At 44.4% G+C, this 60,948-nt stretch overlaps 1 protein-coding gene across 3 annotated transcripts; it reads left to right on the forward strand.

Annotated features, from left to right (window-relative positions):
- Nucleotides 1–13,398: 13,398 nt before the first annotated feature.
- FRMD1 (FERM domain containing 1) lies at nucleotides 13,399–59,457 on the forward strand. Of its 3 annotated transcripts, none has more exons than XM_050949093.1 (14): nucleotides 13,399–13,449; nucleotides 13,614–13,802; nucleotides 23,044–23,134; nucleotides 35,545–35,624; nucleotides 37,706–37,782; nucleotides 39,301–39,487; nucleotides 43,127–43,282; nucleotides 46,062–46,127; nucleotides 46,322–46,390; nucleotides 46,556–46,730; nucleotides 55,027–55,362; nucleotides 55,504–55,632; nucleotides 56,422–56,501; nucleotides 58,783–59,457. In XM_050949093.1, the coding sequence occupies exons 2-14, from the start codon at nucleotides 13,707–13,709 to the stop codon at nucleotides 59,071–59,073; spliced, it is 1,833 nt and encodes a 610-aa protein (XP_050805050.1). In that variant the 5' UTR covers nucleotides 13,399–13,449; nucleotides 13,614–13,706; the 3' UTR covers nucleotides 59,074–59,457. The 3 variants fall into 3 exon arrangements, with proteins under 3 accessions (XP_050805050.1, XP_050805052.1, XP_050805051.1); XM_050949095.1 differs by having other exon boundaries at nucleotides 58,786–59,457; XM_050949094.1 differs by lacking the exon at nucleotides 13,399–13,449 and having other exon boundaries at nucleotides 13,597–13,802.
- Nucleotides 59,458–60,948: the final 1,491 nt, after the last annotated feature.

Genomic DNA, 60,948 nt, shown 5'->3' on the forward strand with positions numbered 1-60,948 from the left:
TGTTGGATTAGACTTTTATTTACTTTCAGCAAAGCTAATTGCTGTGTGGTCCTAAACTCTGTCATTCTGAACCATTTTAGTGCCAGTGTGGACGTAGGGTGCCTGAATGGTTCAACCAGTCCTCCCACTACTGTTCCACAGTTGGCTGAAGCCCTTTCAGAATTGTCCGAGTCCACTACTGCTGGGAACTGTGGAATAGGTATTCGGAGGGAGTTGCTCCTGAACAGGTTTAGAACAGAGCTTAGCATGGAAGCAGAGGTGAACCGGTAATGATTCTTGCCACAAATCAGCATTCCTAATGTGGCTGTTTAGACAACTGAGGCATCTGTACCAGAACCAGCGTAATTTGATCCCTCTAGGCCAGGGTTGAAGCATCTGACGGGGCTACTGCCATGGTTTGTACCTGTTCAGTAGACTAACAGAAGGCTGACCTTTAGGCACTGAATTCATCTGGGGGGAAAATGAATACTGCAGACTTTTTTCCTGTGGAAATGAGGTGGCCTAATCTATACTGGGGCTTGTCTACATGGCAAATTAATATGCAGTAAGCCAGCGTATGAATCTATAGTGCACCAGCTCGCTTCACGCTAACACACCATTTGGACACTGCTACAGTGCACTGAAAGTCTCATGTGGCTTAGCACAGTTGTAGCAGTAGTATGCTAAGTTCTACTTCAGGACTTTGAGCGAGCTATTAGTGTCCACACAGGACATAGCTGCGCTGCAAACTAGCGTGCTGTAGATTCATACCCTGGCTTGCCACACGGTAACTTTCTGTGTAGACAAGCCCTTTGAAAATTATCAGCTAACTGCCCCAGTGTGCAGACAGCCTGACCAGTGAGTCAGTCATTTATGATGGAAGTCTTGTGAATGCTGTAATGGCGAATAACTCTAAGGCCCCTGAATTGGGAAGTGATGAAAGACTGTCAAAGCAGTTTAGTAGCAGCAACTCATAATAAATCTAGTCACTTCTGAGAAGAGACTGTTGCTGTCGCTTCAGTTCCTGGGCTGAGCCTTGGTAATTGTTGCAGTCACCAACATGAATTGGTGTTACTCAGTTCGGCTCCAGTGCTGTTTGATGGAGCATAAAGTACAACTGAGAATAGTTTTATGATGCTGCTCCAGATATTTAGTCAAAGAAACCTGGAAAATGCAGAGTCCCAAAAATCACAGAATCACAAATATCAGGGTTTGTTTGTTTTCCAAAGTTTTGACATGTGAGGTGTTTTTTTGTTTGTTTGTTTGTTTTTTTTTAAATGTGCCAAATAAAACCTGTTCTGCCACTCTAAGCACTAAGATTCCTGGCTGAAACAAGGAGCCTACAAATTAATTGTTTTTTTGTTTGTTTGTCAAAGTCCAACTATAACAAACAAAGCAATTACATCTTGAAATTCACTTCTCTGGGAGCTAAAACCATAAGTCATTTTAAAAAAGCAAGGTACCCCAGAAGACAGATGATTGACTTAAGCTATATTAATTCTTCTTCGATGCATTTGCTGGGCTTTTAGGGTTTAATTGAGGTTAAGAGGTTGGAATCTGTGGTAAACAAAAGAATGGCATATGGACAGGCTGAAATTCTGTGTATTTAAGCAAGAGCATTCCTTTTGGCCATTTGTTATCATTGGAGAGCTGTTCCAGGTTCACAGTATAAATGTGTAAACTTGCTACACTGGTAGGTTAATAATTTCTTGGTCTTTTATCACATTCTGATATACCTCTTGAGCATAAAAGACTCACCCAGGCATGTGTTATCCGTTTTACCTGAAGGTAGGTGTTTGGATTTTTTTAACATCATCACTGCTGCTGTAATGTGTGTGTTCATTTTAAAATCCACCTCCCCCCCAACTATTCTCTTAAAATTCAGGTAAATCAGGTTTTCTAAAACTTCATTGCACTGTGAGTGACCCCCTTCAGACAACAAAAACCTGAGCCCGCCTGCAGGAAGAGGGGGAGAAGCTGAAGCTTGAGGGCTTCAGCCCTGGGAAGGATAAGGGGCTGTCACCTGAGCCCCGCCTCCCAGGGCTGAAACCGAAGCCTAAGCCCTTAGCCTCAGCCCTGGGTGGAGGGGTTTGGACTTTGGCTTCAGTCCAGGGACCCAGCAAGTCTGAGGCCAGCCCCGGTGACCCCATTAAAATGAGGTCACAACCCACAGTTTGAGAACCGCTGAGGTAGATAAAGCAAACAAGGGCATCTTGTTCCTAGTTACATTTGCTGACTAATATTTTACAGAATTTAGTGTTAAAATGACAAGGTGAGTGAGGTGGTGGTATATTTTATTGGACCAGCTTCCTTTGATGAGAGAGACAAGCTTACACTCAAATCTCTCTCACTAACAAAAGTAGTCCAATAGAAGATACTACCAACAGCAACCCTATGCTACAAAGCCTGAGTGTACTCTGAGACCCTTATGCCATTCACACACTTCCTGGAGCATATGATGTCAGCAGGTAATGACATGTGACCTATAGGTCTAGAGTCACTTTCCAGACATCTGTTATCTTACGTGCAGTTGTTTACAATTATTGCTTGGAAGCAGAGAGAAGAATATCTAAAAATATAAAAAATGAGGAATCGCTTCCAAGAAAACCTATTCTAGGTGACTTTTACTTGCCGCCTTTTACGGAATCAAATCTGTTCCACATGTATTGTCTTCTAGATTTATTTTTTTTAATCCTAAATGTTTTACAGAGCTGAAATTCTGATCTTAAAAAACTGCCCCCTAATGTAAACATATTAAATTAATTCTTGCTCTTTCTGAAGAGTTTACATTAAGTGGTGGGAAGTGTACTATTTGAAAGAGGGTGACAGTTACTGAATTTTCCAAATGAAGTTAATGAATCCAGTTTGTGCAACCTGAATATGGAAAATGGCACACCTGAATGCACAATTGAAGGGCGGGGCCAAGGGAAGAATCTAGTTTTGAATTACATTTTTCTTTTGGTGTTTCTTTTGCCCTTTCAGTTGTGAAGTTAAAAATATCCATTTGATGAGACATACAGTTGTTTTAAACTATTGAATTAAAGATATCCTCATGCTTTCTGCAAGAGGAGTTAGTTTCCACCATGTCACTACTCCTTGCTTTCCCCCAAGATCTGGATGGATTGATTTAAAGTACCAAAGCAACCTCAAATCATTCTTTGATTAAAAAAAAAAATGAACTGAATTGTAAAAAATTGTCATTTCAGAATCACTAGTTTTAATGTTTAAATCTTTTTTATTTACTACCAGCAAGAATAACCTTTTTTCTGCAAAGAAACAGAGCAATAACTTACTTTTTCAAGCAATAAGGCAATAAGCATCAGAACGATTGACATTTAAGCTATTTAACATCTACATTTCAGTAAAAACAGGGAACTGTTGCATTTCTGATTCACAGTGCACAAACTTAATACTCAACAAAAACGGGTTAGCAGTGATGATTTTAGTGGTATTTTGCTCAAACACATTAGAACAATCTGTCTTAAACTTCTAATATAAGATCACAGTGAATTAAATTGCTTACTTAATTCTACATCTTTGAGGCTGTCCTCTTGTAGGATTCTCACTTTTGAGTCTCGAGCTCAAGTGAACTTTGGAGCAGAATTCCCACTCTTATCTTTAAAGAATATACAATGTGCTTTTCCCATGGTGTGCATCTGTATTTCTAAAAGCATCCTGGGTTTTCTCTTTTGGGATGCCAGGAATCACTAATCTGGAGCTCATCGTACTTGGCATCTTCTAAACAAGCTCATGAAAGCACTGATAAGACCATTGAGAGTGGAAGTCACTGTATTTCTTTGTAACTCTTTCAAATGCTTCATTCTAGATCCCTGTTCCCAGGGTCCAGGACTTTAGGGGATTATTTCTGGCACATTGGGAGATAGCTTGTGGTCCACTGTAGGTTTGAGTCATGATGAGTTAAAGAGAGGTTCTTTTCACTGCTTTTTCTGACCCTGAAAAGGAGGCATGTTGCAATGTCTTAAGCCAAAGAGAGGTGAACAAGAGTCTGCCACTACCCCACTCCCAGATGTTTGTCTTTGGTTTTTCCCCTTTCTTAGGGTATGTCTACATCTACAATTTTGCAGCGCTGGTTGTTACAGCTGTATTAGTACAGCTGTATAGGGCCAGCGCTGCAGAGTGGCCACACTTACAGCAACCAGCGCTGCAAGTGGTGTTAGATGTGGCCACACTGCAGCGCTGTTGGGCGGCTTCAAGGGGGGTTCGGGGAACGCGAGAGCAAACTGGGAAAGGAGACCAGCTTCGCCGCGGTTTGCTCTCGCGTTCCCCGAACCACCCTGCAAACCGCAGGGAAGGAGACCTGCTTGTTCGGGGAATGCGAGAGCAAACCGCGGCGAAGCTGGTCTCCTTTCCCAGTTTGCTCTCGCGTTCCCCGAACCACCCAGCAAACCGCAGGGAAGGAGACCTGCTTGTTCGGGGGTTCGGGGAACGAGAGAGCAAACCGGGAAAGGAGACCAGCTTCGCCGCGGTTTGCTCTCGCGTTCCCCGAACAAGCAGGTCTCCTTCCCTGCGGTTTGCAGGGTGGTTCGGGGAACGCGAGAGCAAACCGCGGCGAAGCTGGTCTCCTTTCCCGGTTTGCTCTCGCGTTCCCCGAACCCCCCTGCAAACCGTAGGGAAGGAGACCTGCTTGTTCGGGGAACGCGAGAGCAAACCGGGGAAGGAGACCAGCTTCGCCGCGGTTTGCTCTCGCGTTCCCGGAACCACCCAGCAAACCTCAGGGAAGGAGACCTGCTTGCTCGGGGTTCGGGGAACGCGAGAGCAAGCCGGGGAAGGAGACCAGCTTGATTACCAGAGGCTTCCTCAGGTATGCTGGGATACCTACTTATTCCACGGAGGTCAAGAAAAGCGCTGGTAAGTGTCTATACTTGATTACCAGCGCTGGATCGCCAGCGCTGGATCCTCTACACCCAAGACAAAACGGGAGTACGGCCAGCGCTGCAAACAGGGAGTTGCAGCGCTGGTGATGCCCTGCAGATGTGTACACCTCCTAAGTTGCAGCGCTGTAACCCCCTCACCAGCGCTGCAACTTTGTGATGTAGACAAGCCCTTAGTTCCATTTCCCCTTCTCTGATTGATGTGACTGCAGTAACTTCAATGTAACACTCATTAAGGTAGCCTGCAGGGCCAAAACTGAGAGTCCATGGGAGCCTAGCAAAAGTGGGGCTTCCTTGTCTATTTTAGGATTTTCTATAGTGCAGACAGCTTTAGTATCTAAATACTTCCCAGGTAAATTAAGCTCGTTGGTGGACTTTTTTTTTATTCTTCTGCATACCCTGGTAAAATAAGCTCTCCTCTTGGATAACTTTTTTTTCTTTCCTGTCCTATTGATGGTAGAAGAGTTTTGTCCATGTAAGAGGACCTTACATCATGCTCTGGATGAATCTGACCTCCTCTGGAAGCTTATTCACCAACATTAACACCTCCTAAATGAGAAGCCTTTATCTCTGGCTTCTGCATGGACTGATCTGGGCTCCGTGAGCAGCATTGTCACTGAGGAGCATTATTGTCTTGTTGGGTCATCAATAGCAAAGTGGTTATTGCGTCCTAGCCTATTGATGGCAGGTGCCTTAGACTGGGAGAAGGTGGAATGATCAGAGCACTGGGGTGATGTGCCATTGGCAGCCCATTCTATTGAAGGCCACGGCTACCCATGGTCTGGAGCCATTGGCGTTGCTTCCATCTTCAGTCAACATACAGTGAATTGCCATAATCCAGGTTGGTGATTGTAATGTTGACTGACCAGATACCAGGTCATGTCAGAGTGTATTCAGGCCAATTCACTTGTGTACTAGTACTGTGTAGATCAAAGCGATTTTCTTAAAGGTATAAGTGTATTTGGTGTTTAAACTTTTATTAAAACTAATGGGATGTTTCTTGCATTGTTTTCACTTGTATGTATCCTGTTATAATGCAATAGCAAACATTTACATTTAAACACCCCTGTGACTAAATAACTCATCAAAGAAGTCTTGTGAAATGCTAATGAACGTCTTTAACAGAAAGTGCTATTTTCAAAGCAAGTGGCTGTTGTGTGTGATGACTGGAGGTTAATGACTCAAAGTGCATTCCTCACTCACAGGACATCAAAGGAAAAGCCCACATGGGTAGAGACATTGTCAACAGCAACTATAAATATATGGATTCTAGGGAAGATCCTTCATCTCTGGACTGTTTGGACTCTTACAGGGAAATGTACCAGATGCAAAGCGGAGATCCCCAGAAACAATCTGGGTACTTGGAAAGACTTTTGGGCAAGAGGCAGTTTACTACATCTATTTAGAATTACAAAGTGTGACTCGCCTGTTTAAAATATTTTACCAGCTTTAACCTTTTCAATAACTCTCATTTCCTTTTCTTAGACCATGTCTACACTTACAGTTTTGCAGCGCTGGTAGTTACAGCTATGTTAGTACAGCTGTATAGGGCCAGCGCTGCAGAGTGGCCACACTTACAGCAACCAGCGCTGCAGTGTGGCCACATTTACAGCACTTGCAGCGCTGTTGGGAGTGGTGCATTGTGGGCAGCTATCCCACAGAGCACCTCGTCCCATTTTGGCGCTGTGGCTTGTGGGAAGGGGAAGGAAGTGTGAGTGTCTTTCCGCTTCCTGTTCCAACGCCCCATGGTGCTTTGCTACACATTCCGAGCAGTTTGGCGGCATTGTGATTCTACAGCGCTTTTTCTGCGATTTTTGTTATAAATGGAGCCTGAGCTGCTGAGGACCTTATTGATGAATGTTGCCAGCACATCACGCATGGCAGTGGAGCTATCCCTTCAGCTGCAAAGTGAGAGTGACAGTGACAGTGAGGAGTCAGACGATGATATTGAACCACCTCACGGTGAAGACACTAAATTGCTGGTGGCAGTAACAGACGTGCTCAGCTCCGTGGAACGGCGCGTTTGGGCTCGGGAAACCAGCACTCAGTGGTGGGATCACATCGTCCTGCAATCCTGGGATGACGAGCAGTGGCTGCAGAACTTTCGGATGAGAAAAGCCATTTTCATGGCACTGTGTGCTGAGCTCGCCCCTACCCTGCGGTGCAGGGACACGAGATTGAGAGCTGCCCTGCGAGTGGAGAAGCGGGTGGCTATTGCAATCTGGAAGCTCGCAACTCCAGACTGCTTCAGATCGGTGGCGAACCAGTTTGGAGTGGGAAAGTCTACCATTGGAATGGTGCTGATGCAAGTTTGCACAGCCATTAATCGCACCCTGCTAAGAAGAACCGTGACTCTTGGGAACGTGCAGGACATTGTGGATGGCTTTGCAGAAATTGGTTTCCCTAACTGTGGAGGGGCAATAGATGGGACGCATATTCCTATTCTGTCACCACCCCACCTGGCATCAGAGTACGTTAATCGCAAGGGGTATTTCTCCGTGGTTCTGTAAGCGCTTGTGGATCACCGTGGGCGTTTCACTGACATTTACTCAGGATGGCCTGGAAAGGTGCACGATGCATGCATCTTTCGGAACAGTTCCCTGTTCAGGAGGCTGAGGGCCGGGAGTTTTTTCCCAGACTGCAAGATCACAGTAGGGGACGTCGAAATGCCCACTGTGATCCTTGGAGACCCTGCTTACCCCTTAATGCCCTGGCTCATGAAACCATATGCAGGGAAGCTTGACAGGAGCAAGGACCGGTTCAACTACAGGCTGAGCCGGTGCAGAATGACTGTGGAGTGTGCTTTTGGCCGTTTGAAAGCCTGCTGGCGCTGTCTTTATGGGAAGCTAGATTTGGGGGAAAGCAGCATTACCACTGTTCTATCCGCGTGCTGTACCCTCCATAATATTTGTGAAGGGAAGGGTGAAAGATTCAGTGAGGAATGGACCTCCGAGGTTCGACGCCTAGAGGATGAGTTTGCTCAGCCAGAGAGCAGGGCTAATAGGGAGGCCCAGGAAAGGGCTTCAAGGATTAGGGATGCTTTAAGGGAGCAATTTGATGCTGAGAGCCAACAGTAATGTTTGATGCATTTGATGTGCTTTGCTTTACCTTGGTGTACAATATTTACCACTTCCAGCAATAATATAACGTAGTGAAAAAGAAAAAAAATCCTTTATTCAACATACAGTACATAAAAGGCAAGGGGGTTGGGGTGGTGGACTGTACATTCACAGGTTTGAATATGTCCTATTTTGATCACTATTCAATGTCTGCTGCACTTCAGGATTACTATGCTGCAGAATAATGGGGGTGGAGTGAACAGGGTAAGAATTATAGTTATCAGGGCTGGTAGATAATCGTACAGGTGTTGGGGGCAGCTGGGGATAATAAGGAACTGGCTGCTGGAGAAAGTTGTTTTGTGGAAATACTGGGGAACAAGGAAGAGGGCTTTGGGAGGGCTGTGGGTTACAACGGTACATATTTGTCTGCATGTCTACAAGAGACTCGAAAGACTCAGTTTGGCGAGCCAGGAGGCTTATCATCTGCTTTGTGGTTTTTTTTGGCAGACAATTCCTTTCTCCTGCTTTCTGTTTGTCTCCATTCATGTACACTCTGCCTCCATTCATACATTTTCTCTCTCCATTCCTGTGTCTTCCTACTTTCTCTGTTGTAGTGACTCATAACAGATTTGATCAATTCCTCTTTTGATTTTCTGGGATTCCGTCTCAAGTTCTGCAACCTACGTGAGGCCGGTGATCCGGCTGCAGTAGTCAAGGTCCCTAGAAAAAAGAGAGATAGAACCATGTAATGCACAGAGGCTACCTTGTTTATTATCACACAGTGAAGGACTTTTTAGACTTTTGGTAGCATCCTTCTCACATACCTCACATAACACAGAGAGGGCAGGGAAGCTAAGCCATGGTGAGCAATGGGGTGAGTGGTTTTCCCCCGATTTCCCCTTGGGAGTGGGAATTGACCAATGGGTCACTGGGGTTTATCTGCAATGGGTACAGGAGGTAGCTGGTGTCCTGAAGAGGGGACAGTAGTGAACAGGAAGGTGGTGAGCTGCTTGGGCGGGGGAGGGGAGGGGTTGGGCTTTGGTCCGTGTTCACGCCGTCCTGCTGGTGATGGGGGGGGGGGGGGGAAGCACCGCGATGCTGGATGCCTGCTTGGAGGGGAGGTGGGGAACACCGGAGCGCACCGCGGTGCTGGATGCCTGCTTGGAGGGGGGTGCATAACACCGGAGCACACCGCGTGGCTGGATATGTGCTGGGAGGGGGGGTGGGGAACACCGGAGCGCACCGCGGTGCTGGATGCCTGCTTGGAGGGGGGTGCATAACACCGGAGCACACTGCGTGGATGCCTACGTGCTTGGAGGGGGGGTGGGGAACACCGGAGCGCACCGCGGTGCTGGATGCCTGCTTGGAGGGGGGTGCATAACACCGGAGCACACCGCGTGGCTGGATACGTGCTGGGAGGGGGGTGCATAACACAGGAGCACACCGCATGGCTGGATACGTGCTGGGAGGGGGGGGTGGGGAACACCGGAGCGCACCGCGGTGCTGGATGCCTGCTTGGAGGGGGGTGCATAACACCGGAGCACACTGCGTGGATGCCTACGTGCTTGGAGGGGCGGTGGGGAACATCGGAGCGCACCGCGGTGCTGGATGCCTGCTTGGAGGGGGGTGCATAACACCGGAGCACACCGCGTGGATGCCTACGTGCTTGGAGGGGCGGTGGGGAACATCGGAGCGCACCGCGGTGCTGGATGCCTGCTTGGAGGGGGGTGCATAACACCGGAGCACACCACGTGGATGCCTACGTGCTTGGAGGGGGGGTTAACAACAGAGCGCCATGGGCTGGGGAAACGCGAACCTGGCGCCCTGCACTCAAGTATCCCTAAATTCTCAACAGGGTTTCCTACTGCCAGACATATCACTGCTGCGTGATACTTGGGAAGAGAGGGAGGGTCTTCTACAGGAATGTGGATACCGCCCTGGCCCTTATGCAGCTTGCCTTTGTGCAGCCATAGTCCCCCCACCCCTCGCTGCACAGTGGATCGGACGAGTTAGCCTGACCGGGACAGGGACCACGGTGGCTCTCCCGATCAACTTGAGAAAGCAAATTGCAAACGCTCTTGCTGCAACTTTTCAAGAGATTACCGAGGCAGATTACAGAGACGTGATAGAGCCAATCAATGGGCTATTCCACGTTTAGGCATGCATGCAGGCAGCCATAACCAAAACCCTCCTCTCCCAAAACATAAAAATCTACTTACCCCGAGCACGATCCTCAGTTTCTTCCTCACCATCAACTTCCTGCTGCTGCGACTGGCTAGCCTCCTCCTGGCTTGAGAAGAGCTCCTGGCTGCATGTGTACAGGGATTCCGGGGTGTCTCCCTCCACGCTAGTAGCCTCACTGTCGCCGTCCTCTACACCCTCCCCCACTTCTCCCTGCTCTGAACTCTCCATCGTGCTCCTAGGATTGGCAGTGGGGTCACACCCAAGTATGGCATCCAGCTCCTGGTAAAAACGGCAGGTCGTGGGGACAGCTCCTGAGCGGCGATTTCCCTCACGAGCTTTGCAGTAAGCACTCCTCAGCTCTTTAATTTTGACCTTGCACTGCAACGCGTCCCGTTCATGGCCCCTTCTCATCAAGGACTGTGATATCTGCCCATAGGTATCATAATTTCTCCTTCTGGAGCGCAGCTGTGCTTGCACAGCCTCCTCTCCCCAAACACTTATGAGGTCCTGCAGCTCTGCATTGGTCCAGGCTGGGGCTCGTTTGGTGCGTGGAGGCATGGTCGCTGAGTGATTGACTGATTGATTGCACTCCACATCTGGCTGAGCAAACAGGAAGGGGATTTTTAAAATTCCCGGGGCATTTAAAGGAGGGGTCAGGTGAGCCCAGGGTAGTGGAGTTTGCATGATTACCAGAGAGGCTTCTAAGATATGCTGGGATACCTGCTTATGCCACGGAGGTCAATTAAAAACGCTGGTGGGTGTCTACACTTGCTGACCAGCTCACCAGCACTGGATCCTCTACACCCGAGGCTCAACCGGGTGTACAGCCAGCGCTGCAACCAGGGAGTTGCAGCGCTGACCGTGCTGTGCAAGTGTGTACACATCCTAAGTTGCAGCGCTGTAACCCCCTCACCAGCGCTGCAACTCTGTAGTGTAGCCAAGGCCTTAGGGCTTGTCTACACTGGCACTTAACAGCGCTGCAACTTTCTCGCTCAGGGGTGTGAAAAAACACCCGCCTGAGCGCTGTAGTTTTCAGCGCTGTAACGTGCTAGTCTAGACCAGTGCACTAGCGCTGGGAGCTATTCCCCTCATGGAGGTGGGGTGTTTGTGTGGTGGTGTTTTTGTTTTTAGAGCGCTGGGCCAGTGCTATGCTACAACTACACAAGTCACATTAAAGCGCTGCTGCAGCAGCATTTTAACATTGCCAGTGAAGACGTGCTCTTAGCTAATAAACCTGTAGTTAGTTTACTATAGAATTGGCTGCCAGCGTCGTCTTTGGAGTAAGATCTGGAGTACCAATTGATCTGGGATACGTAAACAGTCTCTTGGGACTGGGAGCAACCTGATGCGGTGTGATTTTTAGCTTAAGTGACCATTATCACTAAGTTCAGTGTGTCTGGGTGGCAAGATAGACTGGAGAGCCCCAGGGGCTCTTTCTGACTCCATGGTAAGACTTTATAATGATCTCGGAGTTCACATTTGTTACTGGCTTGGTGAAATCTAATTCTGGAACACATCACCAGCTTTGGGTGTCTGCCCTGTTTTATGACAGTCTGCTCTGAGGCAGGCACTCACGGTCTTGAGCCACTCCGGACAGCGTGACAGAAGTGACAATACAATGGGTCATTCTGAAAGTCCTTATCTTTCTGGGGGAAAAGGGACAATGTTTCTGAACAAGTTAGAGGGGAAATAAAGCTGTTTGCTTGCTTGGTGTTTGTTTTCATCACTGACTCTGTGTGGCCTTTTAGGCTAATTGCTGAGTTAAACAGGACTGCCAGACTTCCCATCATTCACGAACGGGGCAGGGAGCAGTCAATTTAAAAGCAGAAGACCGTGATCCAATTAATTCTCCATTATACTCTATGACCAGCGTCTCTTCAGTATTGCCTGGGTTCAGTTTGGGCCCAGCTACTCTTCATCCAGGAGCTAAACTCCTTAGGCACATTGACAGCCTTGTAATGGCAATGGTTGCATCTGTGGCAGAAGAGAGAGAGCTGGGTGTCATCTGCATATTGTGGGTCTGCAGTTTGCAGGTGTAGGAGGCAGCAATCCTGGTTTACTCTACTTTACTCTACTATTGTATGTGCTTCTATAAGGGAGTTGAACTAGTACAGTACAAAGTGGTAGGGTGTTTGCCTTCCATCAGCAGTTGCCCTGTGAGATGCTTCATTGCACCGAAGAGAAATCCAACCAGGAGCGTAAATAAACATAGTTAGCTGTTGGAGAAAATCTTTCAGTCTAAAGAAAATCAAGGCCTTGGCTACACTGGCGCTTTACAGCGCTGCAACTTTCTCGCTCAGGGGTGTGAAAAAACACCCCCCGAGCGCAGCAAGTTACAGCCCTGGAAAGTGCCAGTGTAAGCTAATCCCCTCAGGGAGGTGGAGTACCTGCAGTGCTGGGAGAGCTCTCTTCCAGCGCTGGTGCCGCAAGCACACTCGCAATTCAAAGTGCTCCTGCGGCAGCTTTTTGGAGTTTTGAGTGTAGCCAAGCCCCAAGTTGCAAGGAACTAAAATAGAGTGAACTCATCCTGTGTTGTCACCAAACCTATATGCCTGAATTGAGTATCTGTTTGTTTATATATCTATGACTGTAACTGGCTCTGAAGCGCTTTGTGATATCTATATGTGAGACTCTGCACTGTCGCACTGTTTTTGTCTCATTTCTGTTGTTTTTACACATACGCTGGAAATCTGAGAACATTTAACTAAGCCACCTATGCTCGGCCATTAAACGGAGAGTCGACAATGGTTGTCTCAATAGAACTATCGTACGGTGGCAGAGCTTGGCCTTTGGCTCTTTACTGGCTTCTAGATGCTTTTCTCCTTTGGGACTTAAGGTCTTGCAACAGTGTTTCAAGGAAAAAATGAAAATACGGACTCCAGGCTCCTCTACATTGATAGACTCATGTTGAGAAATGGGGTTAAGTCTTTACTTGCACCGATGGTCATAAACCAGCTAGAGAAAGGGCAAGTTCCTCCTCTGATGTTTCCTCTTCCAGAAAGTTGCCTGTGACGTAGTTATTTGTTGCTAACTATTGCTTCATAATCTCATCCCTGGCACATTGATATTCTAAGTATGTTTAATTGTTTTGTGGCTCTATAAATCTCTGACTCAAGTGATTTTGGCTGTTTGAAGGCTAAGTGCCCTTGTTATATGCTATGCTGGCGCTAGAATTGTGGTTTCTCTTAGTGGGCAATGTAAAAGAATGAGTCAGGAAAAAGGAATGTGTGCCACCTGCCAGTCCCATATAAGTTTCCTGAGGTTTGTATTCCCACCTCCTGAGTAACGTGACTGCACTGCTAATCAATAAGTGAGCTGACTAATGTCAGAATAATGTATGACAATCTCTGTGTCAGTGCTGCCTTTTTGAGATATTTCTTTTTATCGTGTGTATTAGAATGAAGCAAAAAACATCCTGTTTAAATACAGGCTTCCTGTTGCTTGGTGCTCCCAGTCTTGTTCCCATGAGCATAACACTAAAGCCTTATGTTTTTGGCAGGTGTGAGGCATGAAGGGAGCCTGGTTTCAGTCCTGAGAAGAGTGCCTCAATAGCCAGCTGGAGCAGGTCTGAGAAGCTTGTCACGGCTCTGCAATGAGCAGACAGCTATTGCAAAGCAGGATGCAGCAGGAATATCGGAATGTTTGCGTCCTTCTGCCCAACAGAGAGCAACTCAGTGTAACAATCGGGGTGAGTTGTTTAAAGTTTCATTCCGAGCTTTTAGTGCAAGTTCATGGATGTTTTGTGTTGTGTCTGCTCTGGCAGTTAGCGATAAGACTGAGCTTAACTTTCATTGCACTTACGAGAGTAGCATATTAGTTCATTGATCAAAAGACTATTAGCTGATTTAACATAATTGGTGTTTTGCTTTCTAGTTGGCTAGCCTAGCAAAAATTTACAGGATGATCTGATTAATCTCTTTAATTGCATTTGATAATGAGGACCTAATTTTTAATTCTCTTTCACTCTCAAATTGTTTTGTAACAAACTGAAATGAAAATTCAGCTTCTCAGAAACCTGAAATGCCTTGACCTTTGGACCTCAGTGAGCTGTGCTAATTGACATCAGCTCACCCTGCAGTTTAGCTCTGTTGAAATTTCTTTTGGAAGCTGTTCTGTAAATGAGAGTCTCTCTCACAGATTTTTTTTTCTTTTTCTAATTGTTCGTTCTTTACTCCATTAAATGAGAGAGAATTGCATCTGTAGATTTCCAAGTACTTTGCAAAGTATTGTCATCCCCATTTTTACTGTAGAGAAGTCTGAAGCACAAAGAGAAGTGAAGTGACTTAAGCAAAGTCTCGCTCGCTGGAACAATTCCCAAGATGGAATGCTGTCCATGATTAGATCATGCTGCTGCCTTTGTAATATAGTTTATCAGGCATATGTGAGAAACTGAACAAATGCCTGAAGCTTCTTAGTCTAGCTTGCCATCTAAATTGTGAACTGTCCATTTTGGGAATGGGGGTCTGTCTGTGTAGAGTGTTTCTAGACTTTATTTTCTCTCCATTCCCTCTCCCTCTTCCCCAAAGGTCCTTATTTTTAATTCAAAATGTGGCTTTAGAAAACATGCACATCAGCACAGAAATATGCAAAAATCTTTAAAGTCCATACAGGAATTTTCATACTTGCCATGCTTAAATCTAGTACCCCCCAAGAAAACAGCCACAGGGCCTAGGTAGATCAGAGGATTGGTAACAGACTCTGAAGCGCGTCACTTTCAATAATTCAAAACCAGGCCAGATAAGGTGCTTTTATTTAAGCTCTTAGTGGGTAAGTGGCCGTACCAGTATAAATTTCTATCACAGCTGACCCTAAATATCCCACATGTTGGTAGCTTTTAGCAGGGTGGGTGGAGATCCAACGGGAATGGAGATTGAGCTAGCCTCCCACCTTTGGGCATTGACTATACTAGATATGCGTCTCTATAATTGCCTATTGTTGCCCCTCCAGCATTATCAATACAGGCAGCCTTAATATATATGATCTGCTGGTGTTTTAAGCATCCTGTCATATAACCCTGCCTAGTGTAGGATTAACTGACAATGGGCATCTCCGCTCCCTAATTGCGGGGTGTGATTAGTTTGTGTAGATATGCCTGAACTAGCTATAATCTAGCTAACTGGGATACCAGAGCAGTGAAGCTGTGGCTTCAGTATGGGCTGTACAAGTCCACCTAGAACCTGGATAATTTCTCAGGTGGGTAGCCTATAGTGAAGCCCCTGCTAGTTAGATTGAAGGTGGCTTGGGTATGTGTATACGAGCTGCAATCACACCTCATGATTACAGGTTAGACATAACAAATGGTGTTTTAAATTGGTTGTGATGTCCGGCTCCCATGTTTAAAACTGTAGCTTGAAGCACTTCAGGCTAATACAGTTTTAATAAGCGTAGATGAGGCTTTTAGAGTTCGACTTTTTAGTGTAGGCAAGAATGGAAAGAATGTCAGAGGTATCATTCCAGCCATTTATGTCTCGTTTCCTGAAGCCTCTTTGAAGGCCCGTGTTGTTGGAAAAACCTGAGTGGGATAACTGAGTGCAGCCCCTTTGATACTATATCTTGAAAGTGTCTAGCTCTACATATTTGCCTTTAGAGATGTGTAAGGGTTCTGTAACTTTATATCTGTCAATAGCCTTTTAATAAGTCTTTTGTTTATACCTGTTTTATTGGCTAAATGGATGGGAAACTTTGTTTCCTTAATGTACTTGGATGTGTCTGTGTATGAAAAAGAATAGCTGGCTGAAGCAAAACATGAGCTTTGAAAATACAGTCAGGTGCAGATTGCATAAAGGATGGAACCCAACCTTTTAGATAAATCAGGGGCCAGTAACAAAATCCACTTTTTTTATGTGTTGAAAAACATGTGACTTAAAAAGATCCTTCCTCTTGCAAAATCTTAAAGGAACACGGGAACAATTTTCTAGCAACCTCAGTAAGGCCTTGTCTACACTGCCACTTTACAGTGCTGAAACTTTCTTGCTCGGGGTGAGAAAAAACACCCCCCCTGAGCGATGCAAGTTTCAGCAGTGTAGACAGTGCATCAGTGCTGGGAGCTGCTCCCCTCATGGGGGTGGTTTTTACAGCACTGGGAGAGCTCAATAGTGCCACAACTACACAGCCACGTTTAAGCGCTGCAGCAGTGCTTTAACATGGGTAGTGAACACGTACCTTAAGACTTCAGATTTAATTAGTACTACAACAACAGATAACATCTTCCACCTTCATTGCTATAATAAGGCTACTGCTCAGCACTTGCATAGCACTTCACATTTTCGATATATTGTGTAAACACTAAATAATCTTCACAAAAGCCCGGTGAGGTAGGTAAGTGTCATTAGCTTTTCAGTACATTGAAGTGCAGATTCTCCACTTGATAGGCAGGGGATTTATGCACATAATTCCCATTACTCCTGTTAAGAGATGCCATACATATCCTGTCCATCAAGATGAGGCTATACCTGTACATTTTATGGGATCATATTTAAATCCATGGAGTAGGGTTTGTACTTTGACAACTATTTTTGCATATCTTTAAAAGAAAAAATTGGCTTTAAAAAAGAAAATTCCTTCCCTTTCTCAATATCAAATGTCTCCTCCAAGTTCACATTGTTGTTAGCATCTTCCTCTTCCTTCATTATATAAAAGATTGACATTTGAGAAGATGGGTTGCAGGGATGCAGTATTTCCAAAATGCTAACTCTCGAAAGGCTGCCAATAAATCTTTAAGGAACAAAACCATAGGGAAGGATGTAGAGGAACTTGCTAAGCACTCTGTGTAAATTGAAGCGAAGTGGGAGTAATCTTTCCTGAGAGGGAGGAATGTTGTTTGGGCACAGAGGCACAGAAGGAGCACAGATGGGAAGAGGTAGTCTGCACCCTGAGGCGCTTACTTAAACTGTAGACAAAACGGTATAACTTAAAATGCACTAGGTGATGAAAGAAGGTTTTAACACGGTCATTGACTTTATTAAAAGATATTATCTGTCAGCTTGAGTCTGCTGAGCTAAGATGACAGGCTTCAGGGATGTGTGGGGACCTAACTTCTCCATTGCATTCCCCCTTGTGGAGATACTGACGCCTGTAAAGTGCATATAAAACACCACTGGTCTCATTTGGCAGCATTTTACACCCACTTTGCTGATTTGTAAAGGACTAACAAGAGGCAAAGCAGTGGAGAGTTGAATCCTGTGCTTTTTGAGGAGAGGGAGAATGCATTACACTCTTGGTGCTCAGCTACCACAGTGAGCTGGGAAAGTGAGCTTCAGACATAAAGAATGGCTTGGAAGAACAATGCAAAGTGAGTTGTCCAGAAGAAGACCTGTCAAGGGAGGAGTGTAGGAGATGAGACAAAAATGTAAGCATTACCAAAACTAAGTGCATGGCCTTGCAGATGAGAGAGATGAACTTGATTCAGAAAGAAAGAGTCAGTTGAGCGAGTTGAAGAGATGAGTGACATGGATGGGGCCGCCGATGTTCACTTAAGTAGGCAATTTAATCAAGTTCCCTCTTCAAAAGTGTTCTAACACTTACCTTCACGTGTTCAGTTTTAGAGAACTCAGTACATTAACAGGCTTCTGCTTCTCTGTAGTGTTTTTGAATATGAAAGTATGTAAATACACTTATTATTTATTTAAAATGTCTGTTATATTGATATAATGCATGCTAGAGTCTGCATACATCTGTGCACTGTATTCTAGTTACCAGTATGCCAGCACTCTTCATTAGGATGTCCCTTCCACAATGACTGATCAGAAGTAGTATATGTGCATGCTCTGTTCTGTGGGAGGGTGGGGAGGATGCAGACCTCAGTACACTAGCTCTTTCCTCTTGATTGCACATCATAATGAGCTAAGCAAATACCATACCTAGGAGCGTTCTCAACTTCAAGCCTCAATCTCTATGCCTCATAGGAATTGTACAGTTAACCCCCCACCCCCCTACCTGTCTGTCTGACATCAGAAGGCACCCTTCTAGTGCAACTTTCATATCTCCTGGCAGGGGTGAAAGTAGAAATAGGGACTTACTGGTATGGGGCTGGCTCTGGCCCCCAGAATGGTGGGGCCTTGGGCAGAAGGGGCAGGGATGGGGGGGTCAGAGCCAGCCCTGGCCCATCCTGTACCAGTAAGTGCTCTCCCCTCCCCAGGGCCGTCCTTAGGATTTATGGGGCCCTAGGCAGTATTATTAAACTGGTGCCCCTATGCCGGATGGCAGCCCAAGCTCACAGCCTGGTGGGGAAGGGTGAGAGGGACTTGACAGCAAAGGATAATGAGATGCCCAGCCTGCCTCATGGTGGCGGAGAGTCACAGTTCCCCGCAGAGACTTCCATGCACTCTTCCCTCATGCAGAATGGACATGAAGAAAGTACCTAATTAAAAGCACTAAAATTTGGGAATAAAAAATGTCAGTCACAGGTTTTTTGATATGCCCTGAAGTTTGTCAGAGATTTATTTGCAAAAACTTCATAGTAAGGGTGAGTCTGCTGTCCTGCTGAATACAACATTACATATAATGGAATACATGATGCAGCTCTTCTCTGTTTTACATTTTCTTCATCAGTATTTCTAAATTGAATTTATATTTTAAATGTACTCAAATCTTAAGCCAGCATTCCAGATTACTTCATATTTAACTCACTGAAACAAAGACATTCTTTTAAATTAATCAGAGAGATTTAGTGTGTTCATAACAATGTTCATTGCTTTTAGAAAAAGGGAACAGTAATTTACTTTGTGTGATCCCCATAACAAGAGACATGGTTATGAAATTTCACCAACTTAAAAAAAAAATGTTTCCAAAGATTTTAGGTATAACAAGGATTTTGTCTTACTAAGGTACTGATTTTGCTGGAGGGTTCTTTTAAAACTAGTTTGTCGGATAGTCAGAAGTAAAGAAAGGGAACTCTTTGTCCAGCTATCTGGAAGGGAAGGACTGTTGTCCCTTTAAGGGCTCTCTTCAGTGGGGAGTGGGGGGAGAGGTGGTGAAGGGATGGACAGAAAGGACAGGAAGGTTGGAAGCACTATTTTTTTTTTAACTATAGTAATTAAAATGTGTATTTTAGATAAGGGAGGTCTTTTGAAGGATTTATTTAAAAAACTATGTGTGAAGATCCACACATTTAAGGCTAAAGATGATTGTGCATCTAAAACTCTGTGCAAGCATTTTTTAGAAATGTGATTTTATAATCTTCACCAGCTCACTAATGAAATATTATTTTTAAAGCAAATTTTAAACTAAGGTCCTGTAGACTGACATGTTCTGTGTAAATATTACATTAATGCACAACTGTTTTTGTCAGTAAAGTCAGAAACTGACAGTATAAAAATTTATTTGGGCATAAGCTTTCGTAGACATCTGATGAAATGGGTTCTAGTCCACAAAAGCTTATGCCCAAATAATTTGTTAGTCTTTGAGATGACACAAGGACTCTTGTTTTTGCTGATACAGACTAACAGGACTACCCCTCTGAAACCTGTCAGTATATATCTTGGGGTTGGCAAATGCCTGTTAAACGGCTTTATTACCCCTTGAATGTCTCTTTAACAGTTTCAATGTTGTGCTAATAGGTCTGGCAGGCTGGAGGTTTTTTCACTTTTAACTACTAGATTCCCTCCCAAGGAAGACTCACCAGGCTAGAGCAGCCATCTGTGGGAGCCTGCAGGAAGGGTCAAAACAGGGATAGGAAAACAAGAGGGTGGACACTAAGACCCAGTGGTGCCCCAAATTTTCAGGTGTCCTACGCAGCTGCCTATGTTGCCTATACCTAAGGACGGCCCTGCCCCTCCCCCGCTGGGATAGCAGCAGCAGCTGGGGGTTCCGGCAGCAGTTTAAAGGGCCCAGAACTTGGATGCCGCTACTGCCCTGGGTCCTTTAAACTGCTGCTGGAACCTCCGGCTGCCATTGGTACCCCAGGGCTCTGGCAGTGGGGCTCATGGGGCTATTTACAGGGCTGGGGCTCCCCTGCCTCTACCAGCCCTAGCCCTTTAAATAGCTGCCAGAGCCCTGCTGCCACTCCAGCAGGCTCTGGCAGCTATTTAAAGGGCCTGGAGCCATAGAGGGAGCGGGAGCCCTGGGCCCTTTAAATAGCCCCCAGAGCCCTGGGGAAGCGGCGGTGGGGCTCTGGCGGCTATTTAAAGGGCTTAGGGCAGTAGAGGCAGCAGGAGCCCCAGCCCTTTAAATAAACCCCAGAACCCCACTGCCGCTACCCCCAGAGTTCCAGCAGTGGGGCTCTGGCAGCAATTTAAAGGACCTGTGGTTCCAGCCACTGTTGGGATCCCCAGGCCCTTTAAATTGCCCCTTGGGGAAGCCGGGCCACCCTGGTACAGCGCACCGGTTCTTTCTGGTACGCCATACCGGGGTGTACTGGCTTGCTTTCACCTCTGCTTCCTGGTAACGTGATAATGGCTAGCTGGCTAGTGGTACAGTGTCTGTGTTCTGTAGGTAGAACTGGCTTCTGGAATGACCCCTGCCCTCCTGCTGCCCAGGCTGGAAGACATTTAATATATCTGAGAGCAGAGGTAGTCAATTTTCAAATTTCTTGGTCAAGGTTCAGACTCCAGAGAAACATTTTTCATACTGTAAGTGCCCCTGTTCAACAAACATGCAATGCTGTGTAGTGTATCCAGGGGATATATTTTTAGTTCAAATATTTTTCTTTATATTTTTTCCTTTATTGTTCCCTGTTGTATTTGTTATCTGCTATGCATCTATTAAATCCCATGCTGATCCCACCTGCGGGATCAAGAGCCAAATAATCTGAGTTAACTGCATCAAATCTGATATGCTACAGTTTATTCAGATGTGGTCACACTCCTGTCAAAACAAAATGTTTCACAGCTCCCTACAGCCCCCTAATCTGATCTTTCTCCCTTTAAAGTCAATGGAAAAACTCTGTCATGGACTTCACTGATGAAGGATGAAGCTCTCAGTGAGGGCAGATTTCTGTGCTACCCAGTAATTGAATAGCTTTCAGTTTTAACTGTTGAGCCTCTGACTTCTATCTCATCTGGGAAAGGCAATGGATTGGAGCTTCAGTTCTTCTCTCTCATAGGGCTGCGTGGTAAAACAGACATAGTTTGACTGATACTGAAAGAAACTCCCTGAAAGTGACAAGACACTGAAATTCTCACTCTGTCCCCACAAGAACAGAACAGAGTGGGGGACAGTGATCTCAGATATGGGGTGAGGAATAGGTCAGTGATCAGAGAGTGACTGAAATGACCGAGAAAATCAGCTGCTCATTCCTCAGAGTCATAGTGAACTTCAGACATTCCCCATTGCAGGATTGAATCATCTAGGCATAGAACTCCCTGATCTCCTTCCTGCTCCACCCAGAGAAGCTCCCGCTGGCCCAGACAGGAGCTTCTGCTCATTCACCCTGCACTGCTGCCAGCCGGTGGAGGACAGAGCTGGTGGGGCTGCAGCTGCACAAGCAGCCACCTGGAGACACACAGCACCCTGCAGCTCGGCCCTGTGCTGGGAGTGGGCACAACTCCACACACGCAGTCCTGTCTCTGTGTCAGCCCATTTACGCTCCATTCAGAAGCATCTAGCAGTCTGGATTTGGCCTGCACTCTGCCTATTGACTACCACTGTCCTAGAGGGCTGCATCTGGTCTCTGGGGAACAGTGATAAATACATTTGCAATAAGATGTTTTGGGGGAAAAAAATCTACTTGCAGTGCTAATTAGATGGCTGGCCTTAGCAATCAACTTCTGCCAAATTTTAAGTTTCTCACCTTTATGGTTGTGAAGATAACCTTCTACATGTGAACTGATTCAGTACTATTTGCAGGCAGGCAGCTCCATTGTCTCTACTGCTGTTCATAGGTTTGCCCAGCCGCTGCACAGTGAATTAAAAAGGTTCTCGATAACTTTACTGTTGCTGTTCAGATCTCTGTGGGTGATAAAATGTAATTCTTGTCAGTTTCCTGTCATGCAGTTGCTGATTGGGAAATTTCTGACCAACAGCACATGCAGATGGGTGCTGGAACTATTTGAGGAAGGGTACCCCAAGAAAAGCTGCAGGAGTGGTAAGAGTGTGGGAATAGCAGCTGGGAGTCCCCGTGCATGATGTGGGATATTACCCTCCCCTTCACACTAATTGACCACGATCCTCCATCTCCCTTTCATATCAACCTGTGGCTAGTAGGTGTCTGGTAAAGTTTGAAGCTCTTTTTTTAAAAGAAGAAAAAAAAATTAGATCCCTGGTAGCTTATCTACAGAGTAACATTTCTGGAGGTGGCATTGTGTGTGGTGGGGAAGGGACATGAACTCTGCTGTTAGTCAGAAGTAAGATATGGTAAAGGGAACTAACAAAGTAGCTTAATGGCCTGGCATGGAGTGGGCAAGAACCCCGGGTCAGTCCATATGAGACAACCTTGAAAATGAAGTGTTCAGTCTTTGTGGTCAAAACCATCTTCTCCACCCCTCAAAGTGTGCAGTATGGGGGTGGGGGGGGAGTGTTTTTTTTTTTTTTTTTTTTTTTCCTTCCTAGGTGAAAGTTTAAATCTGTAATTCCTCAGACCCTCCAAATTTTTTTTCTCCTTCTAAACAATGTCTTTGTTTTGCTGGCAATAAGTACAATATTGCAAGAGTTTCAGTGCATAGTCGCATTTGAACAGCATGAATAGTCTAGATGACAGAGTTCCAGGCTCATTAAAAAGGATAGAAATAGGCTGGCACCTAAGTTCCATTGTACTGGGATAAGAGCATATACAAAGAGGGCCAGGGGCGGAAGGAGGACAAGAATACACTACAACAATGCCTTACAGCAACCAAAAAACCCAAAACCCTGGCCCAAGAACTGAATTATGTGCTGTGATTCTGATCTGGCTGCACTTGTGCCTGTTGATCACCTATGAGCATGAAGAATTGTACAGTGTCAGTATGTGTGGGCTGCCTGTAATGCTGGGTGGTTTGTTTATTTGTTTTTTTCAGGTAAAAGCCACCGGACAGGAGCTCTTCCAGCAAGTTTGTGACTTAGTGAAGATTAAAGACCCTCACTTCTTTGGCCTCAGTGTTGTTAAAAGTAAGCGAGCTCTGTGCATGGAGACAAATGACTTGGCAAATGTCCATAGACATATTTGTGTATCTACAGTGTGAGTGCATATACACACACTGGCCATGCCTGAGTGGGAACTTCATTGTAATAAGATCAGAAACTATGTAAATTATCCAAAGCCTTGTCAGAGTCCTTTGATCTTTATTCCCTGAGCAGACATATTTGAGGGGAGTGGAGCAGGTATATTTAACTTTGTTCTTCTCTGTTTTTTTTCTATAGCTATGTTGTTTGCTGACATTTTTGCCACTGATTGAATTTAAGGTGTCAGTTGTTGCACAGAAGACGAAACTTTAAATGACTTTGGGGCTAGAAGTATTACATACCTTCCTAAGTAATAAATTTTAAAGAATGTGGTTCTCATTAAACTCAGTGATTTAGGGTGGGGAGAGAAATGAGTTTTGTGAGTACTAGTTGCACTTGGATGAAGTGATTTATCTGCAGAGACCTTTTGACTTAGTGGCTGTTTTTTTGCAGGAGATTGCAGACCTGGATCTGCCAGGTGCTCAGTTCTCTCGACTCAGGGGTTGTTCACACGAACAGTTAGTTTTGATTTGAGGGATGGTCCCAATTGTATTCCACGGTGGGTGCGTTAGGCATGTGCCTGGAGCCAGAGAATTTGGAAGTAGATCTGTTGACTCACCTCATGACTCCATCCAAGGTCATAAAAGGTGGAGCGGGCCAACCCCCTCTTTGGTTCCTTCTCACAGCTGGATGGTCTGGACCAGAACCTCCAGTGTCTGTAACTTCAGCTTCATCCTACAAAGTAAGAATTGGATTTAGTTTTGTAAATAGTTTTAACAAGAGTTGGTTGTGGTTTTTTTTTGTGTTTGTTTGTTTTTTTTTTTTTAAGAATAGTCTTCAGTATAATCTCTTATAGGTTTAGTCTCTTGGGAGAATACCCTCACTTTCTGCCTGTGATCTTTCTCAATCAGCAATGGCCACCAGCACTGCCTTGGGGAAGACTACATCATGGCGAGGTGTGGTATCTGCTAACTGCTCCCCAGCTGTACCTGGCAAGGGCAGGAATTTCATTTCTGCAAATACCACTTGGAGAAGGCCAGGAAGCCCCCAGTGGACACAGGCCGGGGAACCCCCCCCCCGTACGTTGGCCTGATTCAGCATGGAGCATGCCTCCTGCAGTGAAGTCCAACTCTAGTGCAGGAAACTCCCTCCCCATCCCTTCTTCAGGATTTTGTTGGGAATCTAGGAAGCGTTCTCGTAAGCATGAGACTTAAGTCTTCCTCTAAATTCACTTCAGAGAAGCCGGATTTAGCTCTAAGCAAGCCCATTAGCTTGGCCCATGAGGCGTCAGGACATATTAAGTCCCAGAGGCACAACAAGAAAGCCCATAAGCATTGGGCTATATTGGTACCGGGCCATGATCCATTGCTATTGTCTTCCTTGGCACTTCCCAAACCCTGTGATTCATTGGCACTGATAAAGTCCAGTCATTGTCAGTTTCAGGCATGGTCTTCCTCGACGGCTCCAGTGGTTCAGACAAGTAGAACCCCTCTCACACTGAGAGATCTGAATCCCTTGTTGCTCCGTAGAATACTTTCAGTCATCTGCATCCAGAATCCCCTCCTCCATCTACAGAGAGATAACACCACCAGCACCAAAGGAGTTGACCACTGAAAGGGAGTTTGTTGCCTATCTCTTATGCAGAATACAGCTCCCCTGTGAAAGCACAGACAGTACCACCATTGCAATCGGAATTAGCCCTTTTTCACCTCTCCTGTGTATCCTCCACCACCCAAAAGACCTGCACTATTTTGGGGCCAACCTCCACCTCATCCAATATGGAGCTGTTGGTACCCCATGCCATGGGGTCCCTGTGACCATCTGTTGACCCCTCCTACTAGCGTCCTTGGGACCAGTACCCCTCTGCAGAGTTGATCTGATCAGTTAAGCGAGTAACCCTTTGCCTCCTCTCTAAGGGAATGCTCAGATCTGTCCCCAGATCCTACGGTGGTGGAGGATCATTACACACTGGATCCAGTGGGTCTGCTAGAACCAGTAAGACTACTGTCTTAATCTCTGAAGAAAGCAGGTGATTCCTATGTCTCCTCCTTCCCACAATGATTTCAGACAGTTGCAGGATCATCTTTGCAGAGTTGCTGGAGAACATCAGATTCCTCTTGAAGAGGTCCAGGACTCCCATGCAAATTCTTAGACACCCTCACTCATCCAGATCAAGCAGAATAGCTCTCCCCATTAATGAAACCATACTGGAGTCAGCTAGGACAGTTTGGCACACCTCAGCTGCCTGCACTCTCACCCCCAAAAGAGCAGAGAAGCTTTCTTATGTACTGGCCAAAAGAGCAGAAGTTTTATTTTCTCACCCCGCTCCCAACTCACTAGTGATCGAGGCTGTTTCTGAGAGGGCTAAACAGCAACATCCCAGATCTGTGCTTACTGGTAAAGAGGTCAAATGCCTGTATCTGTTGGGGAGAAAGGTCTTCTTGTCATCTAGCCTCTAGTTCAGGATAGCCAATTACCAGGCACTAATGGCTAAATATGATTTCCTGAATGACTCCATGTTTGCAGAGTTGACTGACAGCCTTTCGCAGCAGGACAGAACCTGTTTCCAAGCTCTGACAGGTGAAGGCAAAGTGATAGCTAAGACCACTCTCTGATCCACTGTCGATGCCACGGATACCTCCTCTAGAGCTATGGCTACCACCATCATCCTGTGCAGGGAGTCATGGCTCCATGTGCCAGTTCTCTGGGGAGGTCCAGAATACCATCCAGGACCTCCCCTTGGATGAATTGCAGTTCTTCAGCCAGAAGACAGACCAGTTTCTCCATGCCCTAAAGAACTGTAGGGCTACCCCCCACTCAAGGGGATATATACAAACAGGTCTGCCCCAAGAGGAAGTTTCACTGCCCATCATTCAGACCTAGGCATATGGCTCAGCAGTTTTTCCATCAGAAACCCTATGAACCACCACACAAGAGAGTGTTCAAAAAAGCCGCTTCTCTGCAACAGGCTCTGCATCTCAATCTCAGCCCATCTCGACATTATTTTTGATGGGAGCTCAAGAGTTACGAAATACTACGCCCGACACTTCCCAACTCCCACCCACCATTTGTGGGTGGTTTAGCACTCTCCCTCCCACCCCCAACACTGGGAGTGCAGTAATAATGGACAAGTGGATGCTGAACATCCTCTGTTCTGACTATAAGATAGTTTGCGTCCCTGCATCCTCCCTCCTCTTCAGGGACTGCTCTCAGGAGAATAGCCTTAAACCTATCAGTGGGCACCCTATTGCAGCAAGGAGTGATAGAACATTTCCCTCCTCAATACCAGGGAAACAGATTTTACTTCTTGGTACTTAAAAAGAAGAGTATATGGGGACCAGTCCTCAACCTCTGCTATCTCAACTGCTTCATTTGCAAACTCAAGATTTTGCATGGTTATATTGGCATCTATAATCTTGTCTTTAGAAAAGGACATGGTGTACAGCTCTAGACGTGAAAGATTAATCCTGCTGTCAGACACTTCCTCAGATTCATGGTGGGCTCTGACTATTTTCTCAACATAGTGCTCCCTCTCAAATAGCGACCACCCACAGAGTCTTTACTAAGATATTCTTGGTAGTAGCAGCTCATGTCAGATGTCTCATTGTCTTCCCCACCTCTATGAATGGCTTCTTAATGCCAGGTCCCACCAGGTAGCTATGCATCAACTTCTATGATGCTGCACTAGGGGTCAGTGTAAACACTGAAAAATATCAGTTCTAACCTCAGCGCAATCTGCGGACTTCATTGGGGCCACCTTGAATTCTATTGTTGCAAGCGCATACCTGCCCAAGGACAGGTTGCAAACCATAATCACAAACAGTCCTCAAATACCAGTCAAGACATGTCTGTCTCTTAGGTCATGTGGCCTCATGCACCTACGTCACCCCATTTGCAAGACTCCACCTTCATTGCCTTCAAATGAGGTACTCTCCAAATTGCCAATCCATGAACTTTATGGTAACAGTTCTGGCCAAGGTACTATTTTCCCTGCTGTAGTGGACAGATCCCGGACAAGACTATTATTACTGTTGCATCCCTATTGGGTTGGAGAACCACATGAATAGCCATACAGCATGAGGTGCCTGAACATCTCAAGAGTCCAGGATGCTCATCCTTATGCTGGAGTTGTGAGCTGCTTGGAAGGCCTTTCTTCTGTTCATACATGCTCACCACGTCCTTATGATATCAGACAACATTACAACTGTCTTCTATATCAACCAGTAGGGAGGAGTGAGATCTGTTTCCCTGTGTGCAGAAGAGGTCAGCTTGTGAAACTGGTGCATCAGCAGTCAAGTCACCCTGTCAGCATCCAAGAACACCAGATGTGCTTGCGGACACTTCATGGAGTGGGAGCGCCACGACTTGGTATTGAGCAATATTTTATTTTAGCTCTATACAGAATCCCAACCAAGGATCTGTTTGCCTCTCAAGCAAACAAGAAGTGCACGACCCACTGCTCCAGAGGAGCCTAGGTCATCACTCCCAGGGCAACATTTCTGTTCTGTTTTTTCCTTGGTTGAATCAGTTCAACTATGCCTTCCCTCCACTACCTCTCCTGTCATGAGTTCTGCACAAAATATGTCAGGACAGACCATGGGTCAGCCTGATCACCCCCTTTTGGCCCAGGCGGCTTTGGTTTCCTAGCCTCCTATGCCTGTCCTCCCGATTACCAATCATCCTCCCAAGGTTTCCCAAGCTCCTGACCCAGTGGAATGGTATGATCAAGCACCTCGATCCACATCCGCTCCACCTCAGGGCTCGGCATTTGGGTGGACATCAGCCTTAGAATGGTCATGTTCCATGCCCGTGTGAGACATCCTTTCTCATAGTAGAAAGGAATCTATTAAAAGATGTTATCTAGCTAAATTGAGGCTCTTTTCTTCTTCGGCACATCAAAAAGACAGGAGAAGGAAACCAAGGGACTTCTATAGAAGCATGAAAAATGCACATTGCACAGATTACTTGGATTACAAATCTCCTTAACTTATATGTGTTGTGTGGATATATGAACACACATTAGTTCTTATAGTAAAGGGGAGATGTCGGTCAGCAGCTCCATAAGGAGTTCTGAAATGTTTTTGAAAATGTTTCAGTTTAAAAATAGAAGCTTCATATCCCAGTGTGGGGAGAATTTAAAATAAATGATGTTTAACAAACTTTTGTTATGGTTTTCAGCTTAGTTGTAAACTTCTGAGTTCTGGATGTTGAGGGTTTCTTTTTCTGGATTTAACTGTCTCACTATCTAATGGACTGTAAGGATGCAGCTCCTTGCACCACTTTCAGCCTTACTGCTGTCCTAAACTGCTGAAAGAGAAACTCTTCATCCTGAGTTCAGGCTTTTGGAAGATTTTCCTAATGAGGATAGGAGTTTTCACCACTTTTGGTTTTGTGTGGTCTATATTTTTATTAGGTTCTCTTCCTCCTAAAATAGAAAGTGACTCAATTAACTTTGAAGAAATGAGCTTTGCACCAGTTGGACTAATCTCTCTTTTTCCCCCCCATCGCCCCCGGAAACAAAGCACAACGACGGTGCAACTAAACAGGACGCATTGCTCTTCTGCCACGGATCATACAGTGTGCTGGGCCTTATTCCCTCTTCAGTCTCTTGAGTACATCCTTAAGTGACAGGTCCTGAGCCTCCACTTCACTCCCGGCTCAGTCCTGTGACTGATGCTCTCAGATGGGGTTCCTAGACTTCAGCACCCCTGTGTCATGCTGAAACTCCTTCAGCAGAGCCAGTTTGGCTTGGCACCTTGCAGGATTCTTCCTCTTACAAGCTTTGTAACCAGAAAACCGTGCAGTCTTTTAAAAAACTAAGTAGTATTTAACTGTCAATGGGAACACAATACTCAGATATGGGCTCAAATAACAGAGGACCTATACGCATGAATTTTTACCTATCCGTTTAGCTTCACCTTGCTTCATTAAGGCCTTCAGCCTTGGCAGAGAGAGCCTGTAGCTCCTACTTTTTTCTCTCTCTCTCTCTCTCTCTCTCTCTCTCCCCCCCCCCCCCCCCCCCCCAGTGTCTGTCAGAGTCCTTTCTTCAGTTTGTCAGGGCTCCTTTTTTAACTAAATCAAATCCTCTAGTACTTTTCACCTGTATGGTTGGTGAAGTATTGGGCAATTGAGTCAATTCACATCTTTATCTCACTTTCTGGTCTGCTGGTGGAGAGCTTTGGGTAAGAATTAAGCATTTGAGTCCATGTAGCCCACGATACAAAGTAGGTAGGTAAACTGAGTCACACAGACTATTAATAAAGATACTGCAGAAATCCCCCAAGCTCTCCACATCACCCTCCTTTGAAAAGGAGTCACTCAGCTGATGATTCAGGTAAGTTCCTTCACAGGACAATACATCTGCTATTATATTTGCATGAATTATTTCCATACCATCATCTTGGAGGGCTAGACTTTGTTTTAGGAACCCTTTCACTTGGCTGTAGCCGAGGTGAGGTGTCAGTTTATGCAGTGAAGTGCTTCCCACAGAGATGGTTGCAACTTCCTGAACACCTACACATTTGCAAGATGCTCCTTTTCAGTAGTCACATAGCTCTTTTCCTGGGAAGCAGTTTTTTTTGCTCAGATATACAGTTGAGTGTGTGTCTCCCTTAGCATTGGTCTGCACCAACACAGAGCCCCATCCTCTGTCTGAGGAATCTGTGAAGGATTTGTTAAAACTGGGCTTACGGAACTGGATCCTGGTTCAGGGCCTCTTTCAGTGCACAGAAAGCCTTTTTAAAATGCTGTTCAGTCCAGATGATTCTGTCTGATTTGCCGCTCTTACACAGTGTAGGAATAAGAGCCACTAGGGAGCTAAAAGTGAGGTACAAATCTCCTGTAATACCCACCATCCCTATGAACGAGTGCTCCAGTCCTTAAGAGCCACCACCTTTGCAGATTCTGGCTTTGTATGACCGCTACCCATCTTGGGTCCTAGATAAACCACCTCAACCACCCCCACTTTACGCTTCTCCACCTTTACAGGCAGTCCCACCTATTGAATGCAGTTGAGCATTGTCCTGATTTGGAGTATCTGTTCTGCCAGATCTTACTTTTTAAAAGTACAAATGTCATCAATGTATACCAGGGCAAATCCTGCCATTCCCCTCCTTAGCTGATCTGCCAGATGCTGAAAGGTGGCTGGGCACCCTTTAGGCCCAAAGGTAAAACCAAGCCCTGTTCAGGTGGTGAAAGCAGATTTAATTTTAGCCTTAATCTTAGTCCAAAGACACTTGCCAGTAACTGAGGCCCATTTTGGTAAAGGTAATATGTACCCCCCACCCCCAACTTGTCTAGAATCTTATTGGCCCTAAGCATGGAGCATCATTCAGCTTTCTATAATCCGCACAGAAGCTGATCCACCTGTTCTCCTTGGGTACCAGCACCATGGGCAAGGTCCATGGACCATTTGACTGCTTAATAACCCCCAGTTTCAACTTGTCTCTGATTTCTTTTTCCATGTTTTGGTCTGTTTTCCCAGCGACTCCAAAAGGGTACATTTAATGGGAGGTTTTTCTCCATCTGATGGTCTGGCTAGCAAGACTGGGAGTACAGTAGCTGAAAAGTGATGTGGGAAAGGACTATGGCCTGCTTGAATTGCTTGCTGTGCATGGAACTTTGTGCTCCCATCAATTCACATTTTATCTCCATCTTAATCTCTGAAATGTCTGTATCATCCTAATATTAAAATACACTTAATGCAACCAAATTAATTAATGAGCCATTTATGGTTGCCAGTTCGATCAAAGTTTTCACTTTTAGAACCACTCTGGTATTTTGCTCTCCTGACATGTGGAATTCTTCAGTGGCATCAGTGTAAGAATTGTCCCTATGGAGATAGCAAAATATGAGCACTGACCACTGTATTACCATGCTGCTCTGTGAGGAGATGGTAGTAATAAAAGTAAAATTAAAATAGAGACAGTCAGGAAATGTAAATGTCAAGAGTCCTCCAATAGTACTAACTCCATCGCATTTGAATACATGCAGTATTTTCTATTCCAGTTTTCCCCGATGAATGTCTAATTGAATACATATTGGGTCAGATGTGTAGCAGGTATAAATTTGGCATAGCTCTATTGACTTCTGTGGCACTATACCAGTTTATACTATCTGAGGATCTGGCCCACATTTGTGGTGGTAAATCTTTAAATACACAGGATGTGCAATATGCCAAGTTAATGTTGTTGTAGAACAACTTAATGTTTGCATTTCCTGTTTCTCTTTTTTAAAAAAAAATTGATGTGAAATTTTTACATTCCAATTCATTTTTTCCTCACTTAATTTCATAGAGTTTTTAAAAATTGGTTGTGGGAGGAAAGCTTTAACAGCACTACTGCAAACTATCTGGGGCAACAGATGGATTTCTTGAAATTACTGCACTGGTAAAGTGCAAACTACTAACTAGTGATTCTTCACTTGTACTTCATGCTATGCCTACACTACAAGTTAGGGATTGGATTCCCCTGCTCGTGTACACACACTCACGGTAGTTCTGTGGGAATTTCAAGGTTGGTTTGTTCTTGAAGTGGCTCAGCCATGCCAGTACCCATGCTATTGTGGCTACGCTGCTCTTTATATTCACGCAAACTCATTGAGCTACCACAAGTATGTGTACATGAGCAAAGGAATCTTGCCTGTAGGTCATAGCGTAGACGTAGCCTAAAATGAGCTGGTGCCTACGTGCACGCACATGTATCCTTGTGGCGGCCAAATCCTGACTTGTGTAAATTGTCATCGCTCAACTGAAGTCAGTGGAGCTATGACAGCTTTCTCAGTTGGTGTATCTAGCCTGTGTGCATAGTAAATTATATTAGATTTCACCTGAAATGGTGAGACTGAATTTCTAAGCAATTCTTTCCAGTTCTGTTCTTAAATGGGTAGTGCCCACATCTCTGCTGAACAGAGAATGCATCCAAACCAGAGGCTAGTTAAACATCTGACAAAGATCTGTAAACTTCGCAACTAATTCAGTTTAAAAAAAAGAACAAAAAACTTATGGGTTGGGGGAGCCTTTGTTTTTGTAGACTGAGGATTACATTGCAGGTTGGCATTCCGACAGTATTAACTTAATTAAGCAGGAATGTGATGCTGCGTTCCTGGACTGAGGGGAGGACTGCCATGATTCCAGGCTACACTGAAATGAGGGGGGAGAAACAAGAAGGGGAGGGATGGGAGGTGAGGGAGGTCACTTGTTCAGGCTGTTTTATGAAATTTTGACGTTGGACACATGTACTTAAAATATTATATACGCTGTTAAGAAACGCACATTAAATTATCAACTGAACACAGTTGTCTGTATTGCCCTAGCCTGACCAATAGGATTAAGTTGTGACCCAGTTTATAGGTACTCTGAAATTATGGCTTCTTATGGGGTTTATCTCAGCTGCTATTTTATGCCCTGTCCAGGCTAAAAGTCTTAACAATGTCTGTAACCAGTTTCCATTATGGGTGACTCCAAACGTGGTTTGTGTATGGATGCAATGTGGCTAAAACTCTTAGTAGCCATGGCCAGCTAATAGTATTTCAACCCTGCCGCAGGCCTAGGTCTTCCATGGTTGTCTTCCTGTAATGTGGTCAGCACACTTGGGGACAGGATGGGGATACTAAGTGTGGATGGGACAATCCTAATAATCTTTGTGTAACTGAACTTTTTTGGCTGCTTCTCCTCTTCCCCAGCTTTCTGTGACAGATATAAAGCCCCACGTGCTCCTGGTGTTAAGCTGAATGCATGTCCTCCAGACACTTCCCCCTCCCCTTCTGAGGCAGTGTAGGATACTTGGTCAGATTTTTACCAGAATGCACTGATAAAAACATGATTGGGCAGCATGTCAGATGCACCCAACACGATTGTGATGTCAGAAAAGCGCCCAAACTGACCCATGGAACGTGTGAAGGTCAGTGTGCTCCACCCAGTTCCAAAACCATGGTTAAAACCTGTAGTGTGGACAGGGCCTTTAACCACACCTGAAATAGTTCCAGACACTGCTTAGGTCCTCATCTAATACGATGTGACATACTGTGATCAGAAATGTTTCTAACAGAGCAGTCTAAAATGAGGAGGGGTAACCTATAACAGAGCAGTCATCTGAAATTGTGGGCCCCATGTAGGATAGGATTGCATAGCCACACACATTGCTGCATCTTTGTTCCTACTTGCATTGGTCACATAATTGTGCTCCAGAATACAAACATTTTGTAAAGTCTCTTGCCCAAGGTTGCAAAGAGACTCTTCAGAGTGAACTATTGTTACTTATGTGGTGACAGCCTGAAACAACAGCCCCTAGGAGGGGTGGACTGCCACATGCATTTCAGTGGGCTGTTAGCACTGAAGCCTAATTGGGAATACTTTAAATGTCATTGTTAACTATTTCACTCCTGGCCTGGTCATCTTAGCACAACCATCAGCTAAGGTGCTTCTTCCACCGCTGTTAGACGCAGCGGTAGATATTGTGAGGGGGGTGCCAACCATTTGTGTGGAAAGGAGGAATTCAAACCACCCATCCTTCATAAATTTTAAATCAATTTTGTAACTGCTCTTGCCCAAAAAAGGGAGAGAAAGGTAAGATGCAGCCTCTCCCCAGTGCCAAAGGCCTAAACTGTTTCCTAGTTGTCAAAATAACAAAATTTTATGCCAAACCCTCTAATTCTGGCTTCCCAAAACCTCCAGTCCCCACACCACTGGCAATACCTGCAATGCTACTAAACGCTTTTCAGCACAAAAACCTGTGGCATGCTGAATGTTTGGGGGCGGCATACAACAAATAGAATTTAATGTGAACATAAATAACGGGCGGTAGTTTACTGACTGGGCTAAATTGCTGGGGGTGAGGGTAACAAGCAAGGAAACAGGACTTATGGGGGAGGGGAATGCTGCTAATTCAGGGATTTGTGACATAATTTAGGGTTCACGTTTTCCTAATTGGGGTCTTGTGTGCCATCTATAGACAAGTGTCCCTGTCATAGTAATGTATGGAACAATGCTGGCCAAGCATGGAGGTTACTTTTGGGAGGGTGGGGGGTGTTTGTTTTTTAAACCACCAAAAACCTGCTATGTCTGTGTTCTTGGCTTGAATTTGTTTGGAAAATCCAGAGCAACACTGGATAACTGTTTTGAACCCTCTTGTGGCTAGAATGCTTCAATCCATAGGGTAGACAAGGAAAGGACTATCAGTGTAATCTACTATTCTTTCCACACAGTTTCTGGTTATGCCAATTTGCATTTCCTGTTTTTTCCCCTTCTTCAGTTCAGCTTTGAACATCATAAGCCAAAGCTTTGGAATCCCTTCCACCCTCCATTTCAGGTCTTTCAGGAACAAGATATTTTGTTTGGTACTTATGTCACTTGTCAAAACACTTCCTCCTCCTCTTCCCCGCCCCCCAAGTGAGACCAGGGAATAGAGTGACTAGTCACATGAATGTGACTGCTGGAATTACCTCTGTAGCGTGAAGTACTCACAAGTCATCTCTTGAAGACTTGGGAAGGGTCAAACATGTTTTCACTAGATGAATTGCATTTCTCTTTGATACTTTTGTACATAGTGTCACTTTCAAAAATCTGGAATTTTATAAGGCCCACAACGTGATTTCAAGACAGTGGTTGTCCAGATGGCCTCCTTTCATCCCCCACCACCTACTCTCTTAGCTGGAGAACGTTCCAACCATTCACAGCAGGCTGGGTTCCTCCATTTCCAATCCAGTTGCTCTAACTGTGTAAGAGAATTTGGGCTAGAGGGGAGATGAATCAAGCTTTCAACAGAGGGAATTTGAGTGTGTTGATATGTTGTATTGGGGAGGAGTCATTTCTTGTTTTTGTTTGAGGGGACACAGTCTGGTCAGAAATACTTGGAGGGAGGAGACTTTGTCCATTTCATGCATAGGGGATGGTATGTAACGTACCAGCTCTGGTAAGAAGGGAGGTTGCTGAAAGCTTCCTTTAAAGACAGTGTTGCTCCATTAATTTGACGTTAAGGTTAGCTCAACAAGCTGGCATTTCTCCCTTCCATAATGGGTTCACCTTAAGAAGTGAGTATTGGGCTTGATTATGCAAGATTCTGAGAGACCTCCACTACTGCTCAGCACCTATAGGGGCCAGGCCTATTTATGAGCTTCCTTCCAAGCCCATGTCCCCAGCAGTGTACAGCTGGAGAGCAAAGTCCAGTTTCCTACCACCTCCCTCGCTGGTGCCTATCTAGTCCTGCTCTGGGGTTACATTTACTATAATTCATGTGCACTATTGGAAGACTATGAAAACTATCTCCAAGTAATTGTCAGATGGGAATTTTGATTTCTGCAACAGCCACCATTTCCTACCAGTACCCACTTCTCTCTCTCTCTCTCTCTCTCTCTTTCAGACAATGAATATGTATTTATGGACCTGGAGCAGAAGCTTAGCAAATACTTTTCGAAGGAATGGAAGAAAGAGACGAGCAAAGTAAGTCAAATGTGGTTTCTTTTCAAAGATGACTAACTTTGTGATGCTATGATTACACCATGAAATAGAGGCCTCAAACTGAAGCCTGTGGAGCACTTGCTGGTGGTCTCTGGTGAGCTGTTTGGTCACACGGAACTGAGCCTCATAATTTCCAGCTTCTAAATTGGATTAAAAGAGGGTAAAACGGCATTAAGTACTTTACGCTGCCACACAAGCAATTGCTGTAGCTTCCAAAGGGGTGGTGTTCAGGTGTCCATAGAAGGGGCTGGGGGTCAATGAGCCACTTTCTCTCTTGAGAGTAGTTGCTCCATGGAAAGGTTTGAGAACCCCTGCTATATAAAACAGAGCATCCTTTGGGTAAAATGACCTTGCACGGCTACTTGTAATAACCTGTGTACCACTGTACATTTGACTATGAAACACTATGGGGGCTGGAGTTGCGATTCAACATAAGTGTGTGGAAGAACATCAGTTGTAGGGAGGAAGCATATATTTATTAAGAGAATCTTGATTTCTCTGCATTAGCTGAAATGTCAAGAAGAATCATGTGAAGTGAATACAGCATGTCTGGCTTGTACGAAACAACTATTCTAAAATAACATTGTCAAGTCTCTTTTTTTTTTTTTTTTTTTTAAATTTAGAAGTTTAAAGATCAAGTCCCATGCCCAGTTGTCCTCTTTTTACATCAAAACAAAATCTTAAGAGCTGAAAGTAACAAATGTTTTCATTAAACTACATTGTTAGGCTCCAGACATGTTTGTATATAAGTATTGTCTGTTACACCTCTCTAGGAAGCTACTTTGTTCAGCAAGTGAACTTGTGGTTTCTTCCACCTTGAGAGCGATTGCTGATTCCAGCAGTGTCTCCCATTTTAAGTACAGAAAATATCTCTCAACACAGTATAGCATTTTCCAAATGAGAATAAGCTTTCAAAATGTGACTTGGAATTTGCTGCTGTGGCACCAGTCAGGGCAACATGCCTGTGTAGGTACTCGTGTGGCCCTCATCACCGTAGTAACTGAGCGCCTTGCAGTCATTCATGATCTTTATCCTCACAACACCTCTTCTGAGGTCGGAGAGTGTTTTGATTCCTATCTGTAAAATGGGGATTAGACCCAGAGAGGCTAAGTGAGTTGCCCAAGGTCACACAGGATGTGTGTGACTGAATATGGGATTGAATCCTGGTCTCCTGAGCCTCCTGGTCCAGTGCTGTGTTGGCTAGCTCCCTCTTCCGTATCCCTTCATTGAGAACAAAATAGTATCATTGTGCACTCTGAAAAATGATCAAGTGTTGTGACTGGATTTTTTTTTTAAATGAATTCCTTGGCGATGGAGTTGTTACTGTTGGTACCATAGTTGTGCTTGACACATTATGTAGGTAAGCAGATGGATCTGTAACCCACTGACATAAGCAGGCCCATGCATGTGCTGAAGTTACATACTGACCAGACCTCAAAACAAACAAAGCAGAGGGGAAAGAATGCAAGACTTTAACTCTGTCTTTTAATTTTTATTGAAAAATAGATAGTTGGTGCTCAGGAGACTTCCCCTGTAAGGGAGGTCACAGTTTGAACAAAAAATCTTGACAGTGTTCTTTTAAACATCTGTAATTGTAGTCTGTGAGATTGACATAGTGTCTCCCTCGACTGGCTATATGGTGCGAATAACCAAAGCAAAGGGTTTGCCCTGCCAGCCCAAAGATCAGTAGCAGTCTGGAATGCCTCAGCCTTGGTCAGGAGGGGCTGAACATAATGCAGAGGTAAAAGGTTTAGTCTTTTCCTGAGAGTGGGGCTAAGGGCTGGCGGCACAGGGTATAAGGAAACAGGAAAGCTTGGATGCTTCATTTGTGTTTTGCCTTGGCCGAATGTTTCATAGTGTCTCTTTGATGAGAGCTCCCAAGACAATTGCTGTACAGCTAAGTGTGGTGAATTAAAAAAAAAAAAAAAGAAAATGTGGGGAGAGGGTCGGGAGTGGGGAACAATGAGCAAAACACAGAATAGTGAGGAAGATCATGAGCCTCTGGGCTCATGGGGAAAATTGTCTAACGCTTTCTTTTTTTCTTTTCTCCCTTTGCCCTAAAGGGGACAGAGAAGTTCATCCCTCCTTTTGTTGCCTTCTTCAGAGTACAGTACTACGTAGAAAATGGAAGGGCCATAAGGTAAATCTGTCCAGGGTAACAACTTTATTTTTTAATAAAGCTGTATTAGACGGAAAAACAAAAATATTTTTCCTTTGAAGAGCTCTTTCCTTCTCTCTGTGGGTGCTGTATTCCTACAGGCATTCTCTGGAGATCAGAAATGATGTCTGAGTACATCCTTTTATCCAAAGGAGTCGATGTCCATCCTAGTAGGATTCAAACTGAGATGCTTTTCAGCTATCTTTTTAAAGCACCATGTTCCATAATTTAATGTTGCTGTTTTTTTAATTGTTTAGCATCTAAACTGTAAGGCTGAAGTTACAGCAGTTATTACAAAATTAACAGTGAGCACCCTCAAGTTTGTTTGTTCTGCTATCTACTCTCCATCCCCTCACTCACTTGCTTTGATTTAGCTGTTGCTCTTCTTCAAACTCCCCATCCATTTGCCCACAGCTATGGCAGCCTTGTTTTCATAGCTTTCCACAGCCTGAACTTCAGTCTACAATAATTTCCCCCTTCCTCCTCTTTGTTCGGAAGGCTTAACTCTTTTAATTTCTCTCTCTAGATATGGACGTAGGTAATATTTATTAAACCTCTGATTGCACTTACAGGATTAAAAAGAAAATCAGGCCAACACTGGCAAAATGATCATAGAAATTGTTACTTTAGGATACAGCCTAGTATTTTTCCTTTGGTAATTTATTTTTTATATTTACTGTATCTGAGCCATGCGCATGCTAGCTAATTTGGAAGTGGACAAAAGGAATGACTTGTGAGTTACAGAATTTTGCATATGAGTGGGTTCCATTCATGTGGAATATAGGGTGCACACAACTACCCCTCCCTCCCCATGCAGAACAAAAGATGATTCAGTTAAAAATGAACAACTGACAGAGTGTTTTTGCATCAGCACTGCTGGTGTGGTTCTGGCCTCAGGGCAAACCAAGAGCGGGAAGCATTCAGGTGGATTAATGTCAGCATAATCTTTGCTCCATTTAGCATTTTGCCGTCCTCATCTGAGTAAGGCTTTTTTATTTTCCTCTTTGGACTGAGGGGAGAAAGTTTCCCTTCGAGAGGAGGAAGTTTTTCTTACTGCTAAAAGGAGACTTCCCAGTATTGTTCATCTTCCTCTGGGTATGTCTACACTGTAATTAAAAACCTGCCACTGGGACATGCCAGCTGACTCTGGCTCGCAGGCTTTGGGCTAAGGGACTGTTTAATTGTGGTATAGAAAGTCAGGCTTAAGCTGGAGCCCGGGCTCTGGAACCCTGCAAGGTGGGAGGGTTCCAGAGTTCAGGCTGCAGCCCAAACCCAAGAACGTATACACTGCAAGTCAGTTGGCAGTGGAGCCCTGATCTTGACTGGGACTGTAGATGCTACTCTAGTACAGAGAGTTAATGACTAAAAATGCAGCTTATACACATCAGTGATTCTATACGTATGTCCATTCTCAACAGTGAAGCTGCATGCGACTGGCCTTACCTTAATGTGATCTCTCTTTGCTCTGGCTTAAACACAGCTTCTCTATATGTTCTGCAGTGACATGGCAGCACGGCACCTGTACTACTGTCATCTCAAGGAGCAGGTGTTGCGGTCTCGGTGCCTCCACAAAGAAGAAATCTACTTCCTGCTGGCTGCGTACGGTTTACAGGCTGACTTGGGCAACTATACAGAGAATGTCCATGTTGGGAAATATTTTGAACCTCAAGCCTATTTCCCACAATGGGTAAGTTTTCACCATGAGAATGAGGCAGAATGCTCTGCAGTTGCAGCAGGGACTCCCCAGGCTCTGTGGCTGTATGTGGGATGAATCTAGCAGGGCTTTTTCTCCACTGAGGCTTCTGTTCTTCCCAGTTTCAATCCAACAGTTAAATGGCAGATGTTTTCAGAAATAAATTACATTGAAATGCATTTGCTTTTGAATCCTAAGATTCTCTGGAAAACCTCAAGGGGCTGAAGATGAGTAAAACTATCTTCATTACCGTGACCCCATCATATTTGCCTGTGGGGTGGACTGAGCTCGGTGCAGGGTGACAGTATGTGAGGGGCAACACTAGTTGGTCATACCAGAGAGAAAAGGACTTCTCAACTGAGTTTCGTCAGAGTGAGAATTTCATTGTGATCCCTCTGTGTATGGTTTCTTGGCCACTAACTGGTCTTCAGTCACTTGTGTCTCATTGTCCAGTGCTTCTAGTATGTACTTCAAAGATTTCAGTTTCCACACTCCATTTTTACGGATTTTGGAGTGTTTGGGGACAGTTTGGTGTCTTTTCACCATCTCCCCCCCACCCCCAAAAGTCTTAATAGATTAATTTGAATTGTGACTATCATTTTGAGCTGAAATGGTCGTGTCCCCCCCCCCCCCCCTTTTTTTTTTAAACCCGTTATGGTGACTAACTCTGCCTGAGGGCAATGACTGAACCAGTCACTTGTCTTCAGGCCATTCAGCATCTTTAGAAGGAGCACACAAACATGCAACATGCAGAATGCTTCCTGCACTGTTTCCTACTCTGCTGTTATGCACGGATGCAAAGTGAACCACCACAGTCAGTGAGAATACAAGTAAATGACAGGGAGGGAGAGGATGATGCTCTGGACTGGGAGTCAAGAAGTCATGGTTCTACTGGCTCTGCCTCCAACCTGCTGTGTGTATCCTTGGGCATATCTCCTTACTGCTCTGCCTCTGATTTCCCTACAACCCCAGCTGTTTCCAAGCATCGGGGAGGGGAAGGGTTCAGTGCAGAAGAAACAAATGGCGTCAGGAGGCAGGTGTGGTGGAGGCAGGGCAAGTCTGGACTTTTATACTCCTGAGCCTCAAGCTATTTCTCCTCCTGCAGTGCAGAAATACTCCCTTCTCCCTGGCAGAATTCTCCCCACTGGACTCTCTTCCATACCCTGGAAATTGCAGTTCCCAGATGACAATCACCTGCCATTATGTAGTTTCCAAAGGGTTTAAGAAGGTGGGTCTGACAGCTGCCCTTGAACAGTCCCTGTCAATCTTTTTAATCTTGCAAACATTGCAAAGGCCAAGGCTGAGCACAGCCCTGCTGCACTGAGTCACAGGCCCAAGCGAGCGTGTATATGATTTATTATTACAGATATCAAAATCTGGCATCCAGGGGATGCTTCTCTCCCTGTCCCCAGGGTACAGCAGGGAGACACTGCATGATCTACTTCTTTAACAGCATCTGGTTCAGATTGTTGGCCGAAGGCTACTGCAACCCAAATAATTAATACAAAGGATGGAGCTGCAGGCTAGCAAGTGAGAAGTCTGGCTTTGAACTCTGGACTTGGCTCCCAACTGTAGCCTCGTGATGCTGTACAGCTACTGGCTGATAAGATCAGGAGTGACATTGACAGAGATCAGCCTTCTTGGTAGGAGAGTGATTATAGTCACATGAGATCTGTGCACAGGGAGAAATGGAGTTTGTATAAGAAGGCAAAAGAAGAACTTAATATAACTCTGGAAAAGGCTCTGTTTGATCACTGTCCATATCCCTGCTTGGGCAGTTTGCTCCCTATTGGATATTCTCAAGTGCTTTGCACAGTCTAGTTTTAAATGTCCTGCATAATGGGGCTTTGTGAAGATGCAAGTTTAGCGTAAATTTCTTTTTACCTCTGTTGCAACTGTTCCCAACCCAGCCTCTCCTATGTGGGGGAAGGCTTTAACATTACCCAAGAATACTGCATTATTCTACAGTAGCACATGGCTGAGTGATCTGAGCACAAGACTGGGCGCCAGGAACTCCTGAGCTGTAAACTCTGGCATTCATTGGCCCTGAAAAAATCACTCACCTTTGGTGTGAATTTTCCCATCTGTAAAATGAGAGGATAGTAATACTTGCCTACCTCCATAGAGGTAATGAGAGGTGTGTCATAAACAGATAGTTAAGGGTTAATGTCTCTTTTACCTGTAAAGGGTTAACAAACAGTGAACCTGAAACACCTGACCAGAGGACCAATCAGGAGACAAGATACTTTCAAATCTCGGTGGAGGGAAGCCTTTGTTTGTGTTTTTTGGGTTTTGCTTTGTTCTCTCTGGGTCCTGAAAGGGACCAGACGTGCAACCAGGTTTCTTGCCAATCTCCCTGCTACAGTCTCTTATATATTCAGAATAGTGAGTATTTAAGTAGAAAAGGCAGTTATAGTCTTTTGATTGTTTTCTGTATTTGCAAATGTGATTTTGCTGGACAGATTTTAATTGGTATTTGTGCTGGGGGAGACTTCTTTCTAGTGTTTATAAGCTGAAAGACCCTGTAATATTCCGTCTTGATTTTACAGAGTTTTCTTACTTTTTTCTTTCTTTTATTAAAAGCTTTCCTTTTTAAAAGACCTGATTAATTTTTTCTCCTTGTTGAGGCTCAAAGGAACTGAGTTCTGTACTCACCAGGGAATTGGTGGGAGAAGGGAAGGAGGAGTGGGGGAGGAAAGGTGAATTTCCTCTGTGTTTTAGATTCATGGAGCTTGAATCTGTCTATCTCTCCAGGATAGCCCAGGGAGGGAAAGCCTGGGAGGGGGGAGAGAAAGGGGAGAAAAAACCTGATTTCTCTGTGTTGTGATTCAAGGAGTTTGAATCACGGTGATCTCCTAGTGTACCCAGGGCGGGAAAGATCTGGGAGGAAGAAAGGAGGGGGAGGGGAAATGGTTTATTCGCCTTTATTGTGAGACTCAAGGAATTTGGGTCTTGGGGTCCCCAGGGAAGGTTTTTGGGGGGACCAGAGTGCCCCAAAACACTATATTTTTGGGTAGTGGCAGCCTATCAGATCTAAGCTGGCAATTAAGCTTAGAGGAATTCATGCTGGTACCCCATCTTTTGGATTCTAAGGTTCAGATTGGGGAATTATACCATGACAAGGTGTATTTAGTTATTGTTGATAAAGCACTTTGAAGATGAACACTGCTAAATAAGCGCTATGTGTAATTATTATTGATGCATACACTAGCATTTCTACAGTGTTTTGTGCTGTGGCTGCAGAATACTCCAGTATTCTAGGTAGTATTAGTAGCTGCCTGTAAGTGTTTAGCAAAACTGAAACCTGAGAAGAATTTCCAGAACTTGAGAATATGAATATTAAATACCAAATACTATGGTCTTATTGCACTCAGGTGTTGCATGTTATGAATTTTCCACATACTTAAGGGGGACCTATTTAGAGACCTTATTCTCTAATATCTTTTGGGCAAATTTAAATGCTGGCTTTTCAAGGAGAGAGAGAGTTCAGTGAACTTACTTTGCCTGGTGTGGTGTTCAGGCTAACTGGGATAGAGCTACCGTTTCCACGCTTGTTTGGTCCTTGCTTTTGACCCAGCTGCCTCCTGTTCGGATCATTGAAAAGCTGCTGACCTTGTCTTTCCTTTCTGGCAGATAATTGCAAAGAGGGGGAGTGACTATATCTTGAAGCATGCTCCAGAGATGCACCAAGAACAGCAAAGTCTGACCACTAAAGATGCAATCCTGAAGTTCATTAAGGAGTCCTGTTTGCTGGAAGATGTACCTGTCCATTATTACAGATTACACAAGGTTAAACGAACAGCTGCTTATTTCATCCTTTTGTCAAAGATGAATGTGCTGCTGGGTTTCTTTTCACTTAATAAATGTTGTGCCTCTAATGTTAAAAGCAGAGACTTTGCCACATGTGGGAGTGAATCCATTTGTATCTGGGGAGGTTCCACTGATGTGGATAAATACCATTCCATGGCAGACTCATTTGGTAGAGAGAGGAAACACCTTTTAAGTTCCCAGCCTTTGATTCACAGCCCCACAAGTAGGTCAGCCTCCCTTCTCTAGGAGTAGTTTGGAGTCTACTCCCATTCCATTGCACCCTGCTCTGTGTGGTGCCACAGCAACTGCTGCAGAGTATTTTTGGGTGCATCTGAGGACTGGCTGAATGTGGGGTCATAGGAGGGGAAAACACTGAGAAGCCATATGTTGTCAGATGAGAGAGATTGATTTTGGGGGAGGGAAGAGGGATTGCTGAAAGGATAATCTAAGGGTCTGCCCTATGGCATTCAAGTGCTGTGAAACAGTGAAAGAGATTATTTGTATCATAGCGCCCAGGACCCCTTTATGCCAGGGGCTTTGCAAATACAGGACAAAAAAACAGTCCCTGCCCCCAAAGAGCTTATATTCTAGTGCTGAGTGTGCCCAAATAGCAATTTTTGTATTTCTTTGTTCTTGGTGTGTGTATTTTTCAGTTGGTTTGATTTTTTTTAAGTTAGTTTGTTTTATTTCCTTTTTGCCACCAAATCCCTCCCCTCCAGTCTCCCCAATTGCTGTTTGCTCCTAGGCAGATGTTACAGGATGGGGAGGTGAGGAGGTGCCTCTTGCATTTTGACTTGATAAGTGACCTATTATCGGCAATGGAAGGGCCATATCCAGAGTCAGAGTATATATTCACCCCGGGTGAGTTTCCTTTCCCACTTAGGTGAGCCAGGTCCTAGGAGATGCACAGGGCTTTTCCTGAATGCACACGGTCCACTTGGCCAGAGCTTACTGAATGATTTGAAGGCTTCCTGATCCAGTCTCTTTCTGTGCTAGTCACATTCAAGCAAGGTTATGTCCAGGAGGCACCAGAAGCTCAAGAGGCCTGTTTCGTCCATTAAATCTTGGAGATGCTCCACTTACTGGGAAAACATCAAGAAGAAAGTTTCAGGTTCTCTACAGGAAATACGTTCCAATTTGGGCTCAGATTCTAATGATGATGATTTAACCTCTCATAAGCCACATCTGCTCACTCATCTTCTTCCTGCTTTGACTCTAATGCCATCAGTGATCATCATAAGACAGTCTGGCTTGCATTTGAAGGCTATAAGAAACGCACTAGCAGGACATGATACAATTATGTCCAGAGGCATGACGGGTGTGAAATCGGTTGTCCTTAATATCTGAATTCCTGTCTGTCTTGAATTGTAGCATATGTTAACTGTTACATACATTGCTAAGGCCACAACGCATTGTCCTTCCCACTGCCACCTCCACCACAGAGGCAAGAATACTGGCATGCGCAAGTTTATCTATTCATCCATCGCTGGATTACGAAGCACCAGCCCATTTGGACAGTATGTCAGAGGAGCCAGCTGCTGGCGGCTTGTGTGCCAGCGCATTGTGCCAACTCATGGGAGACCTGAGTTTAAGAGCAGTCTCACGTCTCCTGGTCTCTGGGCTGGCGTGGCTCACATTTGTTTCCTACCCTGTTTCCCCTCTCCAGGCAAATTTATGGATTAGATAAAGCTGACACCTTTCAAACCATTTTCAATTGGACTTCCACCTTCTGCCTCCCTCTCTTTTACCACCCCATCCCCAGCAGAAGGAAAATTTAAGTATAGTTGCATGAGGCCTGTATCTTAACCAGTGCAGGGTGGCAATAGTGGAAGGCTTAATGTCAAGGTCTGAGCTTTATATCGTGGTTTGGAGTTATTCTGTTTGTTAGTTCCCAAGAAATTCCAACCTCTCCTCTGATAGGGGAGGTGTGTGTCTCTCTCTGTCACTGGCATGTCCTGGGAGGTATATGGTGCTTAAGGAAATAAAGAATCCAGAACATATTTACATGAAATAATCTCAGAATAGAACTGTCAGTGATATAGCGCATATGTCCATCAAGGTGCAGCACAAGTGCAATAGGATAATGACCCTAATAATCCCTTAAAAGCCTCAAGTATAAGACTATGCTACAGTGTATACTGAGGTCAGAGAAAATTCTAAAAAGCTAGACCCAAAGCTGCATTAACCAACGCCAAGTCATTCCACCTACGGGGCTTTATTAACCCCTGCTGCTGAACTGCACCTCCAGGTTCCAGCAGGGCCACTAGTGGGAACGTTTCTGCCCTGGCAAGGAGGTGGGACAGCGGCCCTAATAAGTTTGTTTCAGTCTCTACTTCTGTGCTTTGCAGGTGGGGGTGTTCCTCGGGATAGCAGTGGAAGCAGATTGAAGTAAGGGGCAGTCGTCTACGAATAATCACTTTGTTAAATAAATGACAGGGCTCTAAATTCAGTAAAGCCATTGGATTCCACTTGAGTGACTGCAGGTTTTCTTAGGTGTGTTCAGTAGGCGATGAAACTCTCGAGACTCCACCATGAAAAGAACTGCACAAGTGAGATGTTTAATTCAGTGTTTTTCAGTAAGGAAATGGACTCACAAAAGACCCCAGCCAAATGGGGAGAAGGGGAGATATGAAATTCTAATAATTTGTGCTGAATTGGGATAACTTTGCTGCGGCTCTGTTACAGTACCCATCAGTCAGTGTGGATCTCTATGTGTATGAGCTACCTTTTTTGACCTCAGACCTTTTTGTTCTTGTAGGATAAGAAGGAAGATCGCCCAACAGTTGTCCTGGGCCTCACCCTTAAAGGAATTCAGATCTATCAGGTAACTGAATGAAATGAAAGCTACTGATGTACCATTAACTCCATCTAGCCCTCATCACTCCCTTCTCCCTGTCTCCTTTGTGTTCGCTAGACTCTATATTTCACATTCTTGATTGCGTGTGAATTCCTTGCACATCTCCTCCTCCTCCTTATATCTGCCAGCCCTTTTGTCATCCTGTGTTTGATATGTTGCAGGAGGTGAACCACGTCAGCCAGCTGCTTTACGACTTTCCCTGGTCGCACATTGGGAAACTTGCGTTTCTGGTGAGTGTAGCGGAATACGGCAGCCTAGAACCTGGCAAAGCTATTGGCTTGCCTGCATTTCCGTGCCAAGCTTTACTAGTGTAAATGAAAATGTATTGATCTTTGCCACTGAATGAAAACATGCCTCTCCTCATTGTTCTGGGATCTCTCCTTCTGTTTGTCCAGGGGAAAAAATTTGAGATCCAGCCAGACGGTTTGCCTTCTGCCAGGAAGTTGGTGTACTATACGGGTTGCGCTTTCCGGTCACGACACTTGCTGCAGCTCCTGAGCAACAGCCACCGACTCTTTCTGAACATCCAGCCAGTGCTGAAGCAGATCCGAAAGCTGGAGGAGGCTGAAGGTACGTGATGGGGAGCAGACTCCTTTAGGGAGGGGAAAAGAGCCAGGAAGTTAAGTAGATAGGCTAACAGTAACGAATCTTTCTGTCACGAAAGTGAAAATAGTGAGGGGAAGGAGAGGAATCAGGTTTGTTCCCGTTGGTTAGCATGAAATGGTTATGACTCGCACTGTGTGACTTGGGTTTTCTCTTACTAGAGATTGTGTTCAGGAAACAAAGGGAGATTTCCTCCTTTCCTGAAGTGAGTGGTGGTTCTTGCTCGTTGTCTGCTCAACTCGCATAAACTTGTCACCTTGAAATATTTTTGATCTTTAATAAGTTCTGAAAAAGATTTGAAGTGTGATAGGATCTGCAGTTACTCAAAGTATGCTACAAATCATGGTCACGCTGCTGTATTAAAGGTACTATTTATGAAGGGTTGCTAAATGGTTAGTTAATTGCTCTAGATTGATCAAGTCCAACCGTTCAGGAGGTTACTTCATAACCATCTGGAACACATTACTCATGTTTGTAACATGGGCATAACGTCTAATAATTTATCTTTAAACATACCCTGAATATATAAATTGTGATTAAAATGATACAAGCTGTCAATCCTGTGGCTTCAGTGTTTAAGGTGATTCCCAGAAGGGGTTAGGAAGCAACTTCTTCCTGTGGTCTAGTATTGCCCACTTGACTTAATTATGGGGAATTTACATCTGTCTCTGAACCAGTGAGCATTGGCTATCCTGAGTCAGGATACAGGGCAAGATGACCCATTGCTCACTTCTAGTATGGTCCTTCTCTGTGTGTGTTCTGTTTTTTGTGTTAGCTGTTAATCTCAATTACAGTGTGTAAAGAAGGTCACTGAGGAATATGGGTTCCAGTCAATGGCATGTGACCGTCGTCTGCTGAAGAATGCTGTCAGAACATTAACACAGTGCATTTGGGCAGGATATTCTAGGACTGCCATTATGGAGGTTTTGTGCCTTCCTCTGAGGCATCTGGTGCTGGCCACTGTACTAGACAGGCTATTGGCAAGATGGACCATTGGTCTCAACCCAGTCTGGCAAATCTTATAATATTTGAAAACAAAATGCAGCAGGTTTAGAAATACATAAATGTCAGGAGTCAAAGTGGGCTCTACTTGTGACCTGCTTGACTGACACACACACTTCTGATAGTTCTTTCCCATTCCCTTGTGGCTTATTTAGGACTCAATCCTGTGTGGTGCTGAGCACCAATTCTCATTGACTTCAATGGGAGTTCAGTGCATACCTAAAAATTCTGTTTCTTTTACAGATTTCAAGTCCTATCCACACAAGAAAATTGACCCATTGCTGATAATGACTGTGAGCAGTAAGTTCCCCCAGGACTAGTGTTTTGAAAATAGCTTTATCCCATCTCCTATACTAGCATTTAAACACCTTTGAACACCAATACAGGAGGACCCCTGCTGACAACTGTTTTCAGTGATGGGTCAATTTCCTAGTGCAGGTGGGCTCAATCTTGCCATTGGGGAAGTAATTGGGAGTTTTGCCTTTTAATAGCATGGGAGCAGGATCAGTCCCTGAGCTGCTAAGTGCTCGGACATACAGAACCCACTTTCTCGGCCTGCCGCTCAAGCTACCTTGATCCTCAAAATACTTCACACATTGTCCTAATTTAGAGTGAGGTTTTTCAGCTCCACAGAACTCTTATAATTGGTTTTTGTTTTTCATTTTAAGAATAATCATTGCAGGTTGCCTAGGTAACACAACTCTCAACCAAAATGTGTCTATTTTACTCCCCACCAGGGGTGAAACTCTCCTTGTCTGGCTGCTCTAATTCACCAGATCTTAGCTAAGATGTAAATTATGCATCGCAGAAACAAGTGTTAATAGCCAGCTGAGTGTCCCCTAACTCCATCAGAATACACAGCATATAAAAACGTGATACTATTTTTGCTTCTGTTGTTTTTTAATACCTAATGTATGATTCTTCCTCCCTACCTCATGTTCTTGGTGCTTTGCTGATTTACAATCATTTGGATTAATATTTGCTGTCTGTAAATGATACTAACACACCCTTACATAGCACCTAAGTTTGTAACTGCTAAGTTTTATGCATTTAAAATTATTAATTCTGAATGGCTGAACACATGGCTAACTGGAGGGGATGACACTTCAGAATGTTAAACATGCAGTCACTGTTATATAACTTTACTTTTTTTAATTTAAAAAACAATCCTCAACTTATCTTTGCAAGCCCTCTCTCAGTGGAGCCAAAAAATCTAAATCCAAGTTAATAGCTGGGACTAGTGATTTTTTTGGCTGCCCAACTTGACACATTACAGGGGCCTGATTTTCAGAGTGGGGAATGCTGAAAATCAGTTACCTTCAAGGTTACTTAAATTGGGCACCCAAAATTCCTGGTCACTTTTTTTTTTTTTGAAAAGTATTAGCCAGCATTTGTGCATCTTCATTAGTTCCTTCTCCCAGTAAAGCCTGATAGACCCTTTAAGTTCCCAGATGTTCCCGATGTCATGAACAGCTCCTCTCTCAAAAAGAGCTGTAGTGGCTCAAAGTCCAATATCTCTGTTTCAGTGGTCTTAGCCACTAAAGTTCCTCTCAAATGTGGAAACCAGGATTGTCTGAAGGAGTGGGAGGTCTGTTACACCTCACTGTTGAGAAGCAGACTCAATGGCATTGAAGTAGGATGGTGAGAGTTTCTAAGGAAACAGATGGGATCTGGGGTGGGACAGGGACTTTTCTTCAAGTTTTTCCTTGTCTATGTTGGTTTGAGAAGGAAAGGTGAGGAGTGTGTGGAAGAGTGGCAGGGAACAGACAGGGAAAAGGACACTCCTTTCTGATTTCCTTGTCTATTTCAGTTTGGTATCTAAAGCAGTAACCATGGCAATAATTTCAGTTGCCTAAGGTTAACAGTATGTACAGCCACAGCATAATGACTCCATCAGCCAGCTAGGCTTGTATTTTAAAATATTGCTGATCTTTTAAAATATTGCTGATCTCCTCCTCGTCCTCCTCACGTAAAATCCAGTATTGAAAAGTGATTCTGGGAAAAATCCACAGAATCCATTTGTCTTGGGATGGGGGGCACTTTGTGAACGCTCATGATCCCCATTATTTATCTTGGCAGTTGAACTCCCTAATACAAACTAGTGAGCATGAGGGTATAAAAATTGGGGAGGAGGAAAGCCGTGTGATATACAGAGCTCAAAGTAATGTGGAGAAGACTGAGGTCCTGTCACTTAATGATAGGTGGAGCAGGGACATTGTGCATTGCTTGCAAGGAAGACTGAAGTCCTTAAGAATCTAGATGTTAAATTACACCCCAAAATAAACTAAATCAATTCATTTTATACAATAGCCCCCCTTCTCTTCCCACTTCCTAAAGGTCATTAATAAAGACTTCAGTAGGTTGAGTTCACTTCTGTTACCCACCAGTAAAAGATGGGATGTGACGAGCAACGCAGGCACCAACCTGGTGATCTGGTTCAGGTTCACTTTTTCCTCCTTGTTCCTTTTTCTGCTACCCCCTTACTCTTGAGTTTTGCTTTCCTCTTCGTTCCATTAAACTCAGTTACACAATGGGTGCAGTTAAACACAGCACTACTGTCATAAACAGATAGTTAAGGGTTAATGCCTCTTTTTTTACCTGTAAGTGGTTAAGAAGCTTGGTAAACCTGGCTGACACCTGACCAGAGGACCAATAAGGGGACAAGATACTTTCAAATCTTGGTGGGGGGAAGTCTTTTGTTTGTGCTCTTTGTTTTGGGGGTTGTTCGCTCTTGGGACTAAGAGGGACCAGACATCAATCCAGGCTTTCCAAATCTTTCTGAACCAGTCTCTCAGGTTTCAAACTTGTAAGTAACAGCCAGGCAAGACCTGTTAGTCTTATTTTTGTTTTCTCAACTTGTAAATGTTCCTTTTTTGCGGAAAGGATTTTACCTCTGTTTGCTGTAACTTTGAACCTAAGGCTAGAGGGGGTTCCTCTGACCTATATGCATCTGATTACCCTGTAAAGTATTTTCCCTCCTTATTTTTACAGAGATGATTTTTACCTTTCTTTTCTTTAACTAAAGATCTTTTTTTTTCTTAATACCTGATTGATTTTTCCTTGTTTTTAGATCCAAGGGCATTGGATCTGGACTCACCAGGGATTGGTGGGGGGGAAAGGAGCGGGGATGGTTAATTTCTCCTTGTTTTAAGATCCAAGGAGTTTGGATCTGTGTTCACCAGGGAATTGGTGAAGTCCCTCAAGGCTACCCAGGGAGGGGAAAGTTTTGGACAGGGAGTGATCCAGACCCTGAAAATTCTGGATGGTGGCAGTGATACCAGATCTAAGCTAGTAATTAAGCGTAGAAGTGTCCATGCAGGTCCCCACATCTGTACCCTAAAGTTCAGAATGGGGAAGGAACCTTGACAACTACTCACTAGTGACAGGTTTGAGGTGACCGCATGCCTGAAGGGTGTGGGGGTGTGCAGAAGAATGAGAGCTGGGGGGGGGTAAACCAGCAAAAGGAATGTAATAGTAGCTCATGTGTGTGTGAGTGTATAAAGGACTCAGCACTGACTCACTGAAGAAACTGTCTAAAGAAACCTAAAGCTCTGTGGTGTATTATCCCCATCCTCCTCCCACCCCAACCCCTCAGACTTCACAAGTCCTTGGAGGAAGGTGGACTGGAGCTGGCTTTAGCATTTGCTGAGCCCCAAACTGGGGTTGGTGAAAATGGGCCACATGCTGCCTCCCTTTCCCATCCCACTGCTAGGTAGATAAGTTGTTTCACTTTCTGATCTTGCTTCCAGGAGTGGGGGAAGGGGGAAGGGAGAGAGATTATGCTGGCCCAGGAAATGAAATCTACATGAGGACTCCAAAAGCCAGTAAGTTGAGCAATCACCATCAGTGCTTGGCTCAGGTTACCCATCTGCACCCAATATCCACTGCCACTTAATCTCTCTCTGCCCCATTTCCCACCTGTAAAACGTGGAGGATTGCACTTCATATGTCAGTGTTGTGAGGATGTTTATCTGAAGTGCACAGATACTAGAGTGATGGGAGGCTATGTAAGTACAATAGGTAGAGGAATGGGAGGCACAGAGAAAGATGGATGAGACTCCCTGGCTTGGGACTGATTGCATAGTGGATCTGTTATAGTTTACAGCAGCCCGGAGGCTGCATTAAAATGTGCCTGCTGACCATTGCCTCCAGAATAGGTGGAGCACAGTGTGAGTCCCTTGCTGTCCCCTGCCTCCTGCATGAAGGAGTCTTGCCTGGGCCTAGCAGGGTGTCCACTCTCTAACATCACCACCCTTGCAGGCACGGTGACAGTCTGGTCGGGGGGCAGTCCAGATCAGTCTAGTTGTCAGCATTTGCCCTGCAGCTCGGTGCCTTTCAGTGCCTTGCTACTGTAGCAGCCAGCTTGAGATTCTTACAATCAGCAAGTAGTATACATGTCTCACACAGCGCTGGTCCGGCAGCTCTGACCCCAGCTGTGGTTACAGTCAGTCAGGTGGCTCCAGCTCACTCCCAGCCCCAAACCCTGTGCTCTGTAATGTCCAGCCTTCTCCTGGACACTTCAGAGAAATAATAAAATTTTGTTCTTGTAGAGACACAGAAGTACATCACAATCTATTGACTTAACTGGAGTAAACACACCCTTTTATTTAAATACTGCACTGAGTTGGTTTATAGGAAATATAAAAAAAATTAACAAGAGGACATAGGTTAAGAGATACCAAGTAAAAGCAATGAAGTTAAAAAGGGTCATAAGCAAATAAAATTGAAAAACACGAATATAAAAGTCTAAAACTTAACTTAGGAAGGTACAAGCTTTGTTCAAGATATTTTTTTTCACCTGTATTTATTTCCCAGAGACTTCAACCACCTTTAGTGGAAGAACCCATCTTTCTCTGTTCTCAAGAGTTCTGTTCCCTTGTGTCTGTCTTGCGATGGATGCCAAAGATTGCTTCTCTCCTTACTTACATCTTCCAAAGCTCAATGAACTTGTTTCAATAGGCAGGATGACCTCATGCATGGTTTTGTATGTTTTCTTCCTGTGGGCTTCCCATCCCCCTGCTGACTTCTCTGTAAATGGAGCTCCCATTGTTTCTGGTCACACTATGCTTAATTTATGAAGGAGACAAGTAAATAACTGCCTTCTCTCCTGTCTGGAAGGGAACCTGTTTCTCCTTATTTGTTTTAAAATCTGGGGCCACAATATCGTTAAGAAACCATGTTTACCCATATAGTATTGTTACTGGTGAACAATGTTGTGCAAAATATGCATGTCCTTAACTTCCAGAAAATACCTCACTCAATACACTTTTATAATACAATAATATTGTATACAGTCAGTTGATTCAGTTGCTTATCATTTGAGGTTCAGCCCCCTGTCTTTATAAATAGTAAACCTTTGAAATGAACTCTTTCAAAAGTAAAACCCAGACCTAACCCCTCTCTCCTGCTGGATGCAGATGCCATGCTCCCTTCTCCCCCACTTGTTAGAGAGAGGTTTGCCTCCCCCCCCCCCCCCCCCCCTTAGCTTAACAGGTCTGTTTACACAATATGTGAGTACATTCTCCTTCTTTCACTGTACTTTGGAAGCAACTCCAAGGTGGGGAAAACACAGTTCCTTTGTCTAAGACAGACCTGTTTACCAACCGGCTGGCATACCTCGTTTAAACACTCTTTAGTAATCATTCCAGCATGTCATAATGCTTAATATACATTGCACACATGCATCACGAAGAATATTAATGATCAGTGAGTTATTCGTTCTCAAATGATACCTCACACAGCATATTTTGTACAAAGCTTATTACGATAGTGTGTAGGATGTGAGTACAGGGGTGCTTGGTGTCTCGGCCTCAAGCCCTCTCCTCTGGGCTGTGCCGGCTTTCTTTGCCTTGCAAGTTAACAATAGATACGCCTCAGTCCCTGAATGCCTTTGACGTGTTCCCCTGTGATACCCAGCCCCTGATACTGCTGAAAGGATAGAGATTTTACTAGAAACAAGAGTGTGAGGGAAACAAATGATAACTTACAATACAAAACAGAATCTTAAATGTGAGCATGGGTCTGCACTTAATAGTTACCTTTTCTTATCTAATAAAGTAGTTTTCCTCCCCCGAAGTTTCAGTCAGTTGCAGAGCTGGCTGGCTTCACAAGAATCAGGATCCAGTATTTAATGAGAACACCCCTGTTCCTCAAGATGTCTTCTCAGTGCATGGATCCACAGTGCCTTTCCAAATTCTCTGTTATACAGAGACAAGTTTTTGTCTTTACTCATAGGAAGGGTGATCTCCTATCTGTTTCAGTTGTTCGCCGTTGTCTCCACTGGCTTTCCATTGAAAGTCTTGGAGCAAGGCCGGTCAGTTGAGCCTTGCATTGAATCACTGGCTAAACAGGGTGGGGTGACACCTCCCTCCTGCCTGAATGGGCCATCACGAGACACATCCCCTGGTGACTAACTTTTTACTCCCAGTCCATAAAGTAGACATGCAGTATAAATACGTAATTCCTTCAGTATTACCCATACAGACATCTTGCAATGAATATGAATCTTGACAGGTAAGTTTCTGTAGATACCTTAGATGTTACTCTTTATGGATAACTATCCTGCAAGTTATGTTTGGTGTCCATGAGTTTGTCAGGTCTGAGGTGAGAGTTGTTTGCGAAGATCAGGGGACTCTTTGCCAAGGAACCACAGTAGTGTTTCAGACCCACCATCTAATCTGTGGATTGATGTAGGAGCTGATGCACGTGTGGGAGATCTTTGGCTGAGGAGATCTGTTAAGTTTTCAGCCCCTCTGTTCTGCCAGAGTGGTGGAAAGGGGCTGAAGCAAAGACCTACATTTTGATCCTTGTTTGTGCTTAATACTGGCCCTGGGAATGGTCTGTTCAGAGTAGAGAGCTAAGCATCTCACTAGCTCTTGTTTGAATGACCCCAGGACCTGCTATAGAAACTTGTGGGGAGGGACCCAATTAAGATATGTTCTCAGTGGGCGCATAGCCTCACGTACACCTCCGTCCATCGCCTACCACTTATACACAATTCCCTTGTGCCCCTACAATTGCACCCACCCCACCCATTTCCTTCAGATTATGGGCCCTTCACTGATCAGCATGCTGAAACCACAACAGACCCCACTCCCACATTAAACTCAGGACAGTCTCCTCTCTTGAAGCTTCTACTCCCCCTTCCTTACAATGGTTTTCTCTAAAGCAGGAGTCATGGTGAAGAGAATCAATCAATTTTAGGACCTCCATTTGGATTTAATTTTATCATCTCAAATTGGTTCCTTTTCTCCCCATATAGAGAAGAAGCGTTATCGGGAATCCTATATCAGTGACACTCTGGAGATGGACCTTGACCCCTCAGATAAGCACTCCCACGGCAGTGGAAGCAGTGGGGGCAGCCGGAGGAACAATCGTCTGTCTCGTCAATCAACTGGGAGCCATGGCAGCTCACACACATCTGGCATTGAGGCTGATTCGAGGCACAGGATGTCAGTGGAAATGTCAGTGGATGAGCCCTTCGGTATTGATCGGGTTCATCGGAAGGAGAAATCATGCAGCTCGACTGTTAGCTATGGCAGCTCTGGCATTGACAGTGGTGGCAAAGGGAGAGCTGAAGATGACTCTCAGGATGATGGTAAGGAAATAGCGGGGAGGGGGATGTGGTGTTTAGTAACCCTGGTCCCATGCTGTTGTGATGGAAAGGAGGAGGTAATGAAACCTCAAATGAGTTGGGAGGGCAACGACATGATGTTAACTGCTCTTCTCTCTCTTCCAGAGGTTGAGCTGGCAGTGGATGAGCCAGAGGAGGTGCCTGTGGATGAGCCTATAGAGAGAAACCGGTTGGAGGAGGCAGCTGAAGGAGAGTCTGTCAGTCCTCTTGCTTTAGATGCACTTTGCTGTCAAGGTGAGGCGGCTTTCTGCAGTCATTCCATGCTCCTCTCAAGGTTGCGTGTAGTTTCATGGAAATGTGCGGGGCAAGCACAGAATCATCCGGAAGGGATTCCAAGGCAGGCATGCTGGGAATTGGCTCTCTGTGTTACAGTTCAGTTATCTCTCTCTGTGGCTTAAGACCAGATTGGAAGCCAGGTCCTCTAGAAGTGAAATGCAAATGTGCTATATTATACTGCAACATCATCCCTGTCCTCCGTAATGGCCTCTGTTTTTCCTTTATCCATCTCAAATATTTTTTAATTGATTCATGAACATCTCTTCTGTGTGACTTTGAAAACGTATGAAAGCCTTTCCAGCAAAGGCGTTAACTGATGTTCATTGTGAAAGGCAGACATGTTCAATCACAAATTGTTGAGCTTGGTGAGGTTCTGTGGCCTGTGTAACGCAGGCCTCCAGTGATCATAGTCGGTCCCTTCTGACCCATGAATCTGTTTTGTTCCAAGCATTAAAGCAGAGTGAGACTGATGTGAATATGAAACTAGGGCGTGAAATAGCCCTGATAATGCTGTTTTTCTAATTCAGCCTTTTGGCCTCAGCCCTGAGGTTGAAAGACACATGAGTATTAGTGACTGAAAAGACATCTGTGAGTGTCTTTCACATGAGCTTGGGAGGTGTGTGGTATGGGACTAGCTGAACATGGTAACCATCGGAGCAGATGTGTTGTAAATTACCTTTTCACATGAACTGCTGTAAATGTTTCAGTGCAAATCTGTAATCTGAACTTCAATCTTTTCCTCTGCAGCCCTTAAGCAGAAGCCTGTCTCTGTGGTACAAGTCACACTGATAAAAATGAGAGGCAAAAGTGTGGAATCTCTTCATCAGGTGAGAGGAAACCGCAGACTAGTGGATGTGACTGTGGATATTTGACCAAAGTCTGCTCTCATTTACACAGCTGTAAATCAAGTCAGAGGGGCTACTTTGGACGGGATGAGAGGCAGCATTTGGCTCCAAATCATAATGAGATGGTTTGGAGTGAGCAAGACTGAAATCTTGCAAACTGTCCTCCTTAGATTTAGGCTTCCAAAAAGGAAATGGAAGATAAGCCACTTTGAGTTTTGGGTTCAAACCATAAGCCAAAACCATTCGGGTGATTTTTGGGTTTGAGAGGCAAACTCAATTTCCTCTCCACTCCTAAAGTTGGAAGAGGTTCGAAGTTGAGGGACTAGTTTTGCTCCATCTGTAATTATTGCTGTTTGTTTCATTGTGCTGTTTGTTTGCTGAACTTTTCTGTCTACGTTTTCTTTTCTCCAAGCCTCTGAGAAAAGGAAATGATGTATGACAAAAGCACGTACTGTGTCTTAAGCAATATTGTCTTGCCCTCTGAAAAACCTCTTGCATTAAAAAACTTCTCTAAACCGTTTTACATTTCAAAGTGTGGCTATAGTAATAGAAAAAACTTTAATATGACTCTTATCATGGGGATCCCCAGTTATTCCCTCTGAGTCCAAATCAAACTTGCTCAGCTAAGAAAATATAATTTTTTTTTCTCCCTCCCCCTACCTCCATCTGGAAACACTTCCTTGATCTCTCTCTTTTTTAAATCAATCTGAGGTCTTTCTGCCTCTTACTGGACATGGTCAACAGTGATAAATAATCTCCAATTGGAGTTTACCAGTCTCTTTTATTGATCCATGAGACTACAATAGAATCCAGCTTATTCTTCCAAAATTGTTGGTTCTGCAGGGCAAACCATAGTAAAAACTTATTTCTGCTGTCGAGTTGAACAGAGGTGACTCAGACACACAGGGAGCAGACATGTTGAGTAAGAGATGCTGTTTTTACATTAATCTGTTTCTGACTACACACTTAAACAGTGCTTTCCACTGATAATAGTCAGTCTATTTTGGCCCCAGAGTCAGACACCTTAACAGTTTTTTATAAGAATAGTTCTGATTTAAATATAGGTTTGATAACACATTTCAAGAGATCTTTTCTTTCTGATGGCTGCCTCTTTTAGCAGCATATATACTGAATAGTCAATTTGTGACTTTGGGCCTTTTTTCTTATATACAAGACTGTGTAACTGAATAACTGTATTATTGGTAGGATTTTTTGAAAGCACTCTTATGTTCGAACTCTTCTCTCAAGGCAGAGCTGGGGTGGTCAGCTTGGCATAGCAGAAAAGTTGAGCCAATGTTGAGTACTTTTGAAAGTGCGTGTGAAAAAATGCAGTCAAACCTCGCAATAACGCGCCCTGCTATAACACGAAATTGCATATAACACGATCATGGGTTGGCTCCCCTTTAAGGCAGATACAACTTAGGTAATGTTTTCACAGTACTGTACAGTACCAGTGGTCCCCAACACCATTGCAGGGGAGAGAAGCTGCAGCCACGCGCCTGCCGGGGACAGAGAGCTCCGGATGCCTACGCTCTCTGTCCCCGGCGGGTGCGAGGCCGTGGCTTCTCTCCAGCTTCAAGAGGATTTGTTTGTTTGAATGCTATATTTCTAGAATGTAATCTTAAAATCAATTTAAAGAATAACTATCAAGAACCAGGGTTGGTCAGTAATTCCTTAGTAAAGGCCAGGTCACTATTGCTTATGCTAAATGAATTCTGCCTTTAAATCTACTACTGGTTCACTGCGCCGATTTTTTTTCCATTTCTGTGTAATGTGTGGATTAGTTGTACTTGGCTCTTGTGTTTAAAATTAGGCACAAAGCTCATCAGTTTTCACAGTTGCTTTCTGAGCCTTCCTTTTAGCTCATAAAATTTTAGTGGACCCCAGCCCAATGTTTTTTCTAATGCTTGTTCTTCATTATGTAGCCAGAGGCTGACCACCTCAGCTCTGCCAGGAAGTGTCGCTTCTGCCACACTTTACACGCCTGTCAGATGCTCCATTCATTGTACTTGACACTGGGGACACAGTGTACAGAGATCAGAATCTGAATGAAATAGAAGAGCAGTTAAGTGAATTCACAATTTTATCATGGTTCACATCTTCATTAAGACGATGACCTTCAGCAAACTGATGGGGGGTTGTTTGAGGTAGCAGAAACAGTTTAAGAAAATTCCGATGAGCATTAGGAGCCAGCATCCTTAGGCTACCTAAGTGCTGTGCTTCAGATCATAGTCATTTCCTCATCTGTCTCTTACTGAACCAGCAGGTGAGACAGCCTAAAGACAGGAGCTGCGCAGACCAACACAGCCAGAGTTTGGATGACATCCGTCTTTACAAGCATCGGCATCCACCGCTAAGCTCCACGTTATCTTCGGACACCTCCCACAGCTATACGTTTGGCTGTGCACTGGAGGATAAGCTGGCCAACTACGGCTGTGTTTATTCAACAGCGGACTGCAAAACCAAGTCCGCCCTCTATGGAAAGAGATCCATGAACTGCCTGTCTCTAGATCTCTTGGGAGAAGACCAGCTGCCAGAGGAGTTTGTGGTGTAGCCAGGTTGGCACGGTCCTAACCAAGGAGACGGCTCATTAGGGAAATAAAAGCTACTATATATACCTCATCAATGCCCGATACATTGCTTTTGATCTCAGAGGTGATTAGTAAATGACTTTTTTGTACCCTATTAAGGGATGTATAAGTAGTGTCACAACCCAACAAGCCTGACAAAAGTGCAAGTTTATTACAGGGCAGCACTTTAATTAAAAAGAAAAATACTGGCATTGGAATATCTGTCCTCTACCCAGCGCACCGTTAAAGTGGACTGCTCCAATAGAATAGACAATTTTTTTTGTTTTAAAATATCAATGGGCAGTTGGCCCAAAACACCTAATAAGCTAATAGCACAGAGAGCACATCTGAATTGACTTACCTGAAAGGAACTATAACTGTACTGCTCTCTTTGAAATCAATGGAAGCTTCGCTGTTGGCTTCACTAGGAGCAGGTTCTGCCCCGTTGTGGGTTTGTTTCTAGGTTCCATCCCCTACCAAGCCAAAAACATACCAGCAATTGTACTGCTGGTTTTTTAAACTGCGTTTTTGAGCAACGAAGTGGGAACCGCTGGCCACTAACTATTGCCACAAACCTCCACTATTGATCCCTAGATACAGTCTTCATCCTTGTTGTTGTTTGGAAAATAACAGGATGACTCAGCTCCTTCCAGCAGTTTGGATTTTGAGGAAGTCATGACAAAAGTGCTAATTGATTGGCTTTTCAGGAAAGAAGTGTGACTGGAGAAGTTGTCCAAGTATGATCGCTTCTACTTGAATCAGAGCACTTTTTAAAAAACAACTAAATTCCATATGAATTCACCCTCTGAACTTTGGAGGCCAAACATGTAGAAAATAGATTTCAGGGGATGGCTAGAGTAGTTATTAGGGATGATGCCCGGTTTTGGTTTTGATTGGAGCATTCAACTGGTGAAGGATGAGGCTGAAAGGCACCTGATATATATTTGTGGTGGTTTCTATGTCAAAGGTAGTGGGGTGCGGGTTTGGTTTTTTTGAGTGCTATGGAACTGTGCCAGTGTTCTGTGAAAGGATACATGCACTGGTACTATATGATAAAAAGTGCTCCTATTAGGTCTGGAGATGAGATGCTTTCTGCCTTCGTTCACAGCAGTGATGCTATGTTGTTTTCCCCTTTTTTCCCCACCTGCAGTACTTAGGGGAAAAGGGAGTGATACAACCACCTATAACCCCATGGCCAGGTTGCTTCCTGGTGAATGGAGAGAAATGATGTAACGAATCAATGTTCCATACATCCCCTCAGCAAAGAATCATTATTTTAGAAAATAAAGCACAAGGAATGCAAAATGTCATCTTGCAGTATCAATCTTGCTGCACTAATGAGTTGAAAATAGTTGAATCCCATGTTAGCTGCAGTCAGACCACAGCTAAAATCATCATTGCAGTTTTGAAAGTCAGTTTGCTGGGCCTTTTAAGAGGAAGATACTCACTCACTGTGATCCCAGCACAAATGGAAAACTGCATTGTATTACCATCTTAGGCAGCTGTCAGTTGGACAGTTGCATTGCAAGTGAACTATTTAAAATAACCAAGCTAGAAACCCCATGATCTCAGTTATGATACAAGATTTCCATGCAGATAGGTAGGTATATCTCACAACAGCAGCTGCATCCAACATTGCTCTGTTGAAAATGTCAGTTATCCTGTTGCTTTAGATGACATTTAACTTACTGTACGTAAGGCAAGGGTTGTTGGTGTCTTCATTTTTTCGGTCATCCTTTGTTATCTTGACAAGGAAGTGATCTTAAACGTAAGATGCACAAAAGCAGCTATGTAGCATGTTCTCAATATGTCGTTCTCTCTGACTCAACATATTTTCATTATCAAACTTAAAAAAAATT

This window comes from Gopherus flavomarginatus, chromosome 4 (genome assembly GCF_025201925.1).
Source record: "Gopherus flavomarginatus isolate rGopFla2 chromosome 4, rGopFla2.mat.asm, whole genome shotgun sequence".
Classification (NCBI taxonomy): Eukaryota; Metazoa; Chordata; order Testudines; family Testudinidae; genus Gopherus; species Gopherus flavomarginatus.

Excerpts from the sequence above, each read along its gene's own strand:
- FRMD1 (XM_050949093.1), top strand. The coding sequence starts at position 13,707 with ATGAGCAGACAGCTATTGCAAAGCAGGATGCAGCAGGAATATCGGAAT. Across the intron at positions 37,783-39,300 it reads GAAAATGGAAGGGCCATAAG|TGACATGGCAGCACGGCACC; the intron begins GTAAATCTGTCC and ends TATGTTCTGCAG. Across the intron at positions 39,488-43,126 it reads AAGCCTATTTCCCACAATGG|ATAATTGCAAAGAGGGGGAG; the intron begins GTAAGTTTTCAC and ends CCTTTCTGGCAG.